Raw genomic sequence first — 72,089 nt, forward strand, 5'->3', positions numbered from 1 at the left:
CAGGGCATCTTCCTGACCCAGGGACTGAACTCTGTCTCCTGCATTGGAAGGTGAATTCTTTACCACTGAGTCACCAGACTGGGCAAATTGTGTTTCATTTCAGTTAAGTTTAGTCACTCAGTCATATCCGACTCCTTGTGACACCATAGACTGCAGCACGCCAGGCCTCCCTGTCCATCACCAACTCCCAGGGTTTACTCAAACTCATGTCCATTGAGTCGGTGATGCCATCCAACCATCTCATCCTCTGTCGTCCCCTTCTCCTCCAGCCTTCAATCTTTCCCAGCATGATGTCCTCTGAATTTAAGTTAATATACAGCATTTATCTACTCCTTTCCTGATTTGGAACCAGTTTGTTGTTCCATCTCCAGTTCTAACTGTTGCTTCTTGACCTACATACAGATTGCTCAGGAGGAAGGTCAGGTGGTCTGGTATTCCCATCTCTTGAAGAATTTTTCACAGTTTGTTGTAATCCATACAGTCAAAGGTTTTGGTGTAGTCAGTAAAGCAGAAGTAGATGTTTTTCTAGAACTTTCTTGCTTTTTCAATGATCCAACGGATGTTGGCAGTTTGATCTCTGGTTCCTCTGCCTTTTCTAAATCCAGCTTGAACATCTGCAAGTTCACGGTTCACATACTGTTGAAGCCTGGCTTGGAGAATTTTGAGCATTACTTTGCTAGCATGTGAGATTAGTGCCATTGTGTGGTAGTTTTAGCATTCTTTGGCATGCCTTTCTCTGGGATTGGAATGAAAACTGACCTTTTCCAGTCCTATGGCCACTGCTGAGTTTTCCAGATTTGCTTGCATATTGAGTGCAACACTTTCACAGCATCATCTTTCAGTATTTGAAATAGCTCAACTGGAATTCCATCACCTCCACCAGCTTTGTTAGTAGTGATGCTTCCTAAGGCCCACTTGACTTCACATTCCAGGAAGTCTGGCTCTAGGTGAGTGAATACATCATCATGGTTATCTGGATCATGAAGATCTTTTTGTAAGCAAAATCATGTTTGCTTAACTACTAAACCAAGCAAGTTTGCTTAGCAACAAAGCCATGCAACAAAAGCACAAGACATGCCCCCAGACTATAAAACAATGGTGGTATGAGACCCAAATCCTGCCCAGCTCAGAAAGCTAATGATCCCTAGGGCATGCTCTGTGCACACATGAACAACAATAATTTATGAACTAGCTTGACCATGTAGGGACAAGAAAACTCCCTTGCCCAACGTGGAGGAGGAGCCGATGATGGAAGCCTAAGGACTACTCAAGAAAGACAAGAAAGTTCCTCTCCCCACACCCACTTTGCCTTTTATTATTAAACTGTACCCCACTAAGTTCTCCAGGAATGGCATTTCTCACCCACCCACTTGTAAACCTGACAAGAGTCCTATTCTAATAAATAATTCTTATCTACCACTTTCCTCTCACTGAATTCCTCTCTGTGCTGAGACATAAAGGACTGTGGTACTGACAGGGTAGTAGGCGGGAAGGCCAGGGGTCTCCAAACGGTGCAGATAGGCTGCAAGTGTCAGACATTTTTTATCTCTCCCGTAAGTGGCAGGAAGAAACAAACTAGTGTTACATTTTTTTCCCCTTCTCTGCTGCTGCCGCTGCTAGTCGCTTCAGTCATGTCTGACTCTGTGCGATCCCATAGATGGCAGCCCACCAGGCTCCCATCCCTGGGATTCTCCAGGCAAGAATACTGGAGTGGGTTGCCATTTCCTTCTCCAATGCATGAAAGTGAAAAGTGAAAGTGAAGTCACTCAGTCGTGTCTGACTCTTCGCGACCCCATGGACTACAGCCTACCAGGCTCCTCCATCCATGGGATTTCCCCGGCAAGAGTACTGGAGTGGGTTGCCATTGCCCTCTCTATAGAAATTTAAAAAGAAGTTTCTCTTAAAATGCTGTGTTGCCATAATGACACCTGGTTCCACCTGAGCTTAACTTTTCTCAAACCTTGAGCTAACCAATGCATTTTTCTTACGGAAATGTTTGTCTTAAGCTCTGTTAATGTGCTATGTATTTACCCGAGACTCTGTCTTCAAGTCAGTTCCACCTATAGGCTCAGAACCCTCAGAATCGACTTGACAAACCAGCATGTTATACTGTTGTAGCCACGCGTTCTGGGAAACAAACTCAGGACAGTGCAGATACTGGAGTGCAATTTATGACACCAGTGGGCCCGAGGCAGAGTCTCCTCTTAACCAAGGACCCCGACCAGTTTTTGTGAAAACCTTATATACCCTAAGTGTACATGCCCAAACCCACTTCCCGAAATTCCCTGAAACTAGTCTGAACAAAAGAAAGATACAATCAAAGTTAATCCATGATTCATATGCCTTAAGCCTAGGTAGTTAACAGTGGACAATTATCAATAGGCCTGTGGTCATACCCCAATAAGCACAATAGAATGTATGATTCTATTCGGTTACACAGATAATTAGGGTATTCTTTTAGGCGACTGAGAGTGCTGGGGCTCTTCCTTCCAGGGGCCTGGTTTTCTTGTTGGTATATCGTTTCCATAAATACTGGGCATATAGCTCCAAGTCCACAGTCTGGCCCAAGATGGAGTCCTGGTTTCAAAATAGAGCCTGTTTTGTTTCCTCCTTCAATACATTGTTCTCCTAATCTATGTTAATGAAACTATATATTTGTATTGAAATCTGCCTTTCTTCAAGATTCATGTCAATTGTTTTATGGTCCAAGATGACTCATCCTGGTGCCAATGTTATATCAAAAATGCATGCTGTGGGTGAGGGGCCTGGTGTCATTCTCTGAGTTTTGAGACATTTCCTTTCTTTAATTAGCAGAAGGCAATGGCACCCCACTCCAGTACTCTTGCCTGGAAAATCCCACAGACGGAGGAGCCTGATGGGCTGCAGTCCATGGGGTCGCTAAGAGTCGGACACGACTGAGCGACTTCACTTTCACTTTTCACTTTTATGCATTGGAGAAGGAAATGGCAACCCACTCCAGTGTTCTTGCCTGGAGAATCCCAGGGATGGGGGAGCCTGGTGGGCTGCCATCTATGGGGTCGCACAGAGTCAGACACGACTGAAGGGACTTAGCAGCAGTAGCAGCAGCAGTAGCTATATAACACCCGGCTAAAGACTAGCAGTGAGGCATTCTTTCCGTCCTCTTCTGATGTCTATGTCAGAAGTTTTCTCTATGTCTTTTATACCTTAATAAAACTTTATTACACAAAAGCTCTAAGTGATCAAGCCTTGTCTCTGGCTCTGGATTGAATTCTCCTCCAGAGGCCAAGAATCCCGGCATCTTTCGCGGTTCAGCAACAATCTTTCAGTACCAGAGCTCTTCTAGCCACCATCACGACACCAGTCAGCTGCACAACTAGTTGAGGCATTAGCTTCATGAGAAAAATGAGTGGGAGGAATAGAAAGTGATAAATTCAACTATGGCTTCATAACCTATTACAGAGACAAGGGTATTGGTAGCTATTTTTTACAGCTCTCTTTATAGCTATATTTCTATAGTTATATGATAAGAAATTATGTCTTTTTTCTTCTTCCTTTTCCACTACCACTTTGTATAAAAAGTGATGGCAGAATTCATCATTGTAACACTGTGTTTCGAATTATGAAGGGCCACATCTAGAGCTGATGAAAAAGACAATGTATCAACTGGAAGTCTGCTATTGGCTGTTCAATCACTCAGTCATGTCCAACTCTTTGCTACCCCATGGACTGCAGCACACCAGACTTCTCTCCTAGTACTGTAGCAGCGCTAAATTTCCTGATTTTGACAATTGTTCTATGGTTATAGAGGACAAAATCCTTGTTCTCGTGAAATATTTAGACAAAAGGGCATAACGTCCTAAATTTATTATCAAATGAATCAGCAAGGAAAGAGACAGAGAGGAAGAAACTATAAAAATGCATATACAGTAAAATTTAAACAAATGGTAACCATGGGTAAAGGTTACATGATAGTTCTTTGTACTACTGTTTCAACTATTCAGTAAGTTTGAAATTACAGCAAAATTATTTTTAATGAGAGGTAAGTACTAGATGGGGTGGGAGGGAGGATAAGTACTTTTCAGTTATTAATTATGATCTCTCAAAGCCAGAGTCTATTGAAATGATTTATCCTATTAATAAGGAAAAAACTCAAGCTATTTATCAAAGTTGTCTAATTGATTCTAGGGGTGTTTCAGGAAAAGAGAGAGCAATTCCTCAAGGCCATTCAAAGAAAAGGGGTAATTGCTTTCCAAAGACAAAATGATTCTCTCTTCCCCAAAAAGACACATGGCATCTGATGTCTTCGATCACAGTCCAAAAGAGCATTTTCTCTTCCTCTTCCATCTCATCTCTGTTTCTACAGTGAACTAAGTCCTGCAGTCAAAAACATTAATTTATAGTTAACCACAAATTACTATAGAAAACCAACAACAAAAAAATTTACAAAATTCCATTTCACCTTTTCTTCTTAGTGTTTATTGAAGCAATCAATTCTCTTCTTGCAGATACAATTATAGGTTTTATCGCAATCAATAGTTTCTATTCTTGTTGAGGTTAAAAATGCACATTCATATTTCCCAAAACGATGATCCATTATTGTCAAATTACTGTAAGACAGAAAACATACATGGTCAACTGTTTAATTCTGCAGCTTACAACAATATAAATCATATTTTTAAATCTATTTTCTAAATATCTGGCCTATGGAAATATTAATAATAAGTTCATCACTAAAAGATTTTTGGGACTTCCATAATGGTCCAGTGACTAAGATTCCATACTCCCAATGCAATGGGGCTGGGTTTGATCCTTGGTCAGGAAACTAGATCCCACATGCCAACAAGCCACAACTAAGAATTTACATGCAACAATGAAAGATCCTGTATATTTGAAACTAAGCATCGGCTCAGCCAAATAAATAAATAAACTAAAAGATTTTCTATTGCTCTTTTCCCATTAAATAGAATAACATCTTCTTGATCACATCTATAACCTCACATGTTTCACACTGGGAATTTTTGATCAGAGAGCAATATTGCTAGTTGGGATCATGACATAGTAACCTGCTTTCTTGTGTTAATTTTTTCAATTAAAATGAGATATTTAAAAGTAGAGGAACTGAATTTCTATGATACAGGTAACAAGGGTGCATGCAAATATAATTTAAGAAGAAAAAGTAGAATCAGAATATAGGCAGAGATGAAGTTGTTGAATGGATGTTTTATATCTTTTCTTTCCCTCTCTCCCAGTTAGCTATGGGGCTGTTACCCCCAGAGCTAATAGTTACTAACTAAAACATTAAAATTTCACTGAAAAAATATCTAAAACAAGATCTGTATTTCAGCAAAGTGGTAGATTAGGGGAGAACTATCTTCCTGTTGAAAATAGTTTAAAATACTGAAAAAAAATTTTTAAACCTCTTGAGTAAGTTCATGGACTGGCAATAGGCAGATTCATGCTCAGACTATGAGGGTTAAGCAACGATGGAAACCCAGAAGGGTAAGTGAAGCACTGAAACCAGTCTTTCCCTTAGATGTAGCAGACTAAAGAACGAATTCTGCCCAAGATGAAAATTCTATTGGGTTGGTCAAAAAAGTTCATAACATCTTACAGAATAACCCAAACTTTGTGGCCAACTCAATGCATAGAAAACAAGCTACCAAAAGGGTTGAGACAAAAGTGATATATTTCCAATACAAACTACCTTAGAACTGTCTCGAACCTTGAATTTAAGCAGAAAAGAAAAGGAATAATCCCACCTAACAATCCAAAATCACAAACCACACCTCATGCAATCTGCATTTGCTATATTACCTAGGTGAAACTCCAGTACTTTGGCCACCTCATGCGAAGAGTTGACTCATTGGAAGACTCTGATGCTGGGAAGGATTGGGGGCAAGAGGAGAAGGGGACGACAGAGGATGAGATGGCTGGATGGCATCACTGACTCGATGGACATGAGTCTCAGTGAACTCCGGGAGTTGGTGATGGACAGGGAGGCCTGGCATGCTACAATTCATGGGGTCGCAAAGAGTCGGACACGACTGAGTGACTGATCTGATCTGATCTGATATTACCTAGGAATACTTGAATATGCTATAGGTAAAAAGAGAAACAACTAAGGAAGATAAATAAAACTAAATAGCTTGTGAAGCACAAGCAGAAAGTACCAGATGTGTTAAGTAAGTTAGTAACTTATGTGATTTGTTAGATATAGTAAGCAGAGGGCTTCTCTTAGCAGTAAAGAACCCACCTGCCAATGGAGATATAGGTTCAATCACTGGGTTGGGAAGATCCCCTGGAGAAGGAAATGGCAACCCACTCCAGTATTCTGACCTGGAAACTTCCATAGACAGAGAAATCTGGTGGGCTACAGTCCAAGGGTTAGACACAACTGAGCAACTGAGCACAAAGACAAAGAGTAAGTAGAACTTATGTGTGCTGAACACAGGAAAGGAAGAAAGAATCAAGCAGACATAAACTATCATACATAAAATATACATGATGAAATAGACACTCTACATTCAGTTTTAAGTTTGTCACCCATGGGTGACACTCATTCTGGCCCCCTGCCTGAGGAACTCCAATAGAATCCATAGCTGCCCCTCAGGTTAATTGCAAAGCTGCAGCTCTTACCAGGCATGCTTGCTCCTGTATCCACCCAGTAGAAAAAAGGTATGTGCTGGCCACAAGAACCTTCTGTCTGTTGGCCCCTTACTAAAAATCTCAAGTCTGGCCCTTCCATCATTATCAGGGAAGTGTGATACCACAGAGCTAGGTCAGATGACGAGTGTGTAACTTAGGATCCAGGTCATCTTTTCACACACTTGCCCCTTCTCCTAACTGTGACAACCTATCCCATTCCATCCAAGTGTGATAGGCTATCCCATTTCTTTCCCCTTGCATAGTGCTATGTGTTTAACATGGATTTGATTAATTATGCAATGTGAACATCTTATTTTGGCCCTGAAAGTGTTCACCTGAAACTGTACTCACAGACTATGATTACATTAAGGTTGTTTCCTGAATGACATCTCTTGTAGGTTTGCAGCCCAGAATCACACTACTTGCAGAGCCCAAATTTAGAATTAAAAACTGCTCAGATTCACAATGCCCCAAGACAGCCAACAAAGGCAAATTTTTTCCTTGAGGAAGCCACCTTCATCTCAATCCTCAAATAATTTCCAGAGGCTCAAAAAAAAAAAAAAATCACTAACCACTACAAAGAAAATGACATCATGAACAAAAGACATGATAGGTTGGACCCACAAAACTTCAAATATTAAAACGATCAGATACCAAATATAAATTGAGGATGATAAATATCTTTCAAGAAATCAATAAATTCAAGACAGTTTGAAATCATGAGTAACTAGCAAGCAGATTTGAAGATATAAGAGAACTCTTAGACATAAAAAATGTAACAGTTCAGATTTTTTTTAAAAAATCATTGAATAGCAGATTATAACTAAATGTAAACGCAAGAGTTCACAAAGTACTGCACTTAATAGAAGGACTACAGAGAGGATGTGGGTGTGTATATGTGTATACGCATGCATGTGTGTATGTTTATATTCACATTTATGTTTGTTTCTAATTAATGTAAACTACTAATACAAAGGCTTCCCCATGGCTCAATGGTAAAGAATCTGCATGCAAAGCAGGAGATGCAGGAGACACGGATTCAATCCCTGGGTTGGGAAGATCCCCTGGAGAAAGGAATGGCAACCCACTCCAGTATTCTTGCTTGGGAAATCCCATGGACAGAGGAGCTAGGTGGGCTACAGTCCCTGGGGCCGCAAAAGTCAGACAGGACTTAGTGACTAAACCATTGCACCACCACTAATACAAAGGAGTTTCAAGTGAATTTTGAGGATACTCAAAATACTTATTTGCGGTTGTGGAAGGGATCACTATGGCTAATTCAGAATGGTTCAATCACCTTACCTAATGATTCTGTCTTAGTCTGGGGTCCTCATAACACATGCTTCTGAACATCTGTTTAGCATCATAATTTTATATTAATAACTCTGTATGATGCTTCTCTTCCTTTTTAACTATACTTCCTGAAACACTTTTTAAATCATTCTCCTTCTTCTTACTAATGACTTCTACCTGAAAATGAGTTGAGCTACATGAAGATTCTTTTTAGAAACAGTCATTCCAACCCAACGCCAATATTAGAGTTTGAATGCATCCTGGAAACTTACAGTCTAGAAGGTATGCCATTGTCAATCCATTTCCACCTATTTTCCATTTTGCTAAATGATAATCCAATCCAGTAGGAATTTTGACAAGTCTGGGGTTGAAGGAGGTTCTATTAAGGAAACAAAACATATCATGGGACTACATTACCATCTGGTAAATGAATGAAAATAAAGTCAGGTAAAAGATCCAGCTGTTTCTACTACCAGTGGTCTGATAATTTCTACATGATCCTTCATTCCTCCTTCCTCAAAGACCCTCTCTTCCTTCAACCCCTGTATTTTCATTTTCCAAATTAATTTTCATCTAATAGTTTATTTCTGTTACAAATGGCTGCCAGTCTAATAGGTTATTTAAAATGTGGAAAAGTTTAAATCTAAATATCTAACAATAGAAGAGTTGTTAAATAATACATGACATTTTATGAAACCATTCAAAGTCATGCTCCAGAGAAAACTTAAGGGTTAAGAAAAATAATCATTACATATTTCAAGTGAAAGAAGAAATCTTTTAAACAAATTATTAAAATAACAAATGTTTGTGGGGATGTGGGCATTAGAGCCTTCAACTTCATAAAAAAAAAAAAAGACTTGCTGTAATTCAGTAGTTGGAAGGGGTAGAGGGAAACAGGACCATATTTGGAAATATTTACTATGAACCCAAATGTAATATATCAAAGTGACATAGTACATAATGTATGGTCAAATGACTGAATATATTTCTAAACATAATTTTAATTATTTTAGTGCAACAAACATAAAAAATTATTTTATGACTTGACATCATAATCCTTTCATGTTATGATTTAAAATATCTGCTAGATTTGCATAGAAATTTTGTTTTATTTTTCTAGATAAAAGTAGAGATTTCAGACTGATAGTTGCAACCGTTTCTCTATAAAAACACATTTTGTGTGTGTGGATAGTTTTTATTTGCAATAAATTTAAAAGATAAATGCAATATTATTGTCACTGTATTTTCTCTTTTTACAATTCTTTTGAGAGATACACATATTGATATAATATATACAAATATTGATCAAGTAAATGCTACCTACATGTGTGCATGCTCAGTTACTCAGTTGTGTCTGACTCTTGAGACCCCAGACTGTAGCCTGCCAGACTCCTCTGTCCATGGGATTATCCTGGCAAGAATACTGGAGTGGGTTGCCATTACCTCCTCCAGAACGTTGCCTACAGATGCAATGAAAATTACCATAAAGCTAATTTGTAAAACTACCACCACTTTTATGTTTCTCATTCTTATCTATATTTTGCAGGTGGGAAAACTGAGGCCCAGAGCAGTTAAGTACTTTGCCTAGGGTCACCCAGCTCCTAAGCAGCAGAACTGAATTCAGTACCAGGCGGTCTGGCTCCTGGATTCCTAATAGTAACTACTAAACTACACTGCCTTTGGGTTTTCGGTTACCACCTTATATGAAAAAAATAACTGTTGGCTCCAGGCTGCCATTTACCAAAGGGTTAAGACTTCCCTGGTGGCTCAGATGGTAAAGCATCTGCCTACAATGCGGGAGACCCAGCTTCGAGTCCTGGGTTGGGAAGATACCCTGGAGAAGGAAATGGCAATCCACTCCAGTACTATTGCCTGGAAAATCCCATGGACAGAGAAGCCTGGTAGGCTACAGTCTGTGGGGTCGCAAAGAGTCGGACATGACTGAGCAACTACACTTCACTAAGAACTTCATCAAAGGAAAGGTATGCTTTTTTTTCAGAGTCCTAAGTAAAGGAGATGATTGCAAAGACCCAAATTGCATCTTAAAGGGGGTTTCCATTTTGGAAATAATCGTGCTCATCTTGATAGATAATATGTATTGAATGCTTATAAAATAGCAAGATCATATTCTTATTAGTAGGCAAGTTCTTCTGCTCACTAAATTTTTGTCTTTTTTATGGAAAACAAGAAGGTATTTCAGAATAGCATTCACCAAGAGGGAAATATTTACTAGGGATTGTGATGAATGCCACACTTAGCTCATCAGTTTGGATCTCCAAGAAGCAACTGCCACTCCTATCCTCAAGGAGGCTCTCTGTGATACAGTCTTCATGTTCTTCAGTTCTTAATTTTAAGTAATTAGTTTAACAGAAGGAAAGACCAAAGATATTTCACTAGGAAAATCTGTTTGATTTTTTTTTTTTTTGAGACTCTTAACTATACAATTTTTGTTCACTTGACAGTCATGACACAAGGAATAACTGAAGGTTCCTCTTTCTAAACTCCCCCATTTTCTCAGTATCTTGGGCCCAAAGGTGAGAGACAGAGGCCTAGAGGATAAAAGTACATATAACAATCCATGATACCAGTTCTTTTGCATCATCTATCTTCAAAAGACATGAATTGTGACTTTGGCAAGTCTGGTAACATCCCATCCAGTTATTAGTTTCAGCAGTAAAGTAGTAACAGTTTACTCCCCAGCACCACCAGGAGACTTCCTTGAGTTTGCCTATAATACATAAGGTGAAGCATTAAACATCTTTTCATCCGGTATTTTGTTAAGCAGAGGAAGATATTTATTATGAAAAATCTTAACAGCTATCAATAATGATAATGTGAATTTCATCAGAAGTCTGGAATGCCAAGAGAACTCTGCATTCCCATAGTCTTTGCAGCACTATTCACAATAGTCTAGAAATGGAATGTCCATTGATGGATGAAGAAAATGTGATCTAGTCTAAAGGGAATATTAATTTTCCAGCACTGGGCTTCTGAGATATGAAAACAGAGATAGAGAACAATTGAGAAGCACATTCTTGATTAACCAAAGGTGACTACTTTTACAGAATCAACATTGTTTTTATTGCCCTGTATCAAGAAACATAACAATTAACAATGCCATGTTTACTTTTTTGTCTATTGCCAAAACTAAATATAGAGTTCATACATATAAAAAATAAAGGGAATATTACTCAGCCTTAAGAATGAAATCTTGCCATCAGTAACTGCATGGATGAAACCAGGATAATTATGCTAAGTGAAATAAGCCAATGACAAAGGGCAAATATTGCATGATTCCACTTGTATGAGATATAAAAAGTAGTCAGACAGAAAGTAGAAAAGGGGTAGCTGGGGGAGGGGAAAGGGCTGTTGTTTCATGGGTACACAGTTTCAGTTACTCAAGGTGAACAAATTCTAGAGATCTGCTGTACAACAGGGTGCCTGCAGCTAATAATGAACCAAACACTTAAAAACTTGTTAAAAGGGCAGACCTCATGCTAAGTGTTCTTACCACAGAGCAGAAAGGGACATAAGAAAACTTTTGAAGGTGATAGATACGCCTATTACCCTAATTGTGGATGTTTTTACCCATATATACATATGTCCCAACTCATCAAGTTGCATACATTAGTTATATGTAGCTTTTTGCATATTAATAATACCTCAGAAAAGCTGTTTTTATAATAATAAAATTAACTTTATAAATGTTTAGAGATTCTGAAATGCCTTCTAAAGAAAATTAAAATTATTCTTTGGAAATTTTTCTTGTCCTCATTGCTTAAAATATACCAAATCAAAATATTATTCATCCCTCAAAGTACGTTTATGATTATTTATAGAAGATAAAACTAACAGTCTAATAAAGAAAACATTTAAATTGTTACAAATGCAATGCAATAATATACAACATTAAAAAACATGTTTGTGAGGAGTATTTAAAACTATGGAAGAGGCTTCCCTGGTGGCTCAGGGGTAAAGAATTTGCCTGGAAATGCGGGAGATCCAGGCTCAAGCCCTAATCTGGGAAGATCCCACATTCCATGGAGCAACTAAGCCCATGTGCCATGACTATCAAGCCTGTGCTCCAGAGCCTGGGAGCCGCAACTATTGAGCCCCTGTGCCGTGACTACTGAAGCCAGTGTGCCCTAGAGCACATGCTCCACACCAAGAGAAGGCTCCACAATGAGAAGTCTACATACTGCAACTAGAGAGTAGCCCCGACTAGTCACAACTAGTGAAAAGCCCGTGCAGCAACAAAACCCAGCACAGCCAAAAGTAAACAATTTAAAAAAAAAAAGGCTACGGAAAAATGGCCACAGAAGGGGAAAAAAACAAGATGTGAACTTTTCTACAGCATGAAATCTAAATTTTTTATAGGTAGTAAAAAAATAAAACAAAAGAAACAAAAAAATAAAATATTATTAATTCTTCAGCAATAGAAACAGTACATTTCTACTAACAACCATACCTAAATAATATGAAATATGCAAAATCTCTTTGTATAATAAACACTAAACAAAATATTTAGAAGTTCATTAATCGGGCCGATTCATTCCATCATTATGCATAACAGAGTTTATTATTGTATGAGATTTAATATTATTTCTTAGATGTTTTGAATAGTATCATCACACAGTGTTACACAAACATCAACACTCTGGCAAGTCTTGTAGACGTATTAGAAGGAATACGCGTGTGCATCCTCAGTCACTTCAGTCTTGTCTGACTCTCTGCGATCCTACGGACTGTAGCCTGCCAAGATCCTCAGTCCATGGGATTCTCTAGGCAAGAATACTGGAGTGTGTTGTCATGCCCTCCTCCAGGGAATCTTCCCTACCCAGGGATTGAACCCATGTCTCCTGCATCACCTGCATTACAGGCAGGTTCTTTACCGCTGAGCCGCCAGGGAAGCCCCCTGGAGGGAGTACATATTGATCATAAAATAGATCAAATATCTGAAGTCAGTGCAGAATGGAAACACAAACACACAGTTATCTTTATGACAGCATACAAATAAAATGACTTGCATTTATTTTAGCCTAAATGTATTTTTACTGATAGTTTCCATATTTCATGTCAGCAACAAAGTTGAAGCGTCTACTTTGCCTGCAGGTCCAAAGCAATCCAAATTTTCAGGGGCCCTGATATAATACTATTTCACCTTCTGGGAGCATAAGAAGGCAAGAACCGAAATTGAGTTTGAGAAGTATAAGACTATTCATCCAAACATGATTCCTGGCATCTCAATCCTGTATTTGAGATAAGCAAACTCAAATAACCACTCTACATCTAAGAAGCACAAATTAAAAGTTGTCTATCAGACCTGGATCCTAACACATAACATAAGCCTGTATTAAGCCTCAAAACTTTTGGAGGAGAAATAAGTAATGGAAAATTGTGCAATCTTAAATTCAAGATTTCCTCAATACCTGTATTTGGCAAAGATTCTGAAGACTTTTCGTGATAGCACCCCTTCTTTTCTGTAAAGACCAAGTCCAATCCTTTTATTTGCTGAAGAGTTTCATTTAGTCTATCACATTCTGAAGTCTTCTTTGTCAAAAGCTGCTTCTTTAAGTAGTTGTCGTTTTGCATAACATCATACTTCTTACTGAGGTTCCGTAGAGTTTCCTCCTGTTGATGTTTTTCTTGAATATACTGGAAAACTAAAATTAACAGCATAGATATAATTTTTAAAGTACTGATAAAGCTTCACTGTTGAAATTAGGACAGGAGAAAAGAAATCCCACTTTGACAACCAACCTATTTCATTCCTTTAATTATTAATTTTACATTTAGAAAGTAACACCTCTACAATGTGACGATATAAATTGAAACACCAGATTTCTCACTATGGGCCACCTAAGTGTAGAATAAATAAGTCATGATTTCTAAATAAAATTATGATGGTACCATCTAAGCATTCAGTTCAATTTCTTTGTAAGTTAGTGTGTCGTCTACAAATAGGTACCAAAGGAGAAACTGACCAACACTTAGCAACACATAAAAGTCTACACTAAACAGCATGAAGAAATTGCACTAATATCATTGGAATATACAGAATATCCATAAGAAAAAAGAGAGGAAGACCCAAATACATAGTTTTATCTGAGTGTAAGATATTAGTACTTTTCCCCAAAGATGTCAAGGAACTCAAATGAAAGCTAAAGGGCACATTCAATATCATCTAACATCCATGCATAGACTCACTCATTTTACTAAATCATTTCCTTATTATAGATTTTTAAAAAATTAAGAGAAAGTCATAATTCACTTTCAAACAGTTGTTTCTCAAAGAATTTGTATCTGAGATTCAAAGTGGTATAAATTTAGAAGGCGGAATATTACAATAGTTCCCCCTTAACCTTGGTTTTGCTTTCTGCAGTTTGAGTTACCCCATCAACCACAACCTGAAAATATTAAATGGAAAATTCTATAAATAAGTAATTCATAAGTTTTAAATTGCACGCAGTTCCGCATAGTGTGATGGAAACTCGCGCCATCCCTCTTGTGTTCCCCAGGAGGGGGAATCATTCCTTTGTCGAGCGTATCCCACTCTCATCAGTCACTTGGTAGCCTTCATCAGATGGCTGTCGGGGTATGCAGTGCTTGTATTCAACCCCTATTTCACTTAATAATGGTCTGAAATCACAACAGTAGTGATGCTCGCAATTCAGATATTCTCTTACTGTGCTTAAACTATAAATTAAACTTTATCGTAGGTGTGTATGAATAGGAAAAAACCATAGTATGTACAGGGTTCAGTGCTATCTGTGATTTCAGGCACCACTGGGGGTCTGAGATGGTACCCCCCCATGGAAAAGGGGGTCTTCTGTGCTAAGTCCTATATCAGAAAGAATGTTAACATGCCTTATACAGAACGAGACAGCTCATTACAGCTTCAGAGATACAGGAATAGATAAACAAAATGAAAATCACACTGTGATTTTATCTGGGGAAAAAATCACTAAGAAAGAACTCCCTGGAACATTCTCTGATTATAGCCATGGAACAATGGATAGAGCATGGTTGGTACCTACACAATGAGTGGTTATTTCTAGCACTCAGACTTGGATGTATTTCAGTTACTTACTCTTTATACCCAGCACGGTGACTGTCATCAAGAGAAGTAAACAGAGGATCCCAAGAGTCACTGCAATGCCATGCCAGGGCACTGAAGACTCTAAATAAAGAAGGAAGAAAGTGATCATTGAGGACAGAGCCCGACCCACTACTCATCTCAACCTGGACACCATTTGAAACATAGAAACAATCTTCTCTAAAAATTTTCAGAAACTACCCTGGTGGTCCAGTGCTTTAGAATCTGCCTTGCAATGCAGGCGATACCAGTTCAATCCCTGGTCCAGGAAGATTCCACATGCTGCGGGGCAACTAATCCCATGCACCACAACTACGGAGCCTGTGTGCTACAACTTCTGAAGCCCTTGCGCCCTAGAACCTCTGTGTGTATGTGTGTGTGTGTGTGTGTGTGTGTGTGTGCGTGTCAGTAGTCTGACTCTTTGCGATCCCAGGGACTGTAGCCCACCAGGCTCCTCTGTCCATGGGATTTCTCAGACAAGAGTTCTGGAGTGGGTTGCCATTTCCTGGTCCAGGGGATTTTCCCAACTCAAGGATCAAACCCTGCATTGGTAGGAGAATTCTTTACCACTGTGCCACCTGGTAAGCCCCTGTGCTCTTCAGCAAAAGAAGCTTCCACAATGAAAAGCCAGCGCACGGCAACAGAGAGTAGCCCCTGCTCACTGCAACTAGAGAAAGTCCAAAAGCAGCAACCCAAGACCAGCACAGGCAAAAATAAGATACATAAAATTTAAAAAAATGTTTTACAGAAATCCATGATACAAACTGTTTTTAATTTGCCATCTAGTAATTATAGTTTTAAAGTCTCAGGGTTTTTTTACTTACATTCACCCATTGCAGAAATTGTACACCACAAAAAGAATATTGGAGGATTTTTAAAATGCTTCTGTTAGAAAAGCACAGAAGCACAGAAAGGTATGTGTGTGTGTGCATCCCTTAGAAAAGCACAGAGAGGTGTGTGTATGTCGGGGCGGGGGTGGGGGGCTGCTGTTCAATCATGTATGACTCTTTGCAACCCTATGGACTGTAGCCTGCCAGGCTCCTCTGTCCACAAAAGCACAGATGGCAATAAACACAATACTCATTTATGAGAATCCACAATGACAGGCATATTTCTGTGATCACAACTAATCATGAAGAAGAAGGAAAAAGCAGGCAATATTCATGAGAAATTGGTAGCCAAGAGTGAGTATTCTGAAGCTGCAAATGTTACTGGGCTCCATCTCTTAAAGAACTTTCTAGAAATCAATTTTTCTCCATTTATCTTCAAAATTTTTTTTCTCTAGCAATGCTCTATTTATTCTCCTACTTTCAAGATCCTCTCTCTCTCTCTCTCTCTCTGTGTGTATATATATATATATATATATCCAAAATTTGTATCTCTGATGGATACTACATTAAATCAGTAAGTCATTTTCAGTTTAGAGTTTGTGACACTGTTCGAAGGTACAGAGAGAGAATGGAAAAGTTAGAATGCCCTTTTGAACATTTTTGTTTCTTCATTGCCATTAAGGTTTGGTAAATATTTAAGACACCAAAATACCTTTTGTCTGAATAAAAACACTGCTTCTAATACGTATTTCTCATGTCTTCACATTCTGTAAGACATTTGTCTAGGAATTGCAATGTTTTCTTGAGACTCCAGTCTGTCTCTTACTTTGGAAGCCCTCACAAGGGACTTCCCTGGCCCACCAGTGGTTAGGACTCCGTACTTCCAATGCAGGGGGTGCAGATTCGATTAGTTGGGGAACTAAAAAAGAGTCCTTGTGAATTTCTCTTGACCAAATTTGAATAAAAACACACTATTACCTTCTCAAGCTTAAAAGAATGCATTAATTTCTACATTCTCACAACTTTTTTTAAAAGATCATTAAAGACCATTATGGTTTCTTATTATCAACTAAACACCTAGAATATGGATAGAACTTTTTATTTCTAACGTCAAAAGTCTGACAGTCTGTAAGAGGGCTTCCCCTGGTGGCTCAGCGGTAAAGAATCCGCCGGCAGTGCAGGAGCCACAGGAGATACAGGTTCAATCCCTGGTTTGGGAAGATCCCCTGGAGGAGAAAATGGCAACTCACTCTGGTATTCTTCCCTGGGAAATGCCATGGACAGAGGAGCCTGATGGGCTACAGTCCATGGGGTCACAGAGAGTTGGACACGACTGAAGTGACTTAGCAAGCACACAAGAGTCAGGTGAGTCTAGATGTCTGAAATGTGTACCTTTTTCCTCAGTCTCGTCAGGTCTTTGAGTACCATCAGGTCTTAATCTGTTTTGTGACTCTGAAGGTGATTGAAGAAATCTCAGGGTGGAATAAGTCACTTCTTGATCACTCATCTCTAGAGTAAACAAATATATGTTTTGCATTAAAACTTTCAACTGAATGATTTCATTCCAAAGAAAAATTAAAATGTCAGTTTGTAAAATATACTAGGATTAAGAAGATTATGCGTGTGCACGCATGTGGATGTGTGCTCAGTAATTCCTTCAAGGGCCTAAAGTATGTAGACTGAGCCTGATTTATATAAGAAATGAGAAACTTTCAATATTTTTGCTAAAGTCATTTATACTCTTAGTAACTATAGACATATTATTAGAAAATATGGGAAGAATTTTTTTTAATTTACTGATAGATTAAATAGGCTGGGTCCTATTCCATTTAGCTCAAAATGTTCATATACAAAAACATACATATACAAGTGTTAGGCAAAGTGATACCATCACAAATTACTGAGATACTTTTAAAACTATTAATTCAAAAAACAAAAATTATTTTTTTTGAGATTTTGAAAAACATAAATATCTTGGCTTGAAAAGTATATGTATATACATATACATATATATTATGTATTCAGATCTACATTATTGATAGTAAAATGTTCTTAGAAGGATTGGAATATCAGTTTGTGATAATTATTTCTTGACCTGAGTAGATAAATATACTGTGTTGTTCTTTTCAATGATAACATGACTCTACCAAAGTATGTCCCATATACTATCTGCAAAAGAAAATTATTGGGGGTTAACACTGCACATTGGTTAACATTTCAGATTCCAGTGCCTCGGGGGAAATGTGCCGAATAAAAATCTCTTACATTAGACCCCAGACACGTGGATTTTTAATCCCAAACGATTCTGTGCATATTAAACTTAAAGAAATAATCTTCTAGCTGCCAGAGAAGCCTATGTGAAAATAAAATTTGTTAACAGGCAGTCTTTAGTTAATACCCATAAAGGACTCTATCAGTTGATATCAATATAAAAAGAAACTTTAAACTGTAGATATTTATGACGTACCTTGTTTTAAATCAGTGTGAAAAGATGCTAATAAACAGTAAAAATGGAAAACAAATAGCACATGTAACTATATTCTTTAATTCTTTTCCTTAGTATCTAAACTTGATTACTCACATGAACACTTCAAGATTGATAAGACAATATGTAAATCATTAGACCTAAATAAAAAGTTATTGACCCCCCAAATCCCTTTTTATTTTGATAATACAAAGCAAAAAATCATAACCAATTTTTTTAAAAGAAAATAATTTTCCATAAATGCTGAACTACAGTTTTCATCTCCATAGAGTGAATGCAGTTCTAATCCAATCGATTTTTTAAAAACATGCTTTCCTATCCCTCCTATATTCATGCCAAGTCATTTATAATAAACTATCATATTCCAAGAATCTTTTTTCTCTAAACTCTTTTGTTTTAAATAAGTAGGACTAATAGATACTCAGCTACAAAGATCTGAGACAATAAAAAGCGAACGTTACCTGTGTCTGTGCCGTTCAGTGATGCAGATGGAAAAAACTGACCAGAACAAGGTGAGAGAAGTTGGCCTTTACAATCCCCGATTCCTCGGGTGCAAGAGAGGCTGTAAAATGGAGGCGGACATGAATTGTCTTTGAATCATGCTCTAACTCAAAACTTTCTGCCCCTCCTCTTGACCAAAGTGATGAAAGGAAATTGTATGACAAAAGCTGATGTTGACGAGAAAGGAAAATGGTCATGAATATATCTTCTTCCATTTCAACTAACCAACCACTTTGGTGCATTCAAAATCTACATTGAAGGACAGAAAAAAACAAACGAACATAGCTTTGGCGGAAATAAAAAGTAAATCTTTTAACAAAAACTTGCATCCTTAGAAACTACTAGCAAAAACAACTGATTACAATGTATGTGCATAAATATAGATACATGTACACAAGAAATATTATGACTAAATAAATAACTTGTCTCTTAGGAACTTTCTCTTACAGATTGCTATTTGAAAATATAAGATTTCAGCATTGAAACATATACACTACTACATGTAAAGTAGATAGCCAGTGGGAGTTTGATGTATAACCCAGGGAACCCAAAGCCGGTGCTCTGTGACAACCTGGGGGGATGGGTTAGGGAGGGATTCAGGAGAGGGATTCAGGAGAGAGGCGTCACATGTAGGCCTATGTCTGATTCATGCTGATGTATGGCAGAGGCCATACATCACAATATTGTAAAGTAATTATCCTCCAATTAAAATGAATAAATAATTATTTAAAAAAACAGTAAAAGATTTCTTTTTCCATTTATGTTTATTGCAGATAAACGTATTTTAGAAAGTATTTTAAAACATAATTCCATTATAAAATTCAGGTGTATATGCTTCTAGTTTTTTATCTGTATGTTTTGTTTGCTATCAGAGTTGGTTTCATTCCACACACAGTACTTTTGATCTCTTGTTTTCTACTGTTTACTCATTTAAAAATATTCATCTAAAGTGTGATCTTAAAAACAATTGTATAGTTATTATCCATATAGATTATACCATAATTTATTCAGGAAATCCTGTATTGCTGGACATTTACGTTGTTTTCAACTTTTTGTGACTATAAAAAATGTTTGGCCTGTACTTTTGAATATTTTCTTAGGAAAACATTTTAAACAAAATATGGGGTCAAGGGGTATGTAAATTAAAGAGCTTTGATACATATTACCAAATGCCCCCCCAGAAAAGTTATTTCTGTTTATACAATACCAATTGTATGAAAATGATAACATTTGATATGCTTAAAAGATACTGATGAACTATTCTCCTATTTGAGTTTCATCTATGAATCTTACTTCATGAAGACATGATCTTTCAGCAAAAAGAAATCAGTTTCTGTAAGTCTGTTTCTCTGAGTCAGATCTTCCCAGAATACCCCCAAATCTCTCAGTGACATTCACTTTCATTTGATGCAGATACTGTCAGTCTTCAGGTGTACAGTTCTATGAAATCAATTTACATTGCTCTCCAAATCAGGTGATAATGGTGAATATGGAGTGTGGGGAAAGAGGAGTGATGTGGAAAACATACAGTGAAATTGATTATGCAGAGACAAACCCAGCCTACTTCACCAGGCTCTAACCACATTCCTTGCTTACCTTTCTCTTCCAGCCACAACCAAACCATCACCCTTTCTTTAGAAGGCATCCCCATTCTTCACCTCCCAGGTCTTCCCCAGACTACTTGATAAACAGTCAACTGAATGTTCTGACCACTACCACCCCCTAGGTTATGCTGCCTGTTGTCTGGTCCTCAGCTGGCTCTCTCCTGTTCTCCGATGCAACCCTTAATCTTGGAATCACCACTGAGTCTGCCATTTATCATGGTGGACAAGTGGTCAACAGAATTACCTCCCAGAACCTAATTTAATCCAATCACACAAGCAAAATTTCATGGGTAGAGTCTGGACACTTCAGGAATATTTACTGCTAGGCATTTTCTTCTCTTTACCCTCACCCCGCATTGGCTTTGTCGATCTCAAAACAGAAAGATTCTGAGCCCTCGATCCCAATGCCAGAAATGAATGAACGAATGAAGTCTGATGAGAGAACGTAGGGAGTAGGCTGGGCGAAATAGTAATGTTGTCAAAATGTGGCAGTTTAGTTCACTTCAGTCACTCAGTCGTGTCTGACTCTTTGTAACCCCATGGACTGTGGCACGTCAGGCCCCCCTGTCCATCACCAACTCCTGGAGTTTACTCAAACTCATGTCCATTGAGTTGGTGATGCCATCCAACCATCTCATCCTCTGTCATCCCCTTCTCCTCCCACCTTCAATGTTTCCCAGCATCAGGGTCTTTTCAAATGAGTCAGTTCTTTGCATCAGGTGGCCAAAGTATTGGAGTTTCAGCTTCAACATCAGTCCTTTCAATGAATATTCAGTACTGATTTCCTTTAGGATGGACTGGTTGGATCTCCTTGCAGGCCAAAGGACTCTCAAGAGTCTTCTCCAACACCACAGTGCAAAAGCATCAATTCTTCAGCGCTCAGCTTTCTTTATAGTGCAACTCTCACATCCATACATGACTACTGGAAAAACCATAGCTTTGACTAGATGGACCTTTGTTGGCAAAGTAATGTCTCTGCTTTTTAATATGTTGCCTAGGTTGGTCATAATTTTTCTTCCAAGGAGTAAGCATCTTTTAATTGCATGGCTGCAGTCACCATCTGCAGTGATTTTGGAGCCCAAGAAAATAAAGTCCGTCACTGTTTCCATTGTTTCCCCATCTATTTGCCATGCTAATTCTTGACCCATGTTTAAAATCAGGCCTGACTGAATACATAGAGCACAGATGGACTTTGAATTCAGAAGGGCCTGGATTTTCAACAAATCTCTTGCCACTGGAATTAAGTAGATCTGGCTTGAAATATCAGCCCCTCTCTTCCATGGGTGACTTGAGGCAAGTCACTTCACTTCTTTAAACCTCAGACTCACCAAAATTAAAGTAGTGATATTTGCCTCCCAAGACTGTAGGGTATATAAAGTGCTAACCAGATCTAATGCTAATGAACATTAAATATTAAATGTTATCATTTGAAGTCCAAGATTCAAATTCTTTCTAGCTGTAAAAATTTGAACATGAGACTCTTCCAAGCCTGTTTCCTCACAGGTTCAACATGAATGTCACTTACTTCATAGACCCGGAAAAAATCAGATTAGCTCTACAGGTAGGATTTCTTAGGTTTCAAAAATAAGTGAATGTTCTTTTTCTTCTCTCTGTTCAAGGAGTCTATAAATAGTGAAAGAGCCAGGACTGCAATCCAGAAATGCTGACACACTTAGCCAGGTTCTCTTTCTCAACATGTCAAGTTTGGAATGCAGATGCTTAGAAAAAAGTATGTGGAGCGGTGGGCAAGTACATATTAACACAGTGGAGGAGCTGGGAAACTTGGCAGCATTCCACTGCCTCTCTAGAAAAAAAGCATTGTGACTTAAGATCTGGTTATTTTATATCTTACCACCCCATGGAGATATTGGTGATGTTGAGCTTTTTTGTTTTGTTTTATATGCTTAGAGCTGGTAAGAGGGGGGGCAGCTCTCCTGGAGACTAGATGAGGATAGAACATTTTTTTTACTTACATACCATACTTACATTTCCTCTATATAAACTCCATACCTTGAGTACCACATTGGTCCCATTTGTTATTTTAACTGTAGCACACAGAGGACATATGATGCCTACATGTGCCATTTATGAACAAGGTGGTTAAAGAAAAGAGGAACTGACTATAAAACCTAGATTTTTCATAGTTTTGTAGAGAGACAGAATGAGGTTAATGACTAGAAAGACAAATTGTGTAGCTGTTCCCTCTAAGCTCCAGTTCATTTTTATTACTAAGCTCTGATTTCTGAGAAAGGCAAATTTCTTCCTAAATAAGAAGAGAACCAGCATCACAAAATAACAGCAGTAACTTCAGGTGGGACTCATTGAAACTCCTAGCATTGTCTTTCAATCAAAGAAGCCCAAGATGGACGCACTAAACTTCATTACACCCACTCCTTAAGAAAACAGAACAATAAAAAAAAAAAAAAAAAAAAAAATTAAAGAACATTTTGAATGTTCTTGTACACCGTCTTCTGATTTCGCTTTTGTGCAAAACACATATGACACATACACAGCATGAATACATAAAGCGTTTATTTATTTACTTCCTGGCTGCTTAAAGGTGTTATTTAGGAAACCACACATTTTACCCATCCGTTCCTGACCATATTAATTTCGTCAGCTAGAGGCTTAGCACACAGCTGCTAGTCACACCTTCAAACCTCAATGGCTTATCTTTTCACAGCAGCAGGCTGTTCTTCCTGTCCCAGCCTGAAGTGAAGGTTTCAGGAATAACCACCAGCTTCCAGGGAAATATGTTCTGCATCACTCTGTTGGGAGTAACTTCACCTGGCCATGTTCCCCCTCCCATGGTTATTTGTCCTAATGACTAAACTTTACGCCAGAGCCATATGAAATTTCCTGGCTCTTACAGTAAAAACTCCAAACAACATCTTGTTTGAAGTTTCCTGTTTCCCTAACTACCTACTTTATTAGTCCTTCTTATCTTTACAGTAAAAGCTATTCTGAGTTAAAATCTTCTATTGTCCCAACTAGGCTCCAGCCATGAACTGAACAGAAATTTTCCTTCCTCCAACTGCTAACAAAATGAGAGGAACACCTCACGAAATTAAGTAAGCATGAAAAAATCACGGCCAAAAAAAAAAAAAAAGGATTTTGGATAACTATTCAGATTCTGTGCCACTAAGAGATAAAGTCTATTCACAAGTTGAAAGGGAAAATAATTTCATGAAGCAGTGCCATAATAAAGAATTTTAATTCTTCAGAGTTCTTGCTTCTCTATGACACGGTTTGGACTATAGGCTCACCCTCAAGTCATTCGTTTATTAATTTTTAAAAATTTTTAATCTCATTGTCATATAATGCTTCATGTGTGGTAAGTCGCCTCAGCTGTGTCCGATTCTTTGTGATCCTATGGCTAGTAGTCCGCCAGGCTCCTCTGTCCATGGGAATTTCCAGGCAAGAATACTGGAGTGGGTTGCCATTTCTTTCTCCAGGGGATCTTCCCAACCCAGGGGTCAAACCCACACCTCCTGTACTGACAGGCGGATTCTTTACCACTGAGCAACCAGGGAAGCCTGGGGGAAGTTATGAATGCGGACAGAGTTAACACATTAAAGACTTTCTCATCCAAGGACTAATTCTCCGCAGTCTTGCTCAGTCCTGAGTGGATTATCTTTTTCAACAGGACCCACAGAATGAATATTTTGAGGAGCAACGAAAAATTGTGGGCCCACAGGAGTTTTCTCCTTTTCTCCTTGAGGTTGACATCCAGTGTAACATGGTTTTATACTACACATTCATCAGGGTCTACAGCTTGAATAGAAATGCTTGTTTTCATATAAGCAACCTGAAGGGGATTACACCATAGTCTTTCACAGCAGTGGTTTGGAGACCAGGTGACTTTCCATGGCAAACCAGAAGAGGATACGCATTTTAAGGCACTCCACAGTAAACAAGCGACCAAGCCATGCTCCAGAGCTACACTATCCAAAGGGTAGCCACCAGCCTCATTTGGCTATCACAACCTATTAAAGATTAAACAGCACTAAAAAAAAGTCTATTGGCACCAATTATGCCTGTTATTTCATCTGTAAATGAAAAATCCAATAAGAGGACATGACTTAGACTTCTTATAGTAAAGGAAAAATGTTATAGAATCTAAATTGACATATATGGGTCTTTTAAGTTTTCTATGTTTGAAATTTTTCATAATAAAACATTGGAAAACATTACTTTTAATTAAAATGACTCTAAATTCAGTTATGTTAGCCACATCTCAACTACTCAGTAGCCACATGCAGTATCCAGTGGCTATCCTACTGGACTGCTCATACAGAGAGCATCTCTATTATTGCACAGAAGTTTACCAGAGTTGCTCTAGTCTAGCTGCTCCAGAGCCCTGGCTAGCTGTCAGACCCCAGTTCTTCCACCCTAAGGTCCCTAGAGGGGACCTGACTGATCTTTGGGCAAAGTGGATGATGACTGCCAGGACTGCATACTTTCAGAGTGAAGGTGCAGATGGAAAAGTAACAGAATATAGGGTATGTAACTCATAACCAGGGTATGAGTTACTAACAGGCAAAGTAATCAAGTCTATCAGAAAGAGGTTGAAGGGAACTGGGAAATTGACTGGGACTTATGTTCATTAGGAGTTAGGATGTAAATACAGACACACACAAACGCACACACACGGAAGTCCAAATTTTAAATAATTTGTAGAGATGAGAACTCATTTATTTCCCACAGATATACAAAACATGTGTATTGTGAAATACGGGAATAGGCACATAATAAAAGATGTGTCTAACTTTGGATACTGACTTTACCTTTGTAACCTTGAGGAAATCACTGCTTATACAAAAATATTTAAATGTGAATAACCCCTAAGGAGTTTGTGACAAACATAAAAAATCCAAAAGCTTCTATAAACAACTTCTAGGAGCACCAAAAAATTAAATTCGGTCAGGTGTGGCAGAAACAAGGGGAGATCTACAATTGCTTTTAAACAGATGGGAATCTGGCTACATGTTTCTACATAAAAGACCCTCTGTCATAGGATACACCTTCTAGAACAATTTTCATTTTTAAAATGAATCAGAGATCTGGCCTCCTGAAGGACCAAAAGCACTCTCCATCCAGGCTGTGATGTGTTATTGGAGCAAAATTTCAACAAAAGGTGGCTTTTATTTACAGTTTAATGTGTGTGGTGACTGCTCAACCCACTTGGACTAGGTGAAGATAACAATTAAGCCTGCTTAGATATTGTCTTGTTTTCAATTTGCATACAAAAAAGTTTGCTTCACATTCATACAACCCCCAATATTATAAATGAACAAATCCTCCCTCACCCACCCCTTAATTAAATATAAACCCAGTTTCAAAAAACATATAGTTTAGATTGGTTTAATCTTGAAATGTAATCCAATAAGACTAAACACTAAACACTTCAGGTCCTGTACCAAATAGTAAAATACTCGAAGGCCTTCAGGATCCCTAAAATTTAAAAGATAAAAGTTAGTTTTTTATTCCAAGAATGAAACAACATAATAACACAAATTAATTCTTAAAACAGAGACCAAAAACCAAAACAATTAAAGAAACTGAGGAGAAAGGATTTTCTGATAACTATTAATATAACTGATATACTGGACAATTTCTATCTTTATCTTTTCTCTGAACTTTTCTCTGAAATTCCTTCTCTCTTTTACACTGTAACCAGTTAAGCAAACAAGTAAGTTATTACAAGTTACGCTGATAGGAAAATAACACTAGAAGAACATTTTGAGGGGAAAGAGTGGAAAGAAGTAGTAGGAGGCAGAGAGATTTTTCAGATAATAGTAAGAGGTATCTGTCACACACAGAGCTTGGAAAAGGCACATATGGCTACAGCCATACTTAAGCTATATCTGGGTTTTCTCCATTTCTTTCAAGTATTAAACCCAAGGAGGCAAATGATGTCATTGGAACTAATAAGGCTGAGAAATTCAAGAAGTATTTCTTTTAAATTCTGTGGGGCTGCATCCAGACTAAGATTTTTTGGCAATCAGTAAAATACACTGTTAACTTCTTTGATAACAAGTCTTCACTAATATAAAAATGAGGATTACATATACATAATAAATTGCTACAGGATACAATTACAGTAATCTCATCAAACTGGCTATGGTTCTAAAATGAGCCTCTCTAATAAATCATGTCAATTTAGTCAAAATGCTTTAACTTTTATTAATGCTTTTAATACTCACTTTGACTGATTGACATCAATAAGAGAACCTATTTTTGATGTGGTAAAAGAAATGTGTTCATCTCCAATTACAATTTCAAGCTCCTGAAAAAAATAAAACAGAGAAATGTAGTTAATGTAAAAATTCACCTCTTACAACCAAGATATCCTGATTTTAGCTGTAAGTTTTCTAGCCATAATAGAGGAGGGGGTAAAAATAAAAAAGAAACAATTTGTTAACTATAAACTATGTCTGTAAAGTAAAAATCTCATCAACTCCTCAGAGTTCCCCAGTATTAGGATGAATCAAGAACTGCTTTCCAGAGATCTCATAAAGAAGATGCTATCGAATGAATGATAGACTTCAGAGTCACACAGAAATGTTTCTTATGATGTCAATAAAAACTAATAATATGGGTTTAAGCCTATTTTTAATATAATAAATACAAATACATTTATCCTTTCTACCAGGCTCTACAAATAAACTGCATAATGTTAATAATAGCACTATTTAGCACCTACTGTGTATCCGGCCTGCTGATAGGGACTTTAAAAACATATTCTCTGTAATCCCCAAAACTGGGCTAATAAAGCCTGTCTTTCTCAGGTCAGCTTTACTGCCTGATTTTACAAATGTGAAGCCCAAGACTCAAAAGCAGACGAAAAAAAAAACAAACAAAAAAAACTGTTTGTATTTGCAAACACTAATACGTGATGGTACTAATATTTAACTCTTGGATTCTAAAACTGAAAGATTCATACTCTTTTGACTTCACAAAACAATTGCAATTAAGAACTAGTAAAACAAAACAGCATAAAACAGATTTATGCTTCCAGTATACAAAATTAAGTATAAATTTTTCTCCATTTTATATGCAAATCTAAAATGAAAAATTAAGAGGCTATCTGTATTGAGTTTTCAGTTTAAATTAACAGATGCCATTAAAGACATTCCCAGTTCTATATATGATCAGAATAGATATAATTATGCCCCTTTATGGCACACACACTGAAGAAGGCAATGGCAACCCATTCCAGTACTCTTGCCTGGAAAATCCCATGGACGGAGGAGCCTGGTGGGCTGCAGTCCATGGGGTCGCTAAGAGTCAGGAACGACTGAGCGACTTCACTTTCACTTTTCACTTTCATGCATTGGAGAAGGAAATGGCAACCCACTCCAGTATTCTTGCCTAGAGAATCCCAGGGACAAAGGAGCCTAGTGGGCTGCCCTCTATGGGGTCACACAGAGTCTGCACATGACTGAAGTGACTTAGCAGCAGCAGCAGCATGCCACACACACACAGAATGGATAATTAAGACTCTCAAGCAATCAAAATCTTTGACCTAAAAATCCAACAGACAACTTAAAGGGCATAAGGAATCCTCCCCATTATACAAAACACATGAACACATGATCAAGTGGGTAGATGAAAATACTGCTCTCTCCTTGAGTCTAAGAGATAATAAAAGGTTTGCTGCTGTTATTTCTGATTTTTAATGCCTATATATATATATGTCTAAAACAAATGGGGATTTAAATTTACTTCTTAAAAGTATTCACAGTAAATACAATAAATACTGTTAACTATTACCTTTGCTTTCCTAAATAATGTTTCTTTAAATAGAAGTGTTAAGTTACTGCTACAGAGCATCAGCATCTATTCTCCACATTTTCTTCTAGTCAAAGAAGTTGTTATAGAGTATAATCCTCAGGAACACACAAAAGCGAAATTAAGTGTTTCTTCTTCCTGCAGTCATATCTCATTCTTCCAGCAGTTGAAAAGACCCAAATCAGAAATCAAACTGTCTTTCTACAGAGTGAAATCAGGCCTTCAGAGCTCTTCAGTAGCCCTTTGAGAAATACCAATTTTTCTGAAGGGAATATGACAGGCAAAGGCAATGGTCAGTTTGAACAAAGAAACCAATCAAATCTCTCTCTGGAGGGTAAAGAAGCAAATAAGAATTTTCAAAGTTGTATTTCTGGAGAAAGTGAATCTTTCATAGTGAGAATCCTAATTCTCAAATTTAACAAACATTTGTGTTTTTTTCCTACCTAATTTTATTATTTATTAAGAATTCATTGGGCTTCCCAGGTGGTGCCAGTGGTAAACAATCTGCCTGCCAGTGCAGGAGATGCAAGAGACACGGCTTTGGCTTTGATCCCTGGGTTGGGAAGATTCCCTGGAGGAGGAAATGGCAACCCACTCCAGTATTCTTGCCTGGAAAATCGCACGGACAGAGGAGTCTGGTGGATTACAGTTCATGGGATCGAAAAGAATCAGACAGGGCTGAGCACACATGCAGGCAAGAACTCATTAGTCCTAATAAAAGTACTTAATCTATAATGGAAATTAATCTGAATACTGTGAAAACACCCTAAGGTTAGCTGCGGTGGCTGCAGAGAAGACTGTTCAGAAAGATGTCTAAACTGACTCCTTTATTACTAGGAGGTAGCTCACAAATTGATGCAAAGTGAAATACAATTATAAACCATTTACCAGGTGCCTACTAGATGAAAAAAATCCAAGATTCAATGAGGATCTATTCTAGATAAATAAGGAGAAACACAACAATCCTATTAATAATGCTTACAATTTATACGTTTAAAGAATTATTAAATACAAACCTGCCGGCCAACCCTGTCAGGGGGAGGCCACAGAGCATCGTCTTCTTTTGTAATTTCACTGTCATCAATAATTCTCTTCAGCTCTTCCATTACACTCTTGTGTACGTAAGCCTGAAAGCAAGTAACAAAAATGTCAGGGTCTACGTCTTGACACAACCTAGAAATAATAAAACGTAGTTACAAACCCTGAGTATTCAAATAGAATATTAGAGAAAAATTTAATTCTGATTCTAAAAGGAGAGAATCATTCATCCTTCTTATTGCTTTTTCTTCACTCTCTTGCCCTTTCCTTTAAAACATATTTTTCCCTCTTCGTATCATTATTCCCTCCTTAAAACCTTGTATCAAATATCTCTGAGTGGTTAACACAAAATCTATGAGGTGAACAGTGACAAATGCAAATACACATCACAGTGCGGTGAACTCCTTCTTATACCTAACTTTTGAGACTTTCATCTAAAATGCATCCTGTGTTTAAAACATGATTGTCAATTAATTTTAAATAATGAGAAGAGTAAAAAGACCAAATTAATTATAAAATGAATTAACTGATATGCTCAAATGTGGGACTACAACTTAATATATTCAGATTGATTCTTCTGCTGTTATAGATGCTACAAAGGATCCTTTTTCAATCTATAAATCAGCCTCTTCTCTATAGCCTTACCTGTACTTTAAATAGGTAAGTAAAAACACAGACATGAGGAAAACAGGCTTAACGCAAAAAAATTAGACATCTGAAAAGAACGTACCTCCTTTCTGATCATGACATCATTTTTATAATTGCTGTTGTTGGCATATCTAAGCTTTCCTGTAGGAAGTACAAAAAAATTCAATCTGTTAACAGCAAAAACTGCTAAAAAAAAATAATAATAAAGAAAGAAATGACATCATAAGCAATTTTGAAGGTAAAAACTATATTATACTACTTTTATTAATATTTCCTCCCTCCTGGCATAAGATCAATATTGGATACGCATTTGCTGTTAAGCTGGCTGAAGTTGAAGCCAATCAACTGTTTATACTCTATGCCTTCAATATAATTTCATATAATAGGATGGTCATTTTCAAAACCCATTTTCTTAAGCAACATCATGATTTAAACAGGGAATCTGAAAAAAGAACTAATGTTTCTTTTAAAGTTTACCTTACTTTATTGTGTGATTGTCTTATTTATGTCTTATTGGTGCTGAGTTACCCACAGCACTTAATCTAATCTGTAAAACAACCCTAAAAAGTAGGTTTCATTCTCTCACCTATTCACAGTTAAGAAAAACAGAGAGTTAAGTAACTTGCTCAGAGTCACACAAGATTCAGACTTAAATCTACTTTGTACCAATATACACGCCTTCCTCACAACTCCAAAACGTTTTCATTTATTTTCCTTCAATTCAATGTATTATGGTAATGCTACTATTTCAGAACTGTAATTAAGAAGCAATATAAACTACATGCTGCTTCCAAATAAAGACTGGCTAGTTTGTTTTCTGATTTACATTGAATGTTGATATACTCCCTGATGTACGCTTCTCCTCATGGCTGGTCAGTTGCCTAGGTACAGCTGTTACGTGATCCAGATCCTCTAAAATGATAGGTTATCTTAATAAGGTGAATCTCTAAGGAACTGCTGTCTTTGGGTCTCATTATTACTGATAGAAAGGTTGTGAAACAGTGGTGGCAGATGAGAACTACTGTTCTGAAATGAAACTTCCCTGAAAATACTCAATCGAAGATTAAGAAGCCTCTTATCCTTATCCATCAGAGGGCAGATAGAATGAAAACCATAATCACAGAAAACTAATTAAACTGATCACATGGAACACAGCCTTGTCTAACTCAATGAAACTATGAACCATGACCTGTAGGGCCACCCAAGACAGACAGGTCATGCTGGACAGTTCTGACAAAACGTGGTCCACTGGGGAAGGGAATGAATGGCAAACCACTTCAGTATTCTTGTCTTGAGTACTCCATGAACAGTATGAAAAGGCAAAAAGATATGACACACGAAAGATGAACTCCCCAGGTCGGTAGGTGCCCAATATGCTACTGGAGAAGAGTGGAGAAATAACTCCAAAAAGAATGAAGGGACAAAGCCAAAGTGAAAACAACATCCAGTTATAGATGTGACTGGTGATGGAAGTAAAGTCCAATGCTGTAAAGAACAACATTGCATAGGAACCTGGAATGTTAGGTCCACGAATCACAGTAAATTCAAAGTGGTCAAACAGGAGATGGCAAGAGTGAACACTGACATTTTAGAAATCAGTGAACTAAAATGGACTGGAATGGGTGAATTTAACTCAAATGACCAGTGTATGTACTATTGGAGGCAAGAATTGCTCAGAAGAAATGGAGTAGCCCTCATAGTCAACAAAACAGTCCAAAATGCAGTACTTGGGTGCAATCTCAAAAATGACAGAATGATTTCTGTTTGTTTCCAGGCAAACCATTCATTATCACAGCAATCCAAGTCTATGCCCCAACCACTAACGCTGAAGAACCTGAAGTTGAATGGTTCTATGAAGACCTACAAGGCCTTCTACTAGAACTAACACCCAAAAAAGATGTCCCTTTCATCATAAGGGACTAGAATGCAAAAGTAGGAAGTCAAGAGACACCTGGAGTAACAGGCAAGTTTGGCCTTGGAGTACAAAACGAAGCAGGGCAAAGGCTAACAGAGTTCTGCCAAAAGAACACACTGGAAGAGGCAAACACCCTCTTCCAACAACACAAGAGAAGACTCTACACATGGACATCACCAGATGGTCAACACAGAAATCGGATTGATTATATTCTTTGCAGTCAAAGAAGAGAAGCTCTATACAGTCAGCAAAAACAAGACTGGGAGCTGACTTAAATTGAAGAAAGTAGGGAAAACTACTAGACCATTCAGGTATGACCTAAATCGAATCCCTTACGATTATACAGTGGAAGTGAGAAATAGATTCAAGGGATTAGATCTGATAGACAGAGTGCCTGAGGAACTATGGACAGAGGTTTGTGACACTGTACAGGAGGCAGTGATCAAGATCATCCCCAAGAAAAAGAAATGCAAAAAGGCAAAATGACTGTCTGAGGAGGCCTTACAAATAGCTGAGAAAAGAAGAGACGCTAAAGGCAGAGGAGAAAAGGAAAGATATAACCATTTGAATGCAGACTTCTTCCATAACAAGAAGAGATAAGAAAGCCTTCTTCAGTGATCAATGCAAGGAAATAGAGGAAAATAATAGAATGGGAAACACTAGAGATCTCTTCAAGAAAATTAGAGATACTAAGGGAACATTTCATGCAAAGATGGGCACAAAAGAGGACAGAAATGGTATGGACCTAACAGAAGCAGAAGATATTAAGAAGAGGTGGCAAGAATACACAGAACTATATAAAAAAAGTTCTTCATGACCCAGATAACCACAATGGTGTGATCACTCACCTAGAGCCAGACATCCTGGAATGCAAAGTCAAGTGGGCCTTAGGAAGCATCACTATGAACAAAGCTAGTGGAGGTGATAGAATTCCGGCTGAGCTACTTCAAATCCTAAAAGATGATGCTGTGAAAGTGCTGCACTCAATATGCCAGGAAATTTGGAAAACTCAGCAGTGGCCACAGGACTGGAAAAGGTCAGCTTTCATTCCAATCCTGAAGAAAGGCAATGCCAAAGAATGTTCAAACTACTGCACAATTGCACTCATCTCACACGCTAGCAAAGTAATGCTCAAAATTGTCTAAGCTAGGCTTCAACAGTACGTGAACATCTACTTCTGCTTTATTGACTATGCCAAAGCCTTTGATGGTGTGGATCACAACAAACTGTGGAAAATTCCTCAAAAGATGGGAATACCAGACCACCTTACCTGCCTTCTGAGAAATCTATATGCAGGTCAAGAAGCAATAGTTAGAACCAGACATGGAACAACAGATTGGTTCCAAATTGGGAAAGGAGTATATCAAGGCTGTATATCATCACCCTGCTTATTTAACTTCTATGTAGAGTATATCATGCAAAATGCCAGGCTAGATAAAGCAAAAACTGGAATCAAGGTTGCTGGAAGAAAAATCAATAACCTTAGATATGCAGATGATGCCACCCTTAGGGCAGAAAAGCAAAGAACTAAAGAGCCTTTTGATGAAAGTATAAGAGGAGAGTGACAAAGTTGGCTTAAAATTCAACATTCGAAAACTAAGATCATGGCACCTGGTCCCATCACTTCATGGAAAATAGATGGGGAAACAGTGTAAGACTTTATTTTCTTGGGCTCCAAAATCACTGCAGATGGTGACTGCAGCCATGAAATTAAAAGACGCTTACTCCTTGGAAGAAAAGTCATGACCAACCTAGACAGCACCAGAGACATTAAAAACCAGAGACATTACTTTGCTGAAAGGTTCCTCTAGTCAAAGCTATGGTTTTTCCAGTAGTCATGTATGGATGTGAGAGTTGCACTATAAAGTAAGTTGAGTGTGGAAGAACTGATGCTTTTAAATTGTGGTGTTGGGAGAAGACTCTTGAGAGTACCTTGGACTGCAAGGAGATCCATCCAGTCCATCCTAAAGGAAATCAGTCCTGAATATTCATTGGAAGAGACCCTGATGCTGGGACAGACTAAAGGCAGGAGAAGGGGACAACAGAGGATGAGATAGTTGGATGGCATCACTGTCTTGATGGACATGAGTTTGAACTTAGCTTCCAGGAGTTGGTGATGGACAGGGAAGCCTGATCTGCTGCAGTCCATGGGGTCACCAAGAGTTGGAGAGACTGAACTGAACTGAAGATTAAGAAAAGACTGCTTAATCCATGTGACTGGCTAAAATTGACACGGACCAGCTAAAAGCTGTTCACGAGCCAAGACCCTGAAGACAGTATAAACCCAGGAATTGAACCCAGGTCTCCCACATTGTAGGCAGATGCTTTACCATCTGAGCCACCAAGGAAGTCGGAAGAAAGAAAAGTTAAAGAGAATTCAAGTAAATTTGGCTCCTGAGCTAAATTTAGAAATTACCTGAGGGGAACCAGGAAGATTAGGGATGATTAAGGTCCCTAAATAATTGCAGAATGTAGTTACCCTGACTTCTACCTGACATGTCTGACATTCTTCCCTTTTCCTAGTATGTGATCCTCCCCTAATTTTTCTTGCATGCTCTCCCAGAACTTTGTCCAAAGCATGAACACAGCACCTAATATGCATACCGCTTTACACTTAGTTTTATGTTTATGTTATCCACCAAGATATAACTCCTTGAGGGGAATGAAAATGTCCTATGCACTACTGTACCCTCAATTTTTGTTTTTACGTGTGGCCCAGCACATAATATGCATTCAGTCTATGCAGTTGGACTACTGTTGTTACAATAACAGTTCAATATACAGTACAACTATCTAAAAAGAATTAGAGTTTTAAAAATTTAGAATTTGCTGCATATTTCTTGGGGAACTGGCAGTTTCACCTCCCCTCCCCGCCCCTTGCCCGCTCAGAGGGCGCTCAGGAGTCTGACTCCCTTTTTTCCCAGAGACCAAGAAAATACGTCCTCTCATTCCAATACTCATCTCAATTGTCGCTGTCGCCTTCTCGAAAGATTTCCGACTCTTTCATGCAGAACTAACCACGCCCCCTTTTTATAGTCTTAATGCATCCAATAGCGAACAACTGTATTTAAGCACCCTAAAGACATCATTACACTCGTTTTTCTACACGTTGGGCTTCCCGCCTTCAGAGCAGGACTCATTTGCTTTTCTCGACTTGTTGCCTTCCATACAGTGCCTGAATGAGTAAATTCATTCAGGATGAATGGGCCGTCTGAAAATTACTATTTACAGGAAGATTTTAAGCGTCCATGGGTCCACCGCGTGGTGGGGATGTTTTCAAAAAACGTCCAAGTATTAGGTTGATTAACTAGAAGGCCTTTAGGGTCCCTTCCGGTGAACTGATTCTAGAATTCTGATTACTATAGTTTGAACTTTAGGATCAAAGGCAGCATAGGCTTTTCTGAAATAATTGACACCGATTAATTCTCTTTTATTCCCCCAAACCAATCCACGCTTCCTACATTAAGCTCCTGGACCCAACCGTACACTCGCGAGCCTGAGCAAGCTCACCCACCCACCCTGCCTCCTTCGCGGCCTCTCCGCCTCTCTTCTCCCCTGCTCAGCATCACTCCCAGTTGCGGCAGTCGCCGCTCCTCCGCTCACCGTCCGGCCGAAACTCAAACTCCAGAAACTCGTGTCCAAACTTGCCCTTATGCCCTACGTAGTAGCGCAGGTAAAAATCGCTGGCCATAGACATCTTTGTCCCCGAAAAGCCCGCCGAAGGACCGGCCGACGCGACTCCCGGCGCCTGGCAGTGACGTCAGTCGCCCAAGAATGATTACACGTCACAGCGGGCGCGCCGCTTCAGCCTCCCTCGGCCCGAGAGAAAAGCGGGTGGGAGCCGGGTGCGGTGGGGCAGCGTTGCAACGACCTGAACTTTGCTTTACTAAGGTCATACTATTTTCAAAATTAGTTAGATCATATTATATTGGGAAAGCACAAGTGATAAAATATGAAAACACTTGCTATGGCCTCCGAACTAAGTTCGGAGTTGCTCTAAGTTCTAAATTAAAAGTCGCTCTGACTTTTGGGTCTCACGGCATCCCGTGAGGTGGGTGTGGCCTTATTCCCCAGGTTAGTGGGATGAGTCAAGATAAAAGCCCAGAATTAGAATGCAGATCTGAAGCACAGCCATTTCTCTTGCTAGACTTCTAACACAGGCCTCCCCCCTTTGGACAATGATGGCTCGTTTTCAATGATGGCTCGTTTTCTGGCATCTAGAAGCCAGACGAGACAAAGTAGAAAGAATCCATCAAGACAGGCGGTCTCAAAATTTGAAGAGCACACTGAGGCAAAATCTCTTGACAGTCATGATACGAAAAAAATTTTTATCAATAATAAAACTTGTTCGGTTACTGGAGTTTCGGCAATTTGATCACAGATAAGTGGTTTAGCCCAGATTTCTTACGCTATAGAGTTATACTGGGGAAATAGCGCTCATCTGGGGTGGGTTTTGAAGGATAGGGAAAGACAAGCTGAGCTTTACGCAAAGCCTGTTTTTTCCCCTCTCTAAGGATATATTGATTACCTTTCTTTTATGGACACACAGAATAATCCTGCTTGTTGGATACCCTTTAACCTTCAGTGGGACTTGATAAAGAGAGTGGCAGTCAGAAGACTGGGATTTATGCCCATTACTTATCTCTACCTAACTTTGTCTAAGACCCTATCTTTAAGCCGTTTTATTGGTCAACCAAATGAATAGACTACAATCAACTTTGTCAAGCTCAAAGAATTGTTGAAAGGACCAGATGAGATTATGTGAAATAAGATTTAAAATTTATGAAACAACATATGATGAGTTATAATGGGCATTTCCTATGTGCCAGAAATGGTTGGGCACTGGTAATAAAAATAGTCCTTTGTGCTTGTGGTCTAGAAAATGAACATGTAGATACGTATTAGTCCATGAAAGCAAATGCTGTAAGAAAATTGTTTGTTTGTTTAATGCTGGTAATATTGCAGAGGACTCAAGTCACTTTATTGGGGAAGAGGGGAAGTGGAAGAAAGGGGAAATATCAGGGAAGATTTGTGACAAGATGCTATTTGAATTGGACCTTGTTGGATAAATTCATTATATGTTTGGAGGGATGGAAAAGCAAACAGCCTGAGCAAAGGCACAGCAGTGTTAAAATGCATGACTTGGGAAAGCCAAGACATTCCGTATCATTAGAACACAAAGTTCATGGAAGTGGAATAACCAGAAAAACAGACTGAGCAGGTTTTGTGAAGTATTAGCAATTGTATAACTGTCAATATGGAAACCCATATTAACCACTATATAAATGTTAATATAGAAAAATTATTTGATTCCAATATAGGCTTCTATTATAGAAAATATACAAGAAACATAGCACCATCCCTCACCTCTTGGGTGACTGACCTCCAGTTTTGTCCAGACCAAGGCGTTTCCTGGGATGTGGGACTTTCAGTCTTAAAACGTGGAACTTCCCAGGCAAACTGGGATGAGTCAGTCGCTGTGTTTATCACAAAAATGATCTACAGAAACTTGACCACAATATTCTATAGTATCTCTGGAAATATAGGCAGTAATCCATTTGGTCTGCTTTGTGTAGGAAGCCCCATGCAATCTTTGGATTCCCTAATGCTTTTCCTTCCAGTTGTTGGCACTTGTGCCAAAGTTCATGGTTACCTAGAGACAGCTACAGACGCCAGATCTGTGACTGTGTAAACAGAGCATATGGAATGCACGGTGTTAAGATTTTTATTTGTAACCCTTGACTGATTTTATCTCCTAAACAGAAATCTGAGCTCAAGACTAATCCTCTCTAACTCTATCTGTTATTAAGATGAAGTGTGAAAATATACTTAATTAAATCCTTCTTATAATTAGCCACAACAACCACCACAAAAAAAGTCGAATTGTGTATCTCTTGTATCATGATAAAAATTGGAACGTGATAAAGCATTTGTGTATTGTGGTCTTGGATGTTATACTTCAGGGTAAAAATGTTCTGAATGTCTATTGAGCACTTGAAATGTGGCTAGTGAGACTGAGGAACTGAATTTTTTATTTTTAGATCTTTTTAGTTGTGTGAACTTAATATTAAATAGCCAGACATGTCTAGTGGCTACCTGGGACAATAAATAAGAGCCAGTTCATAGGCTTCTGCATGGGCTGGAAATAGTGAAAATATTTTTGGAACACAGACATTTAAATTTCAGTGGCTGTAGGCTTCAAACTAGAGCATACTTACTAGTAATAGCACAGTTTATGAAAATAAATGTTTGGGCTCCTGAAATTAAGTCAAATAAAGAACTGTTTCCTCCTTTGCTAATGCAATCTATCTGTGATCAGCTTCAAAAACCTATGTGAAGTAATTAAGAAATAAACATTTTATTTTCCAACTCCAGCTGAAATTAAGGCTTAATGATTTAATCAAATACACAATATACATTTATAAAATAATGATTTCCCACTAGAGTTTTTAAGTTTTTTATTTTCAGCTTCATGGTGACAAGTCAGAGGGCTATGGTCAGAGATGATTATTTCTTATAAGTGTTAATTTAGTCTTTTAAAATGTTCCACTTTTTCCAGTGTCTAAAATTCTCTCTTCCTTTGATCTCTTGGGTCTTCTCTGTCCTCATACCTTTTTTGCCTTTTGCCCCACTATTTAAAATTATCAAATCATTCCTACTTACAATCTCCAGAAATATGTTCTGACTTTCCTGTGATAAATACTGGAAAGGGTAGTTTTTTGTCCTCATTCCCTTATGAGTAGCTTTTGAATAGTTTGGTTTTGCATTTATTAAAAAAAAAAAAAAAACTTTTAAGGCTAACTCATCCCATTAAAAGGATCAAAGTAGTAAATCCAGAATATTATATGGTCTAAAACAGTATTCTAAGGTGATTGAAATGTTTTTAAATGTAAGAATGACTACAGTCTATTTCAGCCTTTATTCCATCCACCACCTCTCTTCTCTTCTGAAGTAACTTCTCTCTTTCAACCATATATGTCTTTTAGAGCACTCAGTGGTGCTACTTTTTTAAAATAAGAGAACCATCATCGTGCAGAAACACCACAACTTCCGCACCATTGTTTTTCAAACATGTTCATATATAGTGAGCACTTGAAGGTATTGCTGATTATTAAGACATGGTGATATACTCAATTCCATTATTCAAACTAATGATTTTTCATGCATATGACAGTATTACATGCTTCTAACACATAGCATAACCACTGACTCTTATATCCAAAACAAGTAAAGCCAGTCTGCTAAATTAAGCATAATGGCTTATTTTCTCAGTCTTCTGTTGTATTTAACACATATTTATTTTTTATATGAGTCATGGTAGAGCAAAAATTTAGTAACAGCTGTTGTTCAGTTGCCCCATCATGTCTGACTCTTCGAGTCCCCATGGACTCATGCCAGGTTTCCCTGTCCCTCACCATTTCTGGTGTTTGCCAAGTTCATGTCCATTGCATCGGTGATGCCATTTAGCCATCTCGTCTTCTGTTGCCCTCTTCTCCTTCTGCCTTCAATCTTTCCCAGCATCGGGTCTTTTCCAATGATTTGGCTGGTTAAGGTTAAGATTTAGAAGATTCTATTTACTTTTTCCATTTACTGAGCAGTCAATCCTAAAGGAAATCAGTCCTGAATAATTTGGAAGGACTGATGTTGAAGCTGAAACTCCAATACTTTGGCTACCTGATGCAAAGAACTGACTCATTTGAAAACACCCTGATGCTGGGAAAGATTGAAGGCAGGAGGAGAAGGGGACCACAGAGGATGAGATGGTTGGATGGCATCACTAACTCAATGGACATGAGTTTGAGTAGACTGCGGGAGTTGGTGATGGACAGGGAGACCTGGTGTGCTGCAGTCCATAGGGTTGCAAAGAGTAGGACACAACTGAGCGACTGAACTGAACTGAACTGAACTGAATTTACTTTTTATTTAAAATGGTGAAAAATATTATTCAAATTTAATCTAAGTGCTCAGTCGTGTCCAACTCTTTGCGACCTCCGTGGACTCCAGGCTCCTCTGTCCATGGGATTCTTCAGGCACAAAATACCTAAAGTGTTGTGCACGAACATGATTTGAGAACTCTGGTTCAGATTACTCTAAGTTAAGTTACATTGTCAGGTTTCAATGGGACATGATTTCCAGGTCGGCATTCGCTCAGTTCCTAGCTATGTTAGAATTGTTTTTTAACCATAAAGGATAAATTGGAAAAGAAAGACTGGGAGATGAGGAAATCAAAACAATAAAACAAATCCTAACACGGATTCAACTTGATTAAATGGTAGACATTATAATTCTCTTTTCTATTCATTACCTTGGAAATACCTGATTTGAATGATAAGTGAAATATGCCAGAAATATAACTGTCCTTTTGGAAAAAGCCTGGCCAATTGAGGGGAAAATCCAGTTTTCTTTGAATAAACAATTACTATGTCCAGTTTTCCAGATCTATATGTAGAAAAACAAATCAAGTTGAAAGTAGCAATCGTCTGTTTCTTTGTCTTCTACCAAAACAAACATTAACATACAATGTGAAATAATTTAGCAAAATATTTTAAAAATAAATTTATTTCACCTTTATTTTACCCCTTTAAATTTATATTGCATTTATTTTATACTGTGTATATTTTACATCTCTATATAAATTAATATACTTTTATTAGGATCAAGTGTTCAAAATATTGTTCCTAATAAAGATATGTAATAAAAAAAAATGGAGGCACCAGTTTATTACTAAATAAGTGACTTGAGGACTTGAGTCATTCAGGTTCATCTTTATTTTCTCCATGGAGACTAACTTTGAGCTTTGTATGTGGTATAAAATGAACAACTATTTGCAGAATTAATATTTTGTTCCTCTTACATATTTTTAAAACTATACTTTTCCATTGAGTCTATTTTTGTACATGGTGGGTATTTTGTGAAGTATTCTCTCCAGGATCATCTAACTTATTCCCAGAATGTTGATAGAGTTGATTTTTATTATTTCTAAATTACCCATGATGGATGAGTATCAAGTACTACTTTGAATATTGTTGCTAAAGGCGAATTCATTATTTCCCTTGGGGAAAAAAAATACAGTGTGAAAGAGCACCGCTCCGTTTCATCCGCACCACTCTCCTCCTGCCTCACTGTGCCTCCCTGCAGTTCCTCAAACTGCTTTTTCTTGCCTCAGTGTTTTCACGTAAATAATCCTTCTCCTGGAAAGCTCTTCTCTTCACTGTCAGGCTTACTCACCCCATTCCTAAGATCTCATTTTAAATGCCCCTTTTTTCAGCAAGGTCCCCACTTTTTACTCCCTTCCATTTACCCTGTACTTTTTCTTCACAGCACTTACCATGGTTTGTAATTCACAAATACACATTCTTGTTCAGTCGCCAAGTCGGATGCGACTGTTTGTGACCCCAAGGACTGCAGCACACTGGGCCTCCCTGTCCTTCACCATCTCCACATCACACGTTATGCATACAAACATGTCTATAATGTCCCTTGCTTTCTAGACTCTAATCCAACACTGTTTCTTTTATCCAGCATCTAGCACAGTGTCTGGCACAGATGCCCTTAACACTCAATTCTTTGAAAATATTGAATAAATATTTTGTAAATTAGACAAAAGGGAACAGCTGAGAACAATGACAATCCATAGGATTTAATTGTTTTGTGCTGAGCCATTCTACCTCCCTTCTCCCTATTGCTAGTTACCACATATTAAAATTCTGACTAGTCATTGTAGTATTCCTACAGGTGCAAGAATTGTTATGCAGTTGGGTGACTCCATCAGGATTATGCAAACTTTTTCAACTGCCAGTCAGCTTTCCTACAGCAGCCTTGAATGTCTCTTCAAGAGTACCGGATGTATTCTTTAAAATCACAGACCATGTGTTCAACTGAATTGTCATAGTCATGATAGTTCCAGTATGTTGAAATAGTAGGAGGTGACTGGCATCATCCAGACACTCACACAAAAATAATGACTTCCTCATTTCAGCCATGTGGTATTTGTACTATAGGCTTCCCCGGGTGGTTCAGTGATAAAGAATTCGCCTGCTAATGCAGGAGGATGTGGGTTTGCCCCTGGGTCGAGAAGATCCCCTGGGGAAGGAACCCATTCCAGTATTCTTGCCTGGGAAATCCATTGGACAGAGGAGCCTGGGAGGCTACAGTCCATGGTGTCACAAAAGAGTCAGACACAACTAAACAACAACAACAATTTGTACTATACCATCATTTTTAAGTATGCCCTGCCTTGCAATGTGACTGGCAGACCGAGGTTCTCTTCTTGGTCACCACAGATGTTAAATGAAAAATATATGAAGGAGGACCTAGGATAGTAAAGGGGTGGGTAAGGAAATTAATATTTATTGTCATATAGTACGTGCCACATGTGGTACAAATAACACCCTTTCATTTCATTCTCACAACAACCCTGTGAAGTGGGTATTATCCCCTTTTTACACATGAGGAATCTTTTTTTGACAATGTAGATTGTCTCTTGAATTTTCCTGTTGACATTAATTCACATTTATTTATTTTCGTCCTCCTTATTGTCAAGATTTTGGCAACTGTATAACCCAAAATGTATACTTTCACTCAATAAATATTAATTTAATGAAATAAGTTTCACAGTACATCATTGAATGATTGAAAATCAGAACCTACCATCCTTCTATCTCAGGTTACATCTTTTTCCAGCACTCCTTGAAGACATCCTGCCCTAGTGAGCACCCTTGCTGGTTTCCATATTTCCCACTTATTAAATACATACACAGTCTATTCATCATCAACCCTATTGGACTCTCTGAGCTCAGTCTCCATAGTCTCATTTGTCATTGTGCAGTCACTCAGTCATGCCCAACTCTTTGTGATCCCATGAACTGCAGCACACCAGGCTTCCCTGTCCTTCACTATCTCTTGGACTTTGCTCATTCATGGCCGTTGAGTCATCGATACCAACCAACCATCTCATCTCTGTCGCCCCCTTCTCCTCCTGCCCTCAACCTTTCCCAGCATCAGGGTCTTTTCCAATGAGTCGGCTCTTCACATCAAGTGGCCAAAGTACTGGGGCTTCAGCTTCAGCATCAGTCCTTCCAATAAATATTCAGGGTTGATTTCCCTATTCTAACAGGGACCAGAATGCCAGCCTGATGGATGATACATAACCAATGCTCTTAACCATGGAATCACCCCTCCAGCTTCTAGTTAGAATAGTACCAACAGGATTTACCTATCTCAGAATTAGATAAAAGGGGGCTGTATTTCTCCATATAGGGTGAGCTTATACCTTAGGGTGAGCTCAGAAATCTTCCTTAATGGTTCTCCTTCATCCCTGCACAAATGGACCAGAAGTGAAGAACTATATGACCTTCCTCTCCCTTCTCGGTGAAGGATGGACCTTGGTCCTCATCTATATTCCTGAGCAAATAGAACCTTTCATTTTCTTTTCATAAATTTATTTATCAACTTTCTCTTTCCTCATTTGATTCCAATTTTCTGGACCTTACTATAGTCTAGATAAAAGCACGTTTCGAAGGAAACAAGCCTGTGGTAGGAGGGACCAACTTATCCATGCCATGTTGCAATAAAGATTGCAAATTTGTAAAACCTCTCTTGAATGGACACTGTCCAACCCATCTACCCTGTGTCTTCAGAATTGGGACAGCAGAAATGAAACTGCATTTCTCCATCTCAAGGGTACATAGTGAAGGCAGTCTCATCCAGCATCATTTCTGGTTTCTAGGGAAATGTGTAGGGGAAGATTCAAGATCCATGTCCCATTTCTCCCTTTAACTCCCACTAGAAAGTCTTTGTTGTTGGAGGAACTGGTTTCAAGAGTATACGATCTCCCCAAAGTGGGTGTTGTCCCAGGACCTTCAGAAGATGCTGTAGCAGTAGGAGACACTCTCCACGCTGACACCCGCCACAGCTGCGTACAGTTCAGGTACCACCAACTCCGGTACTTGCAACACAGCCTTGTCATTTGCACTTTGAACAGCAGTTTCAAGACACGAGTGTAGCTTTCTAAGTGAAGGGCGGCTGTCCTCATTCCAACGCCAGCAGGACTTCATGAGACCATACCTGAAAGGGGAACAAGAGAAACTGACTTCCTTGACAAGGCAAATGTTTGAAAAACATGCTTCTTCACTTACAAATCTTAACAAAAGAAACCTACAATTCTGTAATCTATTTATCACCCTGTCCCACACTCTTCCCAGAGAATACTATTCCTTCTCACCTTCCTAAATACTAAATCTCTTAATATCTTAACCTTTTTTTTTTTTTTTTTTTTTAATGCTGAGTATCAACCTAGCTTTTTCACTCTTCTCTTTCACTGGAGAGTGAGTGAGTGAGTGAGTGAAGTCGCTCAGTCGTGTCCGACTCTTTGCGACCCCATGGACTGTAGCCTACCAGGCTCCTCCCTCCATGGGAGTCTCCGGGCAAGAGTACTGGAGTGGGTTGCCATTTCCTTCTCCATTAACCTTTTTTATAATAGGAATTACTGATGATTTTTTTCTACTGTAACTTTTATTATGGAAAACACTGAACACACATAAGTGTAGAGAATAGTTATACTAGTCACACGAATAGTATACTAGTTAATACTAGTCAATAGTTACACTATGGGCTTCCCTAGTGGCTCAGTCAACAAAGATTCATTTTTTTTTACATGAATGCAAACTTGTTTTACATGAATGTGAATTCACATGAGTTTCTTTATTCAGCATAATACTAAAATCTTCTAATCCTATTTCATCTACTTATCACCTTATTCTTTATCTTTTCATTTTTTAAAAAAAAATTGGGATATAGTTGCTTTATGGGCTTCCCTCAGGGCACAGATGGTAAGGAATCCAATACAGGAGACCTGGATTCGATCTCTGGGTGGGGAAGATCCCCTAGAGGAGAGCATGGCTACCCACTTCAGTATTCTTGCCTGAAGAATTCCATGGTCAGAAGAGCCTGTCAGGCTACAGTCCATGGGGTCAATGTCATGTTGGTTTCTGCTGTACTACAACCAGTATGACAAAACAGTTTTGTTGTCTTTTCTATTACCAAAAACTCTTTCAGAAGTTAAGTGTTTGCATCCTACATATTATGAACTTGCATCATTCCAGACCACTGCTATAACTTACCTACCAGTATGAGCTACATTACAACAGGGGAAAATAAGAAGATATGGAATAACATGATTCATAGTAATTTCAGATACTATAATCAGATAGTTCTTTCCATTAATCCAGATCATTTTCTCCCTTTATTATTTAGCTTCCCCAGGAAATGGTCTTAGATAATGTATTTACCACCTTCAATCTGTCTTTGTTTCAATCCAGTTTCTAGAGAATGTGTAACACAGTCTGTTATCAAACGCTCTTTGTCAAGTCTCATTCCCGCCCAAGAACCTACAGCAGCTTCCTATTGTTCATCTTATAAAGTCGGCATCCTACCCCCAGCTTCTTACCACATGCTGCTGCTGCGGCTGCTAAGTCGCTTCAGTCGTGTCCGACTCTGTGCGACCCCATAGACGGAAGCCCACCAGGCTCCCCCATTCCTGGGATTCTCCAGGCAAGAACACTGGAGTGGGTTGCCATTTCCTTCTCCAATGCATGAAAGTGAAAAGTGAAAGTGAAGTCGCTCAGTCGTGTCCGACTCTTAGCGACCCCATGGACTGTGGCCCATCAGGTTCCTCTGTCCATGGGATTTTCCAGGCAAGAGTGCTGGAGTGGGGTGCCATTGCCTAGGCCTTGCTTAACCGGAGCCCTCTCCTCCTCCTAAGACAACATCTAGCTATGCCCCAGACATGGTTAGTAACACCCAGCTTTTTCTTTGCTTATGCTCCGCCCAAGGCATTAATATCCTCTCCCTGGTTATTCTTTCCTATTGGTATAAGTAGGAATTTTGAATTCCTTCCCTTATAACCTGTGTTATAATGTTGTACCATTAGACTTTGTATAAGATGTTATGTTACTCTACTAATACTGATACCATTTACCAAGAACATACTTATTATAAAAGGCATGGTGTGCCTAGTCGACTACTCAGTCATGTCTGACTTTGCAACCCCACAAATTGTAGCCCACCAAGCTCCTCTGTCCATGGGATTTTCTAGGCAAGAATACTAGAGTGGGTTGCCATTGCCTCCTCCAGGGGATCTTTTCTCCAAGGACCCAGCCTGAAGTCCTGTGTCTCCTGCATTGCAGGCAGATTCTTTACCCACTGAGCCATCAGGGAAGCCCAAAAGGCATGGAAGGGAAACTTAACATGCATTATTTCATTGCAGCCTCATAATTACTTTGAGGTAGGACTATCATTTTACCTATTTTAAGTTAAGTAAACAATGTAACATATAGGACTAAGACTGAACAGGTGTCTTTTTGACTATGACATGAATCTGAGCTTTTAACCAGTCTACTCATTGCTTCACACTTTCTGTTGATTTTCATGTTCTTTCAGGTACTCCTCATCCAAATATTACATGGTTCAAGATCAGGTACTTTTTCAGTTAAATGTCTCTGCCTATCCCCAGTATCAAGGACAGCCATATATATATGGCCTTCAAGAAATATTTGTCAATAATTTCATTCTAGTACACCCAGCCAGTATCATCACTATACTATCATCACTATATGTATAAGTATATACAGTTATTATTTTTAGCATTTTTAATATGCTTGATACAATTACTGTTTGTATTTGTGGGAAACTCAGGTGCTAGAAATTTACTTTTTCAATACTGAAGAATTTACAAAATAACAGCAATTTAAACAGAAATGTATATCAATATATTATCTCCTGCTTTCTTAAAATAATTGAAACCTTTCTTCTAGTCTATCATAACCTGCTTTGTACTTTATTGTTTATGAAATTCTGCGTGTAATTTCTACTTTTCTGCTTCTATGTTAGTTCACCAACTGTCCCTTTCTGCTGGCAATTTGATATCTTCCTTCTGCTGTCTAATTTCTTCTCCCTGTCTTTCTTCTGATGGGCTTCCAACATGCTTAGAACCAGGAAAAAATTTTTTAAGTTAAATATCAAAAAGAACCAGTGAATAACTGTGGATTTTATGACAACTATATTAGAACTGAAGCTGGTAGTCTCTGAGACTGACATTTATATAGCTAAAACAGTGCTGTACCTGCATTGGATTTCATCTGTTTTAAAAGATTCCAGAGGAACTAAGCTTTAACAATGTTAGCTAATCTAAATTTCTAATATAGCATTCAGTGGCTGCCTCCATATTGTGTATGTGTGTGTTTGTGTCACACACATACACACACACAAATGTAAAGACACATATACACATATATATGAGTAGAGGTATTTTCTGCATAGGTTTGGTTTAAGGTTGTACCTTAGCACATAGAGGACAGCTGAGGATCATCTGAGCCACTTTACAAACAGCATGACTGATAAAGAGCAAAAAAGATTTTAAAAGCCACTTACATGGTGTGTGTGCAACTACTGGGTCTCTCCATGACTTGCCCTCTTTGGAGATGCTGTAGGATATTGGTAGGAGGGACTTCAGGATATGGAGGTGCCCCTGTTGGTATGGAAAGAGTGAGACGAGTAAGACAACTTTAGGGTCTTCTAGAACATAAACGACTGAGCAACTTCACTTTCACTTTTCACTTTCATGCATTGGAGAAGGAAATGGCAACCCACTCCAGTGTTCTTGCCTGGAGAATCCCAGAGTCAGGGGAGCCTGGTGGGCTTCTGTCTATGGGGTCGCACAGAGTCGGACACGACTGAAGCAACTTAGCAGCAGCAGCAGCAGAATATAAACTATAACTAACACTATTCTCCATCCACCTGGGCTAATCACCTACAAAAGTAGGAAACCTAATAGGTATAATGTACTTGATCCCTGGTGATCAGATAAGGGTATAACTTGGAGAATTTTGGAGAAAGGAGATGTTGGGGGAAGGAGACCTGATAATTTAGGAAAATGTCAAGTCTTTAGGAATGTAACAAAATAAAGCTAAGCGAGAAATAAGATCCGCCCTCTACTTCTCAAACAAGAGAAAGTGCTGCAGTTTCTCAAACGGATTAATAAATCTAAAGACAACATTTTTATATTTATGCAAGATCAGCCTAGGGGCTTCCCAGGTGGCGCTGCTGCTGCTGCTAAGTCGCTTCAGTCGTGTCCGACTCTGTGTGACCCCATAGATGGCAGCCCACCAGGCGCCCCCGTCCCTGGGATTCTCCAGGCAAGAACACTGGAGTGGGTTGCCATTTCCTTCTCCAATGCATGAAAGTGAAAAGTGAAAGTGAAGTCGCTCAGTCATGTCCGACTCTTCGCGACCCCATGGCCTGCAGCCCACCAGGCCCCTCCGTCCATGGGAGTTTCCAGGCAGGAGCACTGGGTGGGTGCCAGTGGCACTAGTGGTAAAGAATCTGCCTTCCATCGCAGGAAACTCAAAAGATGTGGTTTCGATCTCTGGGTAGGGAAGATCCCCTGGAGAAGGAAATGGCAACCCCCTCCAACAAGAATTTGCCTGAAAAATTCCATGGACAGAGGAACCTGGTGGGTAACAGTCCATGGGGTTGCAAAGAGTTGGACACAACTGAGCACCTGAGCACACACAAGATCATCCTTGGAATACTCCTTGGATTTTAAAATATGCCATGGAATTGGTAAAGTCTTGGGGGAAAGAAAGAGGAAGGAGGGAGACAGATAGGGAAGGAATCATGACTTTATAAGACTATCTCAAAAATCAAGCTTGGATTCTGAAAATGTGTCAGCTCAGTTCGATCTTCAGCAATTGTGCTGAAACTCCTTCTCACAGCAAATGCCATCCATCACACAAATGAACATCCTTGCATATTTCTACAGGGGGTGCCATTACTTTGGGGATTCTCCTTACCTAGAGTCACCATCTCGTACAGCAGGATCCCAAAAGACCAGCTGTAAAAGAAACAAAGCTGTTTACTTCACTTTTATTTCTGCCTTTCATAAAGATGGCTCACTTAAATACCAGAGACCTTCAGTAAGAAATCCATGACAATGGCAGTGAATGGGAATCAAGGGTGATTGGTACAATAAGCAATGTAGTTATGCCATTAGAAAATATTTCTGTCCAGTCCCCTTAGAATCTAATTTCCTTGAGAGCTCAATTTATGTCTCCTTTCTACACATTAATAGATATTTACTATTATTTGTTAAATATTATATATGAATAGATATTATACATTAATAGGTATTTACACACTAATAGATATTTACTCTTTTTTGTTAAATGCTATGAGTGCTTATGCAAATGCAAACATATTCACTCAAACATATAAAAATTCCCATTTATCTTTTTGATCTTTTCCATTCCTTCCTGCTGAAATTCCAGGTTTTATTCTTCAGTTCAGTTCAGTCACTCGGTCCTGTCCGACTCTTTGCGACCTCATGAATTGCAGCACACCAGGCCTCCCTGTCCATCACCAACTCCCGGAGCTCACTCAAACTCACGTCCATCGAGTCAGTGATGCCATCCAGCCATCTGCCTCCAATCCCTCCCAGCATCAGAGTCTTTTCCAATGAGTCAACTCTTCGCATGAGATGGCCAAAGTATTGGAGTTTCAGCTTTAGCATCAGTCCTTCCAATGAACACCCAGGGCTGATCTCCTTCAGAATGGACTGGTTGGATCTCCTTCCAGTCCAAGGGACTCTCCAGAGTCTTCTCCCAACACCACAGTTCAAAAGCATCAATTCTTCGGCACTCAGCTTTCTTCACAGTCCAACTCTCACATCCATACATGACCACTGGAAAAACCATAGCCTTGACTAGACGGACCTTTGTTGGCAAAGTAATGTCTCTGCTTTTGAATATGCTGTCTAGGTTGGTCATAACTTTTCTTCCAAGGAGTAAGTGTCTTTTAATTTCATGACTGCAATCACCATCTGCAGTGATTTTGGAGCCCAAAAAAATAAAGTCTGGCACTGTTTCCACTGTTTCCCCATCTATTTCCCATGAAGTGATAGGACCAGATGCCATGACCTTAGTTTTCTGAATATTGAGCTTTAAGCCAACTTTTTCACTCTCCTCTTTCACTTTCATCAAGAAGCTTTTTAGTTCCTCTTCACTTTCTGCTATAAGGGTGGTGTCATCTGCATATCTGAGGTTATTGATATTTCTCCCGGCAATCTTGATTCCAGCTTGTGCTCCTTCCAGCCCAACGTTTCTCATGATGTACTCTGCATAGAAGTTAAATAAGCAGGGTGACAATATACAGCCTTGACATACTCCTTCTCCTATTTGGAACCAGTCTGTTGTTCCATGTCTTAGTTCAAGGCCAAGCAGGGTTTATCATTTATCTACTATTTCCTCAGTAGATCTAACTGCCCAAACCTAGGTAAAACATTAACAGAGCAAGTTTTGTACATAAATGGACTAAGTAGTTGCCTAAACAATATGATTTGAGAGACATATGTTTCATTATTCTACACCATCATTGTGAAATGAGCAGTATCTCCCAAGGAAGTTTATTACTTTCAGACCTCTGTTGAAAAGCAGATATCAGGGAAACAGCAATGAAATGAAAAATCAGTGTCTTAATTGATTCACCACATTAACTGATGTTCTAAATTTCCCCTGAAGCTCCTTAACATTCATGGCTGGTAAGATATTCTGTATTATACCTACCTGTTCCTCCAAGCAGATGAGTCATATGGTTACCAAAGTCAATTGTTATTCTTTGCAATCCTGTTTATGCCAATCATACATGCAACTATAACTACGTTATCAATTAAATACTATGTAGGTTGATTAAATATACATGCCAAAAGCCTTAGCTCCCTGAAAACTAGGTTGAATACTTTGAAAACATTCTCTAAAATCAAGCCGCTAAAAAGAGAGTGTTGTCGAACTGTGTGAGTGAGATAATGTAGAAAACTGGGGGAAATTTAATAAATGCCGGCAGTCAAACTTCATCACAATTGTTTTATACAAGAAATACAACATGTAACTTCATTTAGCATAGCACGTGTAGCCTCTTGGCTTTCCTCTGAAAGACTGGTAGATAAATATCCATTTATATGTTTTAAGTTAAAATAAATTGAGTATATAAATACACATATACATGGGCTTCCCTGGTGGCACAGTGATAAAGAATCTCCCCACCAATGCAGGAGAGGTAAGAGATAAGATTTGATCCCTGGGTCAGGAGGTCCAGGGAATAGGCTACCCAACTCCAGTATTCTGGAAAATTTCATGGACAGAAGAGCCTGTCAAAGTCAGATACAACTGAAGCGACTTAGCACAGCACATACATATATATATGTATATATGTGTAAATATATATATTTTTTCTTTTTAACAGCTCCTAGTTTAAACTTTTGATTAAGTGGATCTGCCTCTTTCAGATAAAACTAGATAAAGAGATAGAACTCTACCAAATCAAGTCCTCAGATATTGGTGTGAATAATCTATTCATTTTTCATTTTTTCTCTCCTAATCAAGGCTTCTAATCTAACACAGAGGGAATACTTCAGGAGGCACTAAAAAGGATTGCAGACAGCTGCCAACTATGAGCTCTGCCACATAACACACATTTTTGCTTGAGAGTCTGTCTGACTTCAAAGCAGAGACTTCCTGCGTAGACTTAATTGACAACAGACCCAGTCATGTTCATAGGCAGGAGGACACTGAAGTCAAGAAAGGAGGAACTCCACGGGGCAGGAACAAACCATACATGTCTCCTTTGATGCCAGCTGGTTTCAGCAGAAGCCGTTCTGGGGCAAGCCACTTGAGGGGTACGACGCGAGTGGAGGAGATGGCCCCTCGGGAATGAACTTCATAAGCCAGGCCCAGCCCGCAGAGCTTAGCAGTGAGGTCACACTGGATTAGAACATTCCTGGCTGCCACGTCGCCATGGAACAGATGCTTCTCCTGGAGAAATTCCTGTCAGAGTGATGTCAAAATGGATCAGCTCTCCGAGGTCATAGCTTGGGTCCCAGATAAAGTGAAGCAGATCCTCGAAAAGACATTTTCTACCCTGAACAAGCCGCATTAATAATGACATATCCATTCTCCCCCAAACTCCCTCCCATCCAGGCTGCCACATAACACTGAGCAGAGTTCCCTGTGCTCTACAGTAGGTCCTTGTTGGTTATCCATTTTAAATATAGCAATATGAATTTATATGGCTGAGTCGCTTTGTTATCCACCTGAAACTATCACAACATTGTTTATCGGTTATACTGCAATACAAAATAAAAAGTTAAAAAAAAAAAAAAAGTCATGTCCACACAGGTACTAAGTGGCAGTGACCAGAACCAAATATTATACTTCATAAGAAGCACAATACTTATAATGAATCAGACATGTTTGCATTTGATTTCTTGATCTCAACAAACTGATACCAGAAATTCATTCTTTAAAAAAAAAATAAAAACTTTATTATGTTTTTTTATGAGTTGTTTTAGGGTGAAAACAAAGTTGGGTGGAAAAGCCAGAGCACTCATGCCTCCTGCCCCTTGGTTTCCTCTATTAACAGCTTGCACCACTGTGATACATTTGTTACAACTGATGAACCAATGTGCTCAGTTGCTCAGTTGTGACTCTTTGCAACCCCATGGACTGTAGCCCACCAGGCTCCTCTGTCCATGGGATTTCCCAGACAAGAATACTGGAGTGGTTTGCCATTTCCTCCTCCAGGAGATCTTCCCGATGCAGGGATCAAACCCAAGTCTCTTCTTGCATCTTCTGCACTGGCAGGAGGATTCTTTATGACTGTACCATTTGGGAAGCCCTATGTGCTTAGTCTCTCAGTTGGGTCTGACTCTTTTTGATCCCATGGACTATAGCCCTCCAGGCTCCTCTGTCCATAGGATTCTCCAGGCAAGGATACTGGAGTGGGTTGCCATGCCCTCCTCCAGGGGATCTTCCTGACTCAGGAACTGAACCAGGGTCTCCTGCATTGCAGGCAGATTGCTTACCAGCTGAGCTACCAGGGAAGCCCTATACAGGTACACTGTTTTCAACTGGAGTCCAGAGCTTACAAAAGTGTGCACTTTTTGTGTTGTACATTCTCTGGGTCTGACATTGATCCATACATTTTTGATACATTGATATACCCTTTTTATTTTTGAAGACAAATTTATTAGTAAATATATAAGCTTTGCTTTAAACAAACAAACCAAGAATAGCAAACTGAGCAAATAAACCAAATAATATTGATACTGGGTTTGGAAAATACAATCTCATATTCTGACTTAGGCCCTGGCCTGATTTCACATTTTTCTGAAATGCTGGGCTGGAGGAAGCACTAGCTGGAATCAAGATTGCTGGGAGAAATATCAATAACCTCAGATATGCAGATGACACCACCCTTATAGCAGAAAGTGAAGAAGAACTAAAGAGCGTCTTGATAAAAGTGAAAGAGGTGAGTGAAAAAGTTGGCTTAAAGCTCAACATTCAGAAAACGAAGATCATGGCATCCGGTCCCATCACTTCATGGGAAATAGATGGGGAAACAGTGGACACAGTGTCAGACTTTATTTTTCTGGGCTCCAAAATCACTACAGATGGTGATTGCAGCCATGAAATTAAAAGACACTCCTTGGAAGGAAATTTATGACCAACCTAGATAACATTAAAAAGCAGAGACAGTACTCTTCCAACAAAGGTCCATCTAGTCAAGGCTATGGTTTTTCCAGTGGTCATGTATCGATGTGAGAGTTGGACTATAAAGAAAGCTGAGTGCCGAAGAATTGATGCTTTTGAACTTGGTGTTGGAGAAGGCTCTTGAGAGTCCCTTGGACTGCAAGGAGATCCAACCAGTCCATCCTAAAGGAGATCAGTCCTGGGTGTTCATTGGAAGGACTGATGTTGAAGCTGAAACTCCAATACTTTGGCCACTTGATGCAAAGAGCTGACTCATTGGAAAAGACCCTGATGCTGGGAAAGATTGAGGGCAGAAGGAGAAGGGGAAGACAGAGGATGAGATGGTTGGATGGCATCACCGACTAGATGGATATGGGTTAGGGTAGACTCCAGGAGCTGGTGATGGACATGGTGGCCTGGCGTGCTGTGGTTCATGGGGCCGCAAAGAGTCGGACACGACTGAGCAACTGAACTGAACTGAACTGAGAGACCAGCTAGACAAGGAGAAGAGAAGTAGGTTTAAAATATGTAGTAGCAGTCTCCCAAACTGGTCTGCAAGATCAAATCAGTCAATCCTAAAGTAAATCAACCTTGAATATTCACTGGAAGGACTGATGCTGAAGCTGAAATTCCAATACTTTGGTCACCTGATGGGAAGAGCCAACTCATTGGAAAAGACTCTGATGCTGGGAAAGACTGAAGGCAAAAGGAGAAGAGGTCAGCAGAGGATTAGATGGTTAGATAGCATCACCAACTCAATGGACATGAATCTGAGCAAACTCTGGGAGATAGTGAAGCATGGGGAAGCCTGGCATGTTGAGGTCATGGGGTCACAAAGAGTCAGATACAACTTAGTTACTGCACAACAACAACAATGCATAGCAAAACTGTCACAATGGTAAATTTATATACAATTTTACATCATCTCATTTTGTCCCTAAAGTAACTAGATGAGGTAAGTTAGGGAAGTAGCTTTCCGATAAATCTAAATGATTACACAAGGCCACATAGATATTAAGTGACCAGAGCCAGGTATTCTAATTCATAGGAAATATTACAAATTCTACTAATACTTTTTAGTCCAGAAGTAAAAACCCACTCCAGTATTCTTGACTGGAAAATCCTATGAACAGGGGATCCTGAAGGGCTACAGTCCATGAGGTCACAAGGTCGGACACTACTGAGCTACTGAGCATACACGCAAATCAGAACTACCTGAAATCTTTACAAACTCACAAGGTTTTAACTCTGGATTTACTTAACCAAAATATAGGAAGAGGAGCCTGGTAATCCATATTTTTAAGAAGTATCAAAATTATTCCAGCACAGCCAAGAAGGTGTTTGAGAACCACTGCACCTGGATGACATTGATAAGATATGTGGGATCCTAGTTCCCTGGCCAGGGATCAAACTCGTGCCCCTTGCATTAGAAGTGCAGAGTCAACCACCGGACCACTAGGGAAGTCCCTATTTAGGTTAATCTAAAATAAAGACATGATCTCATTTTCACCCCTTTCTTATTCCTCCTCTTCCACTTGTTCTTTGTTCCTTTTCAAGTATATGCAATTCCTGTCACATTCAGTATTACAGCAAGTCTCCTGCCTAACACATTCTGAGCTAGTATTTCTTGTTCTTTATGTATAAATTATAAACATTCTTCTGGCTCTGTAGCCTTTCACCCATTCGTTTTCTCTTCCCAAATCTTCTACCAACTTATCTTTTCCTCTTTTACATCTGGTAACAGTATATATAGGGAAGTGTGAGAAGGGGGCAGCAGAGGATGAGGTGACTAGATAGCATCACCAACTCAATAGACATGAATCTGAGCAAACTCTGGGAGATAGTGGAAGACAGAGGAGCCTGGCCGGCTACAGTCCATACAGCTGCAAACAGTCAGACACGACTGAGTGAACAACATGTGGACATATAGCTCTTGGCCCTGGTGCTGTTACCTTTAAGACTGAGAAACCTTTTAAAAACCCTTCTTGGGACTTCCCTGGTGGTCCAGTAGTTAAGATTCTGTGCTTCCTGGGGCACAGGTTTGATCCCTGGTTGGGGAACTAAGATCCTGCATGCCTCATGGTGTGGCAAAAAAAATATTATTTTTTAATAAACAATAAAAGAAATAAAACCCTTCCTGTTTCTTCTAGAAACCCTACATTGACCACTTTCTACCTAGAATTACAAATCCTGAATTATATTATCTAAATAATTTCATAAAGAGAAAATTGAAAACAATTAATCGATGCTTGAGTTTCTGCTCCCTAACTTCCACCAGATTTCATTTATAATATATACCCCATTTGAGAACATAAATATAAGAAATATGACATTAAATACCAGGCTAACAAAAAAGATCACTGCCATCTGTTGTCACTTCTCCAAGCCTTACCAAAGCCAAAAGGACCTGCTTCCCAATGTGATATATTTGTTTCTCTGTGAGGTCATAGGGAAGACCATCCATGGTCATCACATCCTAAAGAGATAAAGAAAAAGGCATTACATCAAAATGACATGAACAGATCTAAAGGGAAAAATAGGGAAAGAAATATTCTTAAATGCAGTTACTGAAGCTAGGGCAAAGACACAAAAATATAAGGACTTGGGAATTCCCTTGGCAGTCCAGTGGTTAGGAACCCACACTTTTACTGCAAAGGGCCTGGGTTCAATCACTTGTCGGGAAAGTTAGTTCCCATTAACCACATGACATGGCCAAAAATAAATAAATAAAAATTTAAAAACTAAAAAATGTACAAAAGCTAAAAGATTCAAGGAGAGATGGTATGAGAGATTCCCAGATATGCAGAGAAGTGCCATGATTTACTGGACCAGGAAGACAATAAAGAATGTAGGTGAATAGCAGAATGAAGGAAGAACAGAATTTGTCAGGCTAATTGGCATGTGTACAGCTAATCAACCAGGTCAAGCCTTTCTTCCTAGTCAGGCTAATTGGTATGTGCACAGCTAATTAACCGGTCAAACCTTTCTTCCTAACACCTCTGCCCCACCACTCACCCGGCGACAGGTCCAGAGAAATCTGAGCAGGTCTCCCTGGGCCACATCCTCCAGAACCATGTAGAGCGGCAGCCTGTCTGTGCAGCAACCTTCCAGCTGTACCAAGTTTTTGTGCTTCCCCAAGTACAGATAGAATTGGATTCGCCCTAAGAAATCCCGCACCTCTTGGAGCCCAGTTGGTTCTGTGGAGGACAGAAGAACCATGGGGAATGAGCAGTTAGAGTGCCAATAAAGTGGGGAGTATGAGGCAGGAAGCAACCTCAGATGTAAATTTCAAAGCCTCAAAGGGGAATGAGCGTAGACCGAAAGTAAACAGAAAGGGGATCAATTAGATGATCTTCGATGTCACTGTTCTTTTATCAAAGGTAACATAGACCCACAGTTCTTCACAACTAGTTAGACTTTCCTCTGCCTAAGAAAATTGTTCTGTTTACATTAAAATATTATCGCACATGCTATTTTCTTGTTGTTTAGTCACTAAGTTATGTCTGATTCTTTTGGGACCTCATAGACTGTAGTCCACCAGCCTCTTCTATCTATGGGATTCTGCAGGCAAGAATACTGGAATGGGTTGCCATTTCCTTCTACAGGGGATCTTCCTGACCTAGGGATCGAACCTGTTTCTCCTGCATTGCAGATGGATTCTTTACTGCTGAGCTACATGGAAGCCCCTGACTATAACATCAGCTCAGTCGCTCAGTCATGTCCGACTCTTTGCAACCCCATGAATCGCAGCATGCCAGGCCTCCCTGTTTATCACCAACTCTCGCAGTTCACTCAAACTCATGTCCATTAAGTCCATGATGCCATCCAGCCATCTCATCCTCTGTCATCCCCTTCTCCTACTGCCCCCAATTCCTCCCAGCATCAGGCTCTTTTCCAATGAGTCAACTCTTTGCATGAGGTAGCCAAAGTATTGGATTTCAGCTTCAACAACAGTCCTTCCAAAGAACACCCAGGACTGATCTCCTTTAGGATGGACTGGGTGGATCTCCTTGCAGTCCAAGGGACTCTCAAGAGTCTTCTCCAACACCACAGTTCAAAAGCATCAATACTTCTTCACTCAGCTTTCTTCACAGTCTAACTCTCACATCCATACATGACCACAGGAAAAACCGTAGCCTTGACTAGATGGACCTTTGTTGGCAAAGTAATATCTCTGCTTTTCAATATGCTATCTAGGTTGGTCATAACCTTCCTTCCAAGTAGTAAGCGTCTTTTACTTTCATGGCTGCAGTCACCAGCTGCAGTGATTTTGGAGCCCCCAAAAAATAAAGTCTGACACTGTTTCCACTGTTTCCCCATCTATTTGCCATGAAGTGATGGGACCAGATGCCATGATATTAGTTTTCTGAATGTTGAGCTTTAAGCCAACTTTTTCACTCTCCTCTTTCACTTTCATCAAGAGGGTTTTAGTTCCTCTTCACTTTCTGCCATAATGGTGGTGTCATCTGCATATCTGAGGTTATTGATATTTCTCCTGCCAATCTTGATTCCAGCTTGCGCTTCTTCCAGGCCAGCGTTTCTCATGATGTACTCTGTAAGTAAGTTAAATAAGCAGGGTGACAATATATAGCCTTGAGGTACTCCTTTTCCTACGTGGAACCAATCTATTGTTCCATGTCCAGTTCTAACTGTTGCTTCCTGACCTGCATATAGGTTTCTCAAAAGGCAGGTCAGGTGGTCTGGTATTCCCATCTCTTCAGAATTTTCCACAGTTTCTTGTGATCCACACAGTCAAAGGCTTTGGCATAGTCAATAAAGCAGAAATAGATGTTTTTCTGGAACTCTCTTGCTTTTTTGATGAACCAGCGGATGTTGGCAATTTAATCTCTGGTTCCTCAGCCTTTTCTAAAACCAGCTTGAACATCTGGAAGTTCACAGTTCATGTACTGCTTAAGCCTGGCTTGGAGAATTTTGAGCATTACTTTACTAGTATGTGAGATGAGTGCAATTGTGTGGTAGTTTGAGCATTCTTTGGCATTGCCTTTCTTTGGGATTGAAATGAAAACTGACCTTTTCCAGTCCTGTGGCCACTACTGAGTTTTCTAAATTTGCTGGCATATTGAGTGCAGCATTTTCACAGCATCATCTTTCAGGATTTGAAATAGCTCAACTGGAATTCCATCACCTCCATTAGCTTTGTTCGTAGTGATGCTTTCTAAGGCCTACTTGACTTCACATTCCAGGATTTCTGGCTCTAGGTGAGTGATCACACCATCGTGATTATCTGGGTCATGAAGTTCTTTTTTATACAGTTCTTCTGTGTATTCCTGCCACCTCTTCTTAATATCTTCTGCTTCTGTTAGGTTCATACCATTTCTGTCCTTTATCGAGCCCATCTTTGCATGAAATGTCCCCTTGGTATCTCTAACTTTCTTGAAGAGAACTCTAGTCTTTCCCATTCTGTTGTTTTCCTCTATTTCTTTGCATTGATCACTAAGGAAGGCTTTCTTATCTCTTCTTGCTATTCTTTGGAACTCTGCATTCAGATGCTTATATCTTTCCTTTTCTCCTTTGCTTTTCGCTTCTCTTCTTTTCACAGCTATTTGTAAGGCCTCCTCAGACAGCCATTTTACTTTTTTGCAATTCTTTTCCATGGGGATGGTCTTGATCCCTGTCTCCTGTACAATGTCATGAACCTCTGTCCATAGTTCATCAGGCACTCTGTCTATCAGATCTAGTCCCTAAATCTATTTCTCACTTCCACTGTATAATCATAAAGGATTTCATTTAGGTCATACCTGAATGGTCTAGTGGTTTTCCCCACTTTCTTCAATTTAAGTCTGAATTTGGCAATAAGGAGTTCATGATCTGAGCCACAGTCAGCCCCCAGTCTTGTTTTTGCTGACTGTATAGAGCTTCTCCATCTTTGGCTACAAAGAATATAATCAATTTGATTTTGATGTTGACCATCTGGTGATGTCCATGTGTAGAGTCTTCTCTTGTGTTGTTGGAAGAGGGTGTTTGCTATGACCAGTGCGTTCTCTTGGCAAACCTATATTAGTCTTTGCCCTGCTTCATTTTGTACTCCAAGGCCAAACTTCCCAGGTGTCTCTTGACTTACTACTTTTGCATTCCAGTCCCGTATGATGAAAGGGACATCTTTTTTGGGTGTTAGTTCTAAAAGGTCTTGTAGGTCTTCATAGAACCATTCAACTTCAGCTTCTTCAGTGTTACTGGTTGGGGCATAGGCTTGGATTACCGTGATATTGAATGGTTTGCCTTGGAAATGAACAGAGATCATTCTGTCATTTTTGAGATTGCATCCAAGTACTGCATTTCGGACTCTTCTGCTGACCATGATGGCTATTCCATTTCTTCTAAGGGATTTCTGCCCACAGTAGTATATATAATGGTCATCTGAGTTAAATTCACCCATTCCAGTCCATCTGCTAAGTCATTTCAGTCGTGTCCTACTCTGTGTGACCCCATAGACGGCAGCCCACCAGGCTCCCCCATCCCTGGGATTCTCCAGGGAAGAACACCGGAGTGGGTTGCCATTTCCTTCTCCAATGCATGAAAGTGAAAAGTGAAAGGGAAGTCGCTTAGTCGTGTCCGACCCTCAGCGACCCCATGGACTGCAGCCTTCCAGGCTCCTCCATCCGTGGGATTTTCCAGGCAAGAGTACTGGAGTGGGGTGCCATCGCCTTCTCCACCAGTCCATCTAGTTTATGACTATAACATAGATATTAATATTTTGTTGAAGGAATAGAAAACTAATGGTTGATATGTATATAGGTTCAAATTTCATAATTCTCATTTGATGCATAAAGAATGACTTTCTGACAGAGCTTTATAGATTTGAAGAATAAGGAATCCAGGATGGTGTGCAGGTTACAAATATGTGTGACTATTACACAGATTAATCTGAGGTGACAATCTTCTCCCAAACCTCAATATTCTAAACCAAGAAAAGATCTGTATTCAGCTGCTTTCTTAAAGCACTTTGCTTCTGTTTTGTTTGCTCGTTTTCTTTTGTTTGCTGGAGAAATTGTTTATTGTTCCTTCTGCTTTTAATTACATTCAATAAAAATAGCAATGATAAAAAATGGTATCACACATTGAAATATTATCACTTCTAGACCTTTTGATTATGATTCTTGCTAATCCTATCTCTGTTCTGTTTTATGTGTCCATCATTACTGGTCCACATCATGAGTATCAGTCCAAAAGAAAATGAAGTATCTGGAAAAGAAATCAAATAGTCAAGAAAAATGAAGAAACAACCTCAAAATCCTCATCCAAGAAATATTAAATAGGCAAAAAGTTAATTTTAACAGCCTTGATAGGCAAGGATAAGCTAGGGAAAGACCCAAAGAAGAACTTTTCTGTTCTTGAATTTTTACTTTCTATTCCCTTCTTATTGTGGGCCAGCTGTGGTCACAACTATCTGCTGATTAACATCCTAATGTCTGAAAATCCTGTTAGCATTCCCTGTTGAGGGTTCACAGTAAAAACATTAAAAGAGGAAAAGAAGTGCAACACTCCTCCTTTTACCTTTTAAAGTCTTGAGGACCACACTCTTGGGCTTCGCAGGGTTCCCAGTGTGTATCGTGGTGCGATAGATGGCTCCATAGCTACCACTGTGGATTTGCTCCAGAACTTCAGAGAGTTGCTCCCGGGGCACCTGCAGTGTAGCCAGGACTTGTGCAGAAGTTCGCAGAAGGCTTTCTACTGAGGTCTCCTCAAGTGGTACAAACACAGTTCCCCCAGGTCCTGCTGCTTCCTGGCTTAGGTTCCCAGATGGAGGCACGTGGGCAACACCTAAAACAAAGAGGTGACACCAACCAGCTTTTTCCTGGCCTCAGGGACTCCAGGAAATCAGAACCTCAAACAAACCAGCAAGAAGTCCCTTCAGAAATTTTCTCTCTTGGGTCAATGTGAGGTGCCTTCAGGTGCTTCTCAATGAACCAGCATCAACACAAACCTTGTAGAATATATGTCATAATCTCATTTCTTCTAAGGCAACTTAAGATGGACCTCTGAAAACTGGTAAAGACATTTCTGTTCAGTCTTTCTCAGAATTCCAGTTCACCATGAGTAGAGTCTAGAGACAATTCGAAAAGCTACTGAATACGTCTTCAAACCAAGGACACCTAAAGGTGATGGCAACTGCAAGGGGAACTATCATTTGAGTTAATAAAGTGACTTTCAAGGGTGAAACAGAGGTATGGATAAGTACTTGACTCTAAGCTAAAGTTATTCTTCTTCCCTCAAGTTGTCCCCAGAATCAAATTATGCCACATTTCCCAGAGTCTCAATCAAGAAAGTCTTAGATTTCCCTGGCAGGCCAGTGGTTATGGGCTTCCCGCGTAGCTCAGTCGGTAGAGAATCTGCCTGCAATGCAGAGGACGTGGGTTAGATTCCTGGGTGGGGAAGATCCCCTGGAGGAGGAAATGGCAACACACTCCAGTATTCTTGCCTGGAAAATCCCATGGACAGAGGAGCTTAACAGGCTACATACGGTCCATGGAGTCACAAAGAGTTGGACATGAGTTAGCGTGTAAACAACAACGTTGAAATCAGTGAGCCTGGAACCAAATGAGATAATAAAAGAGTTACAGGAGGTGAGGCCAGCAGAGAGGACTCTGATCATGTTAGGCCACTGAAAGAATTTAATCTATTTTTCATTCTAAGATGACAAGCTACTGGAGGTTTCATGCAAAGAATTAACAGGGCTCACTTAGGCCTTAAAAGAATAATTCCACTGCTCTGAGGAGTACAGACCATGAAAGGATACAGGCAGAAGCAGGGAAACTAGGTAACAGTGTATTACAATTTTCTATGAGAGGTGAGGATGGCTTGAGTCTATATTGAAGGTACAGTTAAACAGTATTTGCTAATAGATTGGATACAGAATGTGAGAGAAAGAGGAGGCATGGACATCTTCAGATTTCATTTAGACTTCATTTTAGATTGAACACATAGTGAGCTGGGCTTGCCATTTATTATGACAGGGAAGACTATGAAGAGGAAATTGTGAGGGAATTTCAGGACTTTTGTTTTACACATGCTATATATTTTAACTGTGGTGCTGGAGAAGACTCTTGAGAGTCCCTTGGACTGCAAGGAGATCAAACCAATTAATCCTAAAGGAAATCAATCCTGAATATTCATTGGAAGGGCCACTGCTGAAGCTGAAGCTCCAATTCTTTGGCCATGTGATACGAACAGACAACTCATTGGAAAAGACCCTGATGCTGGGAAAGATTGAATGCAAAAGGAGAAGGGGTTGACAGAGGATAAGATGGTTAGATAGCATCACCAACTTAATGGACATAAACTTGAGCAGACTTGGGGAGAGAGTAGAGGACAGGGAAGCCTGGTGTGCTGCAGTCCATGGGGTCACAGAAAGTTGGACACAACTTAGTGACTCAAAAACAACAACAACAAATAAGAAAATCAGGATACAATTTAGAGAAGGAGAAGGGATCCACCACTCTAGAGATTCATATCGCTGTCAGGATTTTTTTCCCTTCTTTTTTCTCTGAGTTTTCCATCCAAGCTGACTCTCTTTCATCATATGCTCAGTGAATCTCCAGAATAGCATGCTATCATCTCCTACCTAGTGCTTCAAAGACTATTATGGGACTTCCCTGGTGGTCCAGTGTTTAAGAATTTGCCTATCAATGGAGGGGATATGGGTTCAATCCCTGATCCAGGAAGATTCCACATGTCACAGGGCAACTAAGCCCATGTGCCACAACTTATGAGCCTGAGTGCTCCACAGCCTATGTTCCACAACAAGAGAAGCCACCAGAGTAAGTTCATGCACCATGATGAAGAGTAATCCTTGCTGGCCAAAACTAGAGAAAGCCAGGAGCAGCAGTGAAGACCAGAACAACCATAAATAAATAAATTTTTAAAAATCATTAAGAAAAAAAAAAAGACTATTATTAAGGCTACTCCTTTACATCAGAAATTCCCGAAGCACAAAGTAGAGGTGGAATGTATTATAGAGTAAAATGTCATCCTTCGAAGCTCATTATAAAGCCTTTGGCTTTATCCCCAGGCTTCCTCCCCAGTCCTTAGACACTCACATGGCCAAAGATTTGATGGTGCAATAGGACAAAGAAAACAGAAAGAGGTTACATGAGGCCTCTCTTGCCTTCTCTTCTTTCAGCTAACAAATTCTGAAATTTCTTGTTAAATTTCTTGTTATATGAATATAAGAAATTCATATATTGAATTTCAACTCATGACATTCCTAAGAAAGGCTTGCCTGTTGCTCTCAACTCCACAGGAGGGGACCCATACCCTCTATCTCATCAGAGTCCTTGAGATTTGAGTTCACTGAAGCTTGGGTCTTCTTTCCTATCATCTCCATCTTTCCCAAGTCACTGCCCAGCCTGTTTGAGTCTTACCTCGAGGTCCTGGAGACTGCTGTTGGGCTCTCTGTCCTCTGATAAAAAGCCACAGGATGACACCAAGGAGGATGAGGAAGGTACCAACTAGGAGGGTTGGGATGATGATGATTTCATACTGCTGTTCCCGGATAACTAGGTAGGAGATCAAGCAAGAAGAGATTGAAGAAGCCCCCTAACCGGACTCCCCCTCCCCTGAGTCTTCAGCTCACCATATGTGACGTGATTATCTCTTCCTTCTGATCAGCTCCCTGATCTGAATCCCTATGCCCCTGTTTCTCAGCCCAGCCCTGTGCCTCCTCTCTCATTTTTCCTGCTGAGATGAAAATGCAGTACATCTTTATCTCCCATTGTCACTCTCCCCTACCCTGCCCCCCTCCTTCAAAGAAAATGGTCCCTAACGCCAATTCATTTCTCACCACTCTCTTCATTTTATTAGAAATCAAATGATCTTCCAGAATCTCTTCAGATCTTGTGCGTTGCATGCTAAGTCACTTTAGTTGTGTCTGACTCTGTGTGACCCTATGGACTGTAGCCTGCCAGGCTCCTCTGTTCATGGGATTCTTCAGGCAAGAATACTGGAGTGAGTTTGTCATGCCCTTCTCAAGGGAATCTTCCCAACCCGGGGATCAAACCCGTGTCTCTTACATCTCCTGCCTTGGCAGGTGGATTGTTTACCTCTAGCGCCACCTGGGAAGCCTTGTTCTGAAGCCCTCTTCAGACGTTAATCTCCAACAAAAACCAGAGGATGGATCTCTGTATCACCTGTACTTACTACACAGCTTGTCACTGAGACTGCATTCCAACAGCATCCGCATCACGCCCCTCTCATTTCCCATCACAACGCAGTGGTCCACTCCAGCGCTTGACCCCTTGAGGATGCACAGAGCACCACTGAGAATGATTCCCAAGGCTTGAGTTGTTTTGACAAAAATAAAATGGAGCACACACAGAACTTTAAAACACCTCTCCAGATCACTGGTTATTAAGTATCTGGCTACCTGGAACTCTCTGAGCCACCAATTCATCTCTATCTATCTATCTGATATTCGAACAGGAAGAAATTGTTTCTTCCTGCCGTTTTCATTTTATACAGCTAATTCAGCCTTGATCTGGTCTGATCGTTTCATGCCGTTGTTTCTCAAATTATTTTAAAGGCTCCCCTCCTGCCCTAGACTCCTGCTCTGATGGTCAAGTTCACAAATGATATAAAATTGTGGTTTATGGGAACAGATGTGGGAAAGATTTATCTCCCTAGCAGTCCTTAAGCAGGTCTGATTTTCTTTTTCTGTGTATCCCCTAATTTTTTAAACAAAACACTTAATTTCATTTTTATACAAACCTAATTCACACCATGAACAAATAGTTGGTGGATTTCAAGAGAGATGAGTTATACACTTGTTTTCCTTCTCTGACATAACCGCCCCCCCCCCCGCCCCCCGCACTGCATTCACACTACTAACGAGCAGATAGCAGCTATGAATAAAACTATTTAGTTTTTCAGCTCTCAAAGCTTCCTCTGTTCTTCATATAAAGATAGACACAGACACTCATTCTTACCAGGGTATGGGTTAAAGAAAGTGTCAGTGCTAAGCTCTCTTCTTTTTTTTTTTTAAAACAAAAAGTAAATATATTCATGATTCAAAAATAAAACTACAAAATGGTATACCATGAAAATATTTTTTCTACCCCGTCCTTCTCCATCTATCCAGTTCCCAATTCCCCTTCAAGTAGTATATAGTTACCGGTGTCTTGTTAACCTGGCCAGAGATTCTTTTTATGGTTATACTCTACACAGTCAGCATATGCTGCGTTTAGTCGCTTAGTCATTTCCAACTCTTGGTGACTCCATGTATTATAGCCTGCCAGGCTCCTCTGTTCAAGAAGATTCTCTGGGCAAGAATACTGGAGTGGGTTGCCATGCCCTCCTCCAGATCTAATTCCATATTATCAGCACATATTTCCAAAAACCCAGTTCTTTCTTTCTGAAGAGAACTGGTGGTTACCACTCTTCCATATATGTAAAAACTTAATTTTGCCCTTGGTTAACATAATTCTGTGGCCAGCAAAGCCAACATCTTTAATTCTGATTGGTCTGAAACAAATATGGTGATTTCCCACTGCCTAGGTTAACTCTAAACAGGTGACCTAGTTCTGTAAAGATTTAATCACAAGGTAAAATTTAGAAAATCAGAATTATAGCTTATATGATATTATACTATATTGTACAGTATGACATAAGTCATCTTATGCTCCCTTCTGTTACATCACATGTTTTGCTTTATTATTGATACTACTTGCATATGTGCTAATTCACTTCAGTTGTGTCTGACTCTGTGGCACCCTATGGACAGAAGCCCTGCAGGCTCTCTTCTGTCCATGGGATTCTCCAGGCAAGAATACTGGAGTGGGTTGCCATGCCCTCCTCCAGTGGATCTTCCCAACCCAGGGATCGAACCCACTTCTCTTACATCTCCTGCATTAGCAGGTGGGTTCTTTACCTCTAGTGCCACCTAGGAAGCCCTATTATTGATACTAATAACCACTAATATCTTATCGAGGCAGAGTGTCTCAGTTCTGGAAACAAATATGCAAAGAAACCTCCCAGCCATTTGGATCTTCTTTTCACTCTTCCTGGAGCTCCATGAGTTTGTCTGAGGGAATGAAAATTAAACAATTTCCTTACAACTCAGAAGACAGACAGGTGTGTGACTGGTTGACAGAAGCCTAAGTCAACAGAGGAATAGCTAGGAGGAACATCCCAGAGAGAAAAGGAAAGTTTGATTGTCTTATCCGTGGGTTTGCACATAGTGAGGGATCTATGAAGTTAATGAATTGTAAGATAGCAAAGTACCTCTGATCTAGTTTGTGAGGCAAAAAGGCAAGGTGAGAGTTCCCACAATTCCACAAGACCACATGAAAGGGAAAACACTCTGTAAGAAACAGCAAGCCTTGAAAAAGGGTGGAGAGAACAAGGTCCTAAAAATAAAACGTTAGCTCAGCCAGGACAATCAAACATAATTTGAAAACGTCATTCTGATTCTTATTTTCCTTTCCACTTACTTCCTTTTCAGTGCATTATCAGAGGTAATTATTTTTATTCAGGGAGCAGCCAGTTAAACGAGTTTGACTCTGGGAAGTCAGTCCTGTGAGTACCTCTCTTACCACACACAGGAGAAAGAAAGGGGCAGGTGACAGCTCCAGCTCGTGAGCTCTGCCCAGAAACCAAACTACACACCCACTGACACATACTTGAGCACAAAACATAAAGTCCTGTGTATGTGTCCCCACATAGAGTTGCTCAGGGTGGAAACCCCCAATGACAACACATAGCCACGCACACCTATGTCCAAAGACCCAAGTCCATGCTCATACCCTTTCACTTAGACATCACACTTATACAGAGCATTCACCTTTGGATGCAATGTAACCTTCTATTTCATTTCCAGAGCAAGGTTCTCACAATCAGTTTTATTTGATCAGCCCTTTGTGGGCTTCCCTGGTGGCTCAGAGGTTAAAGCATCTGCCTGCAATGTGGGAGACCTGGGTTCATTCCCTGGGTCAGGAAGATCCCCTGGAGAAGGAAATGGCAACCCACTCCAGTATTCTTGCCTGGAGAATCCCTTGGACAGAGAAGCCTGGCGGGCTATAGTTGATGGGGTCACAAGGAGTTGGACACAACTGAGTGACTTAGTCCAGCACACACAGCACAGAATTTAAAGACACAGCTTAATAACAGGTAGCAATCCGATGAAATTGGACACTGAAGCAAGGAGATAAACCTATATTCTGTTGTTGTTTAGTCACTAAGTCATGTCTGACTCTTTGAGACCCCATGGACTGTAGCCCACCAGGCTCCTCTTTCCATGGGAATTTCCCAGGCAAGAATAGTGGAGTGGTTTGCCATTTCCTTCTCCAGAGGATCATCCTCACCCAGGGATTGAACCTGCATCTCCTTCATTGGCAGGCAGATACTTTACCACTAAGCTATCATGAAAGTCCAGTAGGATATATAGAGAAAGATATATATACATACATATATGTATATATATTAGATCATGGGAAAGAACACCTGCTTGGATTCCCTTCAGTGACTCCCTTCAGTTACCTTCTACTTAAAGGACTATTCATTTTGTTGCAACTGGTGAAATTTCATTCTTTTTAATGGCTGAGTAATTATTTTATTGAAGATATACAAGCATGCGTTTCTGCAAATAAAGTACCCTTGTTTCACTTGAGACTTGGGTCCCCCGCGTCCTTCTTTTCATTAACTCCAGTCCCCAGGTCCAGGTCTGTAAAGACCATAACAAAATAGGAATTGGCTCACAAGGCTATGGAGGCTGAGCAGTCCTACAATATGCCACCTGCAAGTTGAAAACCAGGAAATCTGAGACTGTAATTCAACCTGAAGCTGGAGGCCAGGAAACAGGGGTTACAGGGTCTGAACTCCAGATTCTCCTTATGCCAACATCGCATGGTCTTAATCACTGAAGCTTTGTAGTATGTTTTAAAATAATTAAGTTGTGGGGATTCCCTGGTGGTCCAGTAGTTAAGACTCAGCATTTCACTGCCAAGGGTCTGGATTCAATCCCTAGTCAGGGAACTAAGATCCTATAAGCTGCTCAGTGTGGCCTCCCCTCAAAAAAAATTCAAATTATTAACTGAGTCCTACAGCTTTGTTCTCTTTTTGAAGATTGTTCTGGATACTTTCAATCCCTTGTGTTCCTTTTTAAATGAATTTTAGAATCAACCTGACCATCCCTAAAAAAAGGCCATCTGGAATTTTTGCAGAGACTACATTGACTGTCTATCAACTTGGGAAGATTGTCGTCTTAACAATATTAAGTCTTCCTACTTCCTATGGGATGTCTTTCCATTTATTCTGTTCTTGCTTCATTCCTTTCAATGATATTTTGGAATTTTCAGTGCATCAGTCTCATTTGTTGTCAATAGCATTTACAGTTCCGTGGCCTTGAGAGGATAATTAGAATCTGGGTATGATTGGGAGATACCACTGAATGTTCTGTCTCTGAGAAAATCAGTTCTAGAACAGGTTGGACAGACAATACATGCCTCCTAGAGGCTGGCCAGACATGCCATATACAAGATAACAGAAGTCCACTACTGATCTTCCTCATATCTGGATAATTACACAGACTGTAGAGCACCACTCTCTATGGCTCTCAATGTTACAACCCAGTTTCTTTTTTTTTTTTTGACTGTCCTGAGTTGGTGTAAATTTCTTAGGATGCCATGAATTGGTGGGACTAGAGAGGGTATCCAAAGAATCACAGCTCTAAATTCCTACCAAAAGGGACTTAAGACCACCTTCCAATGCAGGGGGTGCAGGTTTGTTCACTGGTCAGAGAGCTAGATCCCATATGCCACAACGAAGTTTGCTTGCCACAACTAAAGGTTCCATGTGTCACAACTTGGTGACATTGGTGAAGACCTGGTGAAGCCAAATAAACAAACAAATATTTTTTAAATGAATAAATAAATTGCTTTCCAGATGTTTGTACAATAAGCTCTTTCCAATGATTACACTTTGGCCAGAGAAATCTATACTATACCAAATAAATGTATATAATTTTTAAAGAATGCACACCTGGTATACTCATATATCCATGAAAGCCTACAGGAAACCTTATCACATAGAGCCTACCAAAGCACTCAGATCATAAAATTCTTATATTCACTTGTAACAATAATATTTCTCTCTACATCATTTTCGTCTCCACCATTCTCTCTGAATACTAATATATAAATTCCCTGGTGGTTCAGTGGTAAAGAATCTGCTTGCCAGTGCAAGAGATGCAGGTTCGATCCCAGGGTTGGGAAGATCCCATGAAGAAAGAAATGGCAACACATTCCAGTATTCTTGCCTGGAGAATCCCATGGACAGAGGAGCCTGGTGGGCTATAGTCCATGGGGCCACAAAGAGTGAGACATGACTTAGCCACTAAACAATATTCAATGATCACCTGACCGCTTGCCCATTCTGTGTCAAGCTAAGAAGAGGTATAGCTGGATGCCAAAACCTCCTGGGATGACCCTTCCTATGGGTCCAATTCTAACGCACCTGACTATTCGAAGAATGTTCTAAATCTGTGACCAAACTCTGTCTCCTTCAACTATATCTCACTATGTTAAAAGAAAAATGTTGGTTACTGCTTCATCTCTTAATCAGACTGTAAAATCCTTAAGGGATATAAAACACTCCTATATGCCTTATGCTTTCATGCCATTGCCTCTCAAATTATTTTTAAAGGCTCCCCTCCCATCCACAACTCCAGCTCCAGGGCTCTAGTAATGTTGACAGCTCCCATCTGAACAACAGTGGTCAGTGGTTTATGGGGGGAAACTCTACCTCCCCTACAGTCCTTGAAAGTGAAAGTGTTAGTCACTGGGTCGTGTCCGACTCTTTGTGACCCCATGGACTGTAGCCTGCCACCCTCCACTGTCCATGGAATTCTCCAGGCATGAATACTGTAGTAGGTTAAGCTGGTCTAGTTTTCTTTGACTGTTTCTCATTTCTTTTCTAAACAAAACATTTAATTTCATTTTTTGATATTTATTTATTTATTTGGCTGCTCCAGGTTTTAGTTGTGGCACTCAGGATCTTTAGTTGTGGCATGTGGGATCTAGTTCCCTGACCAGGGATCAAACCTGGACCCCCTGCACTGGGAATGCTGAGTCTTAGCCACTGGACCACCAGGGAAATCCCTAACTTCATTTTTTTTTTTTTCTAACTTCATTTTTATACAAAGTAATTCAGACAATGAATAAAGAGCTGGAAGACTTCAAGCTCTTTCTTCAGTGCCATGTATTGCTAAATGCAGGAATCAAGGGTCCAGCGAGGCTGTGAAACTGTTAATTCTGATAACTGTATTTGAAGATTGGAAAATATGTACATAGCCTGCCCACAGTTTATACATGCCTATGGTGCCAAATCTCCCACGCAGGACTCTAATCAAAACACCATTACTGCATTTGTGGTTATCCTTCCTTGTTTTTTCTCTTTTCATTTACTTCTGACCTTCTATTAGCACATTAAAAAGTGTAGTTTGGGACTTCCCTGGGGGTCCAGTGGTTAAGAATCCACCTTCCGCCATGGGGGGTGGGAAACGGGGTAGGGAAGGAGCTTCCCTCGTGGCTCAGTGATAAAGCACCTGCCTGCCAATGCAGGAGACACTGGTTTGATCCTATAGGCCTCAGAGCCACTAAGCCTGTGCGCACAATGATGGAGCCTGTCCTCTACAGCCAGGAGCTGCAGCTACTGAGCCCGCACACCTACAGCCTGTGCTCTGCAACAAGAGAAGCCACCACAGTGAGAAAGAAGCCCACACACCACAACCAAGGAGTAGCCCCTACTTGCTGCAACGAGAGAAAAGCCGCATAGCCCAAAGACCCAACACAGTCAAAAATACATAAATCACTTAAATTATTTTTTAAAAAATCTATCTTCTAATGCAGAGGACACCAGTTTGATCCCTGGTCTGGGAACTAAGATCCCATATGCTGTGTGAAATGGCCAAAAAAAAAAAAAAAATTTCCCCCCTTGAAGGGAAAAACTTTCCCTCCTCTAAAAGCGAGGAATAGCGCTATGAAGAAGGAGATACAAATAGGAAGAGAATGAGAGTAAAATGGGAAGTGAAATCCACCCCAAATGTTTGCAGGACTATAGAGACCATAAAAGTTAATAATCACAACTGATATTGAACTAAACATTCATATTAATTCTCCCAACGCATACATACTTACAATCCAAGTGCAATGCATATCTGTTTTATTACACGCAGAGACAGTTTATTTGCAACAATAACACAACTCTCACTGGTGACATTTCTGTTCAGTTCGTACAGTAATGTCACAGATACAATCAGCAATTCACTCATGAATGTCCAGAAGAAACTCTTCTTACCAAAATACATCTACGAATAGAACTTTAAAAATTCAACACACGCTCCTGTACTCTGTCTACCTACATGTTGTGAGAAATTCCTTAACAGACTGTATAACACCTGGTTCCACCTCATAAGGGGTTAAATCTGTTATGCCAGCCTCGCCCTCAAGCTTACCACCCATATTTCAACACAAGTGGTTCTGCCAATCACATTCTTTCCATACAGACAAGTGACCTGTGGCCTATAGACAAGTGACCGAACTGAGTTAAGGGTGTTATTAACAGCTGTGGGCTATGGGGCAGAAGATGTATGTGCAGGCTAAGTCACTTCGGTTGTATCAGACTCTTTGTGAGCCTATGGACTATAGCCCACCCGGCTCCTCTATCCATGG

At 39.6% G+C, this 72,089-nt stretch overlaps 3 protein-coding genes across 4 annotated transcripts; all 3 read right to left on the minus strand.

The window, feature by feature from the left end:
• Positions 1-3,832: 3,832 nt before the first annotated feature.
• Positions 3,833-18,921, minus strand: LOC129641400 (killer cell lectin-like receptor 2). Its single transcript, XM_055566131.1, has 8 exons — positions 18,793-18,921; positions 17,239-17,355; positions 15,011-15,100; positions 13,350-13,583; positions 10,506-10,648; positions 8,193-8,299; positions 4,442-4,589; positions 3,833-4,356 (listed from the first exon to the last, which is right to left on the minus strand). Exons 2-7 carry the CDS (start codon positions 17,351-17,353, stop codon positions 4,451-4,453), a joined length of 828 nt encoding a protein of 275 aa, XP_055422106.1. The 5' UTR covers positions 17,354-17,355; positions 18,793-18,921; the 3' UTR covers positions 3,833-4,356; positions 4,442-4,450.
• Positions 18,922-25,099: 6,178 nt separating this feature from the next.
• Positions 25,100-35,633, minus strand: LOC129644826 (protein mago nashi homolog). Of its 2 annotated transcripts, none has more exons than XM_055570265.1 (5): positions 35,435-35,633; positions 29,999-30,057; positions 29,247-29,357; positions 26,643-26,725; positions 25,100-25,890 (listed from the first exon to the last, which is right to left on the minus strand). In XM_055570265.1, the coding sequence occupies exons 1-5, from the start codon at positions 35,526-35,528 to the stop codon at positions 25,791-25,793; spliced, it is 447 nt and encodes a 148-aa protein (XP_055426240.1). In that variant the 5' UTR covers positions 35,529-35,633; the 3' UTR covers positions 25,100-25,790. The 2 variants fall into 2 exon arrangements, with proteins under 2 accessions (XP_055426240.1, XP_055426245.1); XM_055570270.1 differs by having other exon boundaries at positions 35,350-35,478.
• A 7,650-nt stretch (positions 35,634-43,283) lies between these two features.
• Positions 43,284-64,660, minus strand: STYK1 (serine/threonine/tyrosine kinase 1). The gene is made up of 9 exons (XM_055570280.1): positions 64,567-64,660; positions 63,792-63,926; positions 60,925-61,191; positions 56,425-56,606; positions 55,802-55,885; positions 51,497-51,705; positions 48,682-48,722; positions 47,261-47,357; positions 43,284-43,897 (listed from the first exon to the last, which is right to left on the minus strand). The coding sequence occupies exons 1-9, from the start codon at positions 64,628-64,630 to the stop codon at positions 43,693-43,695; spliced, it is 1,284 nt and encodes a 427-aa protein (XP_055426255.1). The 5' UTR covers positions 64,631-64,660; the 3' UTR covers positions 43,284-43,692.
• Positions 64,661-72,089: the final 7,429 nt, after the last annotated feature.

The sequence above is a fragment of the Bubalus kerabau genome, chromosome 1 (assembly GCF_029407905.1).
Source record: "Bubalus kerabau isolate K-KA32 ecotype Philippines breed swamp buffalo chromosome 1, PCC_UOA_SB_1v2, whole genome shotgun sequence".
Lineage (NCBI taxonomy): Eukaryota > Metazoa > Chordata > Mammalia > Artiodactyla > Bovidae > Bubalus > Bubalus kerabau.

Bases quoted from the DNA above. Each gene is read 5' to 3' on its own strand.
- STYK1 (XM_055570280.1), bottom strand. From the start codon at position 64,630: ATGGGAAATGAGAGGGGCGTGATGCGGATGCTGTTGGAATGCAGTCTC. The intron at 51,706-55,801 runs GTAAGGCTTGGA...TCACTCTGACAG, and splicing joins AGCAGGTCCTTTTGGCTTTG to GAATTTCTCCAGGAGAAGCA. The intron at 43,898-47,260 runs GTAAGTGGCTTT...TTCCCCTTTCAG, and splicing joins AGTAGTTGCACACACACCAT to GTATGGTCTCATGAAGTCCT.
- LOC129644826 (XM_055570265.1), bottom strand. From the start codon at position 35,528: ATGTCTATGGCCAGCGATTTTTACCTGCGCTACTACGTAGGGCATAAG. The intron at 30,058-35,434 runs GTGAGCGGAGGA...TACTTCCTACAG, and splicing joins GTTTGAGTTTCGGCCGGACG to GAAAGCTTAGATATGCCAAC. The intron at 29,358-29,998 runs GTACGTTCTTTT...ACTTGCTTTCAG, and splicing joins ATGTCATGATCAGAAAGGAG to GCTTACGTACACAAGAGTGT.
- LOC129641400 (XM_055566131.1), bottom strand. From the start codon at position 17,353: ATGAGTGATCAAGAAGTGACTTATTCCACCCTGAGATTTCTTCAATCA. The intron at 8,300-10,505 runs GTATCATGGATT...TTTCCTTAATAG, and splicing joins TAGATGATGCAAAAGAACTG to AACCTCCTTCAACCCCAGAC. The intron at 4,590-8,192 runs GTAAGTTTCCAG...TCTGTCTTACAG, and splicing joins AATGGCATACCTTCTAGACT to TAATTTGACAATAATGGATC.